This window comes from Diabrotica undecimpunctata, chromosome 4 (assembly GCF_040954645.1).
Source record: "Diabrotica undecimpunctata isolate CICGRU chromosome 4, icDiaUnde3, whole genome shotgun sequence".
NCBI classification, from domain to species: Eukaryota; Metazoa; Arthropoda; class Insecta; order Coleoptera; family Chrysomelidae; genus Diabrotica; species Diabrotica undecimpunctata.
Window position 1 is genome coordinate 132,519,857 of NC_092806.1, and position 72,089 is coordinate 132,591,945.

The following is a 72,089-nucleotide window of genomic DNA, read 5'->3' on the forward strand; positions in this document are numbered from 1 at the left end:
CAAATAGTTTTATAGACTAACCATAGGTAGCAGCGTCGCCCGGTTACCCAGAATTCCACGTCCGCATGTCCTCAGTCTGTTTGTGTAGTTTGGTTGTGATGCTATGCGTTTCTGCCGCTTTATAAAATTATATGTCATTTCGTTGTAACGAAGTAAAATTTTGCTGTTGTCTTTGAATTGTTATTTCACTTTCAAACCACAAGGTAAGAAACTTATTCTAGTTGTAGTAGATAGTTTGTTTATTTCTCTCTAGTAAGACACAGTTTGGTTTCTATACGACGTGTCAAGGTCTGTGCAAGTGGCTTTATGTAAAATGGCGTACGGTGGGGCTAGTTGTGACGAAAGGCTTGGGGCAGATTGTGACAGTGTCACAACATGCCCCTACTAATTTTAATGCATGTTTATGGGTTTGTTACAGATAATGGTGAGAAATTATAAAAGGAAAACGGAACGTGGTCGGAGTAATATAAACAGTTACGAGTCGGCTTCGTTAGATGTTAAGTCTGGATCGTGTAGTTTAAGGCAAGCAGCTGAAAAATATGGCGTTAACCGGATGTCCTTACTTAGATATATAAAAAAACAACAAACCAATCCAGATGGAGTGGTAGAAATGGGTTACAAAAGACCTCGAATGATATTTTCACAACAACAAGAAGAAGAGCTCTGTGAATATGCTGTTCAGGCAGCGAAAATATTTTATGGTATTAGCCCAAAAGAAATGAAAAGTTTAGCTTTTGAATTTGCTATAGCGAACAAAGTTCTTGTGCCTGAGAATTGGGTAGCAACAAAACACGCCAGTAATGATTGGTTTACAAAGTTCATGCAACGTAACAATAATGTGTCTATTCGTGTTCCTGAGGCTACCAGCTTAAGTCGGAGTACAAGTTTCAACAAGCATAATGTCGGACTCTTTTTTGATAACCTCGAATTAGTATTAAGTCAAAACCATTTTACAGCTAATGATATTTGGAATATAGACGAGACAGGGACTAAGACTGTCCAAAAACCGGTAAAAATCATAGCGAAGAAAGGCGAGAAAAGAGTTGGTGGTGTCACTTCAGCTGAGAGGGGGACCAATGTTACTATGGTTCTTGCTATTAACGCAGAGGGTAACTCAGTTCCTCCTATGTTCGTTTTTCCACGTAAGTTTTACAAGGAGCATTTTGTTCGTGATGGGCCAGTAGGTTGTTGTGGTACTGCTAACCCAAGTGGCTGGATAACAGGCCCGGACTTTTTGTTTTTTATGAAGCATTTTGTAAAAAAAGTAAGGTGCTCAAAGAAATCACCGGTTTTAGTTCTGTTAGACAACCACAGTGCTCACCTATATATCGAAGTCCTTGACTATTGTACAGAGCACGGTATTACTCTCTTATCGTTCCCTCCCCATACAACAAATAGACTTCAACCACTGGATGTTTCCGTTTTTGGTCCATTTAAGAAGTTTTTAAACGACGCCATGTGTGGATGGATGAAATCTCATCCTGGAAACACAGTCTCAATTTATGACATCCCAAGTATAGTGAAAACAGCATTACCTAAAGCTGTAACACCAACAAATGTTCAGGCAGGATTTCGTTCTACAGGAATATGGGAATTCAATAGAAACATTTTTAATGAAGAAGACTTTCTGTGTTCTTCGGTGACCGACCGACCTTTGAATAGGCCTATTGACATCGTAGATGGTAATGAGGAAGCCAGTGCTGGGCAGCTTAAAGAGTTTCAGCATCTCGATGAACCTGAACCGTCGTCATATTATGCTAACCAGCCAGGACCCTCCCATACCTATCAACCAGGACCATATCAACAAGGATCATCGCAGGCCAACCTACCAGGATCATTCCATGCCGAAGTTCTGCCTGTCAGCCCTATGGATATAAGACCTCTGCCAAAAGCTGGTCCTCGAAAAAATAAAAAACGCAAGAGCTTAACATCTGCAATTTTGACTAGCACACCTGTCAAGGAGACAATTCGCAGTGAAGAGTTAAAGAGGAAGGAAACAATAAAGTGCAAAGAGGATAAAATAAAGAAAAAATTATTTGACTCAAAACAACTGTTGCCTAAGAAAAAAGCAGCGCCAAAGAAAGAGACCGCAACAAGAAAAAGAGAAGACAGCTCAGAAGAAGAGGAAGAAGATTACTTTTGCTTAGTTTGTATGGGACCATATAAAAAGTCTAGGTTAGGAGAAGACTGGGTGCAATGTATGGAATGCAAGAGGTGGGCTCATGTAAAGTGCACAAAAGATGATCTTTATTATGTTTGTATAAACTGCCACTCTTCAGAACTACAAGTAGAATCAGCACAAATTGACGATAGCGATTAAGTTTTTTATTTTACTTTAAATTCACTAGATGTTTTTCTACACATTTGTTTCTTACATAAACATTTATCAAACATTTATGTATCTATACTTAACTATAAAATAAATTTATTATGGAAACTTTGTTATTATTCTCCAACTAAAGTTTATTATATTTAAAAATATTTACTGTCACAACCTGCCCCAAGTTCGTCACAACTTACCCCATATTGGGGCAAATTGTGACAATATGTGCATTTTGTAAAACTATTTACATACTGTAAGGTATTGCTTAAAAATTGCTGATGTTCCCAAATAATGATTCCCAATTAAAAATAGTACCTCATTAAAGTAATCTAACAGCCCTAAAAATTACGAAAAAAATGTTAAAAATTATTTTGTCCAAAGTGGCACAACTAGCCCCAGTCTACCCTAGGTACGTTCACATGCTGAAATTCAATGGTCTAAATATTCCGGCGCGCCCACCATTTTTTAAATTATTATCGCGTAAACAAAACCACCGACTTTCACCAAATTTTAATCACAGTGGATTTCATCACCTTTTAACTTTTTTACAAAAACTATTCATATATTGATCATTATTAATAAACCAATACTGTGACTAAAAAATTAGATTTTACATAGAAGATAATGCTAGCATATTATAATCTTTTATTGTTGATTTAAAATAAATTTACTCCAGACTACAATGACATAATGTTTGATGTTTTAGGTAAAGCTACCTCAAGAATTTCTTTTAATACCTACAACAAATTATACATTGTGATAACTATTACAACTGTTGTGATTTATTGAGCATTTTATGGTAAAATATTCATTCAATCCGTTAAAACAACGTACTTACCCACAACATGTCAAGACTAACATGGTTTTTAAACTAATTATTTCTGTTTTACTTTTCATGATATACTAATGCGTTAAAATTTGATTCTTTAAACTTTTTAAAATATGAATATACTGCAAGAGTTTAGCTATATCAAGAAATAGATAGATGAGAGAACAAACGAGAAATTGTTTTAATAAATATCAACTTCGTACACAACAAGAAAATCAGTGGTCCTCTGACTACCCTATAAAACCTACTGTCGTACTCGCTGAAGTTAAAGATGCAATTAAAGCGCGAAAGAGGAATATATCCCCAGGCATTGATTTAATACCAGGTGAAATACTACAGTTACTAGGTAACAAAGGATTACATATTATTCATTCTATCTGTGTCGCTGTTTGAAATCTGTGGTCCATTTTAATAGAAATGAGCACACCAATGTACCTGGTGACACTTATAAAAATCTGTACTAGTCCAATATAGCAACAGTACGACTAGATCAGAAGTTCTCAAACCAATTCAAGACCGAGAGAGGTGTTAGACAGGGTAGCGTGTTCTCACCTGACTTATTCAACATTTATGGTAAACATTTCATGAGGATGGCTTTAGATGGATGGACCGGTGGAGTAACAGTGGCAGTTAGTACAATCTCCAATTTAAGATTTGCTAATGACACTTCACTTATAGCAGCAAATAAGCAAGAAATGTTTAATCTTCTGCGAAGACTTAAATACAAAAGCAATGAAGTTGGTCTGAAAATCAATAAAGCTAAGACAAAATAATAGTGGTCGACAGATTCCACACTATATAACTGACTAACATAATATTACAGGAAAACCAAATAGTGGACAGTTTTGTCTATATCGTGTCTAGTATAACTAACGATGGTAACTGTAATGCATAAGTTTGAAGACATATTGGTATGGCAAAAAATGCGATGAGTCGCCTAACTAAAGTTTGGAAAGACAGATCTATTTCTCAAAATATCAAGATAAGACTGATGAATGCCCTTGTATTCTCAATATTTCTCACCAAATTAAGAACTCAGCTGGAAACTCATTCTGCGAAGATCTCAGAACAGCTAAAGATATAGACTAGTGGAGAAAAATTGTTAGGAATATTATAAATAATCACGATCCGCATTAATAGGGAAAACAAGCAAATAAATGTGCCCAACTGCTAGCGCCTTGCATCTTGGAGAATATTTTTTCTTGACCATTAGCTTCAAATCAGAGCACAATTAGAAAATGCCATACCACCCTTTTAAGAATTAAGAAAACCCCTCATAAACTGATAAACTCCACTTTTTTGTTGGATGGTAAATATCAATATTAATAATGCTATACAAATCTCTTCCGCAGAACACAGAACGAATAAAATTTTATCACAAATAAATAATGGGAACTGATACAGTGCTTCTAAACATTTTTAAAATAAATGCCTCAACACGGCAAAAAAGATTGAAAAAATACAAGAAGAAAATACTTGTTTCTAAAAATGTAAGATATTAGACAGTTATACAGACACATTTACTGCACAGGACAGTGCAAAATACAAATTATCCGCCGTAATAGTAGCAAGTATTTATTAATGAAGATATCGCTGCTTTCCTTTGATGGTGCAACCAAAAATCAAATACGATTTTGTGTTTTCTGTATAGATGAATTCTGTCATGAATATAGTATAGATGAATCTTTCAATTTCCATTAAATGGCCACCAGAGGGCAGATGTGCCGTTAGCTAGTTGGTAATACTATTGCAAGATTACTGGGCCTTCTCTTGTCCGCTCCTGTCGTTGGTTACGTTATTAAAATTATAATTTTGTTGGTTACGCACATAAATAGTTGATATTTTACGTCTTCCTACGCTTCTTCTGCCTTTGATTTTGTCCTGCATTATATTCTTTAACAGATTGTATTCACGCGAGTTACTTCATTTACATAAATTGTGTACATATAAATTCATTCAATTCATAAACATGTTTTTTAGTAATAAAATTCTGAAAAGGACCGTTTTAGCTCAACAACCCTTTCACCTCTGATTGTTCAGGATCCTCCTCCGCCGACACAGCCACGAAGCCAACCACCAGTGGAACCCACACAGCAAAAAGCCAAAAATTAAAGAAAAAATTAAACCACGTCCTGAAAAACCTATACCAGGACAAGAAATCATAAAACAAGAAAAATCCAACCCACAAAAAACGACCATCAAGACAATGCGACAGTTTGTATTTTTCAACTCTTATGGTGTATCCAAGTATTCCAACTTCCTGAATTTTATGGGATTTAAAACTCATTGTTTTCCTAGTTGCTCAAGGACTTGTCCGTTTATTTTGCGATCCATCCATGATATTTTCAGAATACGCTGGTAACATCTCATTTTGAATGTTTGCAGGTTGTAAATATTGGATTGTTTCAATGCCCAGCATCCAGCATACCCACATTCTATTGAAGTAAAGATACCATCAGCATCACAGCAACCCAGTAAAATAAGAAGAATGATAATTTTTATAATTAAAATTTGAAGATCCTGAATTTGGATATTTTGTAATTCTAATGTGTTTTCCATCGGCCGCCCCTAGACAGTTTGGTAATTGCCATAATTCAAAAAATCTCTGTGCTTTCCATTTTTCTTTATTTGGTAATACCATATATAGTTCTCTTAACGAATTCCATATGGCATTTGTAGTTTCTTCTATAATTAATCCAATGGTACGTTCACCTCTTTGAAAATATAAAGCTAGGGCAGCAAATGTGCAGCCAGTAGCTAAATACCTGAAACACACACCTCAAGTAGATTTTCAATGAATACAGTCGGCACACCCGATTCTTCGCCCAATGATGTTGCCACAACTTTATTCCATAGAAGTAATCGCAACACAGTTACTACTGATGACATTTCTCCTCCTTCGACCAATATGCAACAACAGTGTTTCTTACAAATATTAATGTAATATTTTATTAATAAATATACCTAGATATAGTACGTCTTTTACTTACCTAAGTGTTATCATAAGTCTTTCTTCTGAACTAACACACTCACGCATGTTAGTATTGTGCTTTTGAATGGCAGGACCTACAATTAACACCAAATCTTTAAATTTATTTTTAGACATTCTGTAAAATGTGTGGAATTTAGAGTCATCTTCCGACAACTCTTTGGCGGCAATAAATAACCTTCTGTTGTAGTTTTTGTAAATATAAGGATGCACTCAAAATTTCCTCTGTTTCTTTTTTTACGGTGGCTAAGATAATTTTACATTTTAAGTAAGTCCTCTTCATCACTCGACATCTTTGCAACTACTGTAAAAGCATGGAAAACCTTAAAACAAGACGATCACATGCCGCTTGCAAATCGAATCGTTTGCGGATTTTAAGGCGTAAAGGAATCGTCGCTGCATAACGAAACTTTTACGCGTCTATGATGATACGCTTCGTGTGCAGAATGCCTAAGGAATTAACTTTGCAGCAACGATCTCTTTGTATTGACCTTCGCGTTCGAATGACATCGCTATATTTTTCCAGTGCTACTGTATGGGATAGAAGCGTGGACCCTAAGTGAGGCGATGCTTAAAGTCTTGAAAGCCTTTGAGATGTGGTTATATATACGACTACTACTCTACTAGTCGACTATTTTAAAGAAACGTAAGCTGGAATACTTCTTCGGTTATATTATGATACACCCAGAAAAATCTAAACTTTAACATCTGATCATTGAGGAAAAGATTCAAGGTAAATGTGGTCCTGATAAAGGCATGAAAGTTTATTTCCTTTTAGTAAAAAGCTAATTGAGGTAATTAAGAAAGTAGTATCTAATATTACCAAAAAAACTGGCAGAAAAGAATCGCTAAAGTCATCAAAGTTGAAGAATACATACTATAAGAAGATTGGACACGTCCACATTAATGATGAAAATAAATTTATTATTAAATCGAATGATAATAGTGACGCTGAAAATACGGAAGAAGGAGAAAATTAATTAAGTTTATAAGTATTTTAAGTCATTCCTTGTTAATTGTTGTCTTGTGCAACTAATATTCCGACTCATTACAGGTGTAATAATGAAAACACACTCATTTTAAAAAAATTACAGAGATTTACAATTACAATTTACAATTACATGCTTGCATTTTTTGCTGAACTTTAAAATTTTTGAACTGTACATTTACGTTAATTTTAGATTTAACTCTGTAACTATAAAGTTCTTTTAATATCAATAATAATTCTAACAATACCAAGAGTAATTACAAAAGCTATTCTACAATCAGTTATCAATGCAAGCATTAGGTAAGAGGGAAGGTTTAACGATGGTAAAACTATTACATGGATAACACAGGCTAACAAAAAAAAAAGATTTATAAAACTTTTATATTTTACTTTATCTTACAAATTTACCGGAACTCGGGTGGAGCGAAAAAATTGATATTTTTTTTGACATGTAATACCTGCGAAAAGTTTACCCTACCTATAGTATACTTGCTCCTAAAATTTTAGTAGAAAATAAAAATATCTTCAGGGCTCTACCGCGCATCAAAAAAAGAAAAAATCAAGAAAAATCGATTTTATTTATTTTTTACTTTTAATAAATAAAAGGAGCTGCTTTTATTGATGTTAATTATTTTCTATTATTTTATTTAAAAACAATGTCATTAGAGCTCTATCTGTCACCCAAGTAAAACTATGAGCAATATTTTTGGAAATGAAACAGATCAAAAATCTCATCAAATAATTTATACTTTGATCAAATAAAAGGCAGATATCGAGCACAGTTTTATTAGTTTAATCTTGCCCAAGTACTTTCACTCCCTAGAGCATCTTCAGGGGCATTTCGTCAATTGCGGCCTATCCAACAAGAATAAAATGTTATAAACATAAAATTAAACATCACACTATACTACACAAGGACAAACACTTTAAAAAAATTTTAAAAATAGGCGAAGCTACATTATGTATGGAACCCTAAGACAAAATGATTCTGTCTTCGGTTTCCACACATATGGTCCATCCTAATAGTTATTAATATAATAATATTTAGCTTCCGCGCTATTACATTAGAAAAAAAAATTTTATTATTTTTTTTATTTCACCCTGTAGACCCTAAAGATAAAATAGTAGAAAAAAATAAAAAAAACATGGTACTCCTCGATGCAGTAAGCAACTTTTCCGCGCTATTACATTTCGAATAAAAAATAATAAAAAAATTCTTCATGTTTCACTCCACCCTACTTAGAATCATTTCAGGAGTCAATGCATCTGTAATTTCTTTCACTTTTTTCTGTAAAACTTCTCAAATAGCTTTGTCTCCTATGCGAGGCCATCTGTTGTTCCCGACGAAGTAACTAACAGTAATTATCCATTATGTTGGTATTCCAACGTCTCTGCTATTGTTTTTTCATAACCTTGATATTCTGGTGGAATCGTTCGCCTTGTTTTTTACCAATGTCATCTAAATTTTCAGAGAAAAAGTCAAGATGGTTATGCAAAAAGTGGATTTTGAGGCCAGACATCCCAAATATTTAAACTTATCTAACAAATTAGCTACTATAAACTCGTGGTTAGGGTCTTTCACATTTCCTAAAAACTTGGTTACAATTTTTTTATTACAATCCAATCTTCTTTTTCCTTAGACGTCATTTTGGTTTCAAAGGTGTTCATTCAAGTACTTGAAACATTTTCCATCTTTAGGAAGGGCGTTGACAAACTGTTTCATCAAGCCTAACTTGATGTGTAGAGCTGGAAAGACGATTTTCTTTGGATCTACCAAAGTTTTGTACAAAATGTTCTTCTCGTCAGGTGTTAAAATATTTCTTATGAGCCATTTTTTTGTAGCCCAGTGTTTATTCCTTGTTCTACTATCCCATTTGCAAATAAAACCTAAAAACTTTGCAAATCCCTTTGGTTGACCAAACAACTTTTGATCTCCACAGATCATCCAAATGTGAGCTGAATAGCTGATTTTCTATAGAATTGAGTTAAGATATTTATATGTCTCTTACATATGGACTGAATAAGCAATATGAAGTGAAGCATAAGTGTTCCCACTGTGTAATAGTACAGCTTTTAAACTGGTTTTTAAACTAGAAAAAACCTCCAATCATCCTTATTATACTCAATAATCATTAGGCCACCAATATCATGACAGGAGACCAAATCCCCTTCCTGCCTGAAAAACTAAGCAAACTGCTTATCTCTGTACCTGTACTTGTAATTTTTGGGACCCGAGAATAAGGATTTTAATGTTTTAATTTTTATAATTCATTTTTATTACTATTTAACAGAAAAACGTGATATTCATAATTATTGCTGAAACGTATCCAAATTATGCCAAATCGTTGATTGCGTTTACGCAAAAAAATTATACATCGATATTACTGTGCCAAAACAGGAAAGGAAACTCAATACTTATTACACACATCGTATGACATAATTTGAACTGGAGATTGATCTTGGCATTTGGTTTATTTATTTTTTAAATAATTTGTTTTTATAGTATATAATATTCCTGTTCTGGATTATATTACATGTACGTGCCAATATAATAAAATATATTAATACTATGTGGGCGATATCGATTTTTATTATTTATTGTGTCGATGCATCTTTAAAATCAGTAATAAGTCAATCAGTGTCTCCTGAACTTTACGTATTGTAAGTTTTGACTGAAATTGTGTAACGAATACCTAAGTACCTAGACTTGAATGCAAATAGATTGTTTCGGATTTATAGTTAGATAATACTTTCTGGAATTCCTAAAATAAAAATGTATGTTTTTATAAAAGTATTTAGGTACTACACTATTTAATTAAATTAATATACAGTGTGACTATTTAACTTAAACCATATGGGAAACTTTTTTATTAATAATTTTAAAAAATTTATTCTTCATACAAATCTCTGTATGGTCTAAAACCTAAGATGCAATCATTAGATATCAAATTTTATCGACTGGCCAACGCAAGGACTCGCTGCTGCCGAAATTTGTATGGAAATGACCACTTTTTTCACTATCGTTCAGGAGTTGTACGTATTTTTTTCAAGTTCTACGCATAGGTTGAATGTTGAATGCATTACAAAATTTTTGTAAGAGCAAACATTTAAGAATTAAACCTATTTGTGACATCTGTTTACATTATTTTTCCTCAAACAAAGATGAAAAAGCATTAGCAAGGTCCGAAACTGCCGGTTTACATAAAAAAAATTGATAGATTTGAGTATGTACTGCTACTTACTATGTGGGAAAAGATTTTAGATAGAATAAATGCTTCAAACAAGACTTTTCAATAAAAAGACGAATCCCTAAATACAGCAGTTTTAATATTTGATTCATTGACAGATTTAAAAAAAACTGCCAAAGTAATTATTACAATTTAAGACTTTTATAACTAAAGAAAATATTATTTCGCCTGTATCCATGTGGTCATTTATTCAGGAAAATAATATTATTGCAACATTCAAATTTAAACACAATTCTGAGAATTTATTTAACCCTTCCAATATGCAATGCAAGCAGAGAAAAATCATTCTCAGTAATGGTCGGAATAAAAAAATATTTAAGATCCCCGTTAGGCCAACAAAAATTAAATAGTATATCATTACTTTATATAGAAAAATAGTTATTAAATAAATCTATTCATTATGATAAACTAATTAACGAGTTTGCAGAATTAAAAATAAAAAAAGGCAATATAACTAATCAATCTGGGTATATTTTTAAGTGTTATTATCTGTTTTAAGAAATTATTGTTTATGTTTATTTGTTCTAATAAAATATATTTATTGAATTCTTGTACATCTATATTACGTTTTTCTTTTTTTTTTGAATCCGATAATTAAATAAAACTACATGAGTACTATGTGCTTTGAAACCAAACTACCAAAAGCAAAGTATGTGTTATTACTGAAAAATAGGCCTATAATTACAATGTTGCCTAGGACCCGCTTTAGCCTTAGTCCGCCTCTGGTAAATAGATATACCAGGCGACCACAAATTATTTTCTTTTAACCTTGAGCCAAGCAATTATGATTTTTCCTCTGTTAAACCCAAATCTCTTACTAAATCATCTAACTCAGTGTGTGTAAACAACTGTGGTTGCAATTTTCTAAAGGACACTAAAATTAACCATCACCTCCTGGACCAGTATTTAAAATGTCATCAATACGTAGAGGAAGGTCAGGGACTGACAGTTCAGGTTCATGCTCTACCGAACAGATAGCAGATGGAGGTTAGGTTAAACAATCACTTTCTAATATTTGGAGTTATATCCAGAAACATTGACAGTACAAAAATAACCATCATTTAGTTGATTTTTTACTCTCTCCATACCATAGGCACTGCAAATCTGAAATAATTTGTTCTTTCTTCGACCACTTGCTTAAATCCTTAATATAATCATAACATACATTGTGAAGAGCCCAACCTTTGTCTTGGTCACCAATTTTACATCAAAATATGCAAAATATACCTGTAACAAAATCACCACATATGTAACAAAATTATTTGGACAGTTTTTACAACCGCAACTAACCATACGTAAAAGCATATGAGTCAAACAGTGAAAAGCGAGGTTATGTTTATAAGAATAAATGAACTATACAACTGTTAATGAAGAGGAAAAAGAACAAAAAGTGTTGTACAATTCATTAACAGTGCTACCAACCAAGTAACATTAGATTTATCTGCTCGTTAAACAAAATAAAATGTAATTATGCAATTTTAAATGTTAAATTGTGAAAGAATGGTGGGTAATTCTTCTTCTTCGCGTGCCATATCAGAATTATCCGACGTTGGCGATCACCATTGCGAAGGCTTCTCGATCTTCTGCAATATGGAATACTTGTCCTGCATTTGTTAACTGTGTCCATTCACGAATGTTTTTTAACCAAAAAACTTGTTGTCTTCTTACACCTCTACGGCCCTCTATTTTACCTTTAAGCATTAATTGTAATATTTTATATCGACTTCCCCTTACTATATGTTCCAGATGATACATTTTTCGATGTTTAACGGTCTTTAGCAGTTCGCATCTTTGTTTAAGCTCCTTAGTACTTCTTCATTAGTTTTCCTTGCTGTCCAAGGTATCTTCAGCATTCGTCTATGAACCCACATTTCCAATGCTTCAATTTTGTTCATGATCGATACTTTTAGCGTTCACACTTCTGCACTATACAAAAGTACGGACCAAACATAGCACTTAACCATTCTTTGTCTTAGTTCTAAACTGAGATGATTATTACAAAGCAATGACTTCATTTTCATAAAAGTAGTTTTAGTCATTGCTATTCTACGTTTTATTTCTATGTCTGGATCTAGTTGGTCCGTTATCACAGTTCCCAAATATGTCATTTTGTGGACTTTCCTAACTTGGACTCCGTTTAATTGAAGCTTTGCATCGAGATGTGGGTCACGACTAAACACTAAAAATTTGGTTTTGTTTGCGTTTATTTTTATGTCCATTTCCTCTCCTACCTCGTGAATACGATCAAGCAGAATTTGGAGACCTTTAATATTATCTCAAAGAATTACTGTATCGTCTGCATATCTAATCACATTAAGTAGTTCCCCGTTGATTTTTATTCCATATGGTTGTCTCTTAAGTGCCTTTTTAAATAACTGGTCCGAGTAAACATTGAACAATGTTGGCGACAAAATGCAACCTTGTCTGACTCCTCGTTGTATGGAGATTTCATCGGTGTAGTTATCTCCAATTTTTACGATAGCAGTTTGATTCCAGTACAAATTTTTAATGACACGAATATCCTTGTCATATATTCCGATATTCTTCAGTATTTGCATTAATTTTACATGCTGTACTTTATCGAATGCGGATATGGGAATGGTGGGTAATACAGCATTTTTAATATGATTTTCGGGCTCAGCACACTCAGCACACACATAAGATAGAAGTAATTTTATCAAAAAGTTTTTTCATCGTTGGCCTGTATAATATGTTTTGGTATTTCTTTATTTTCAAAAATTTAATAAGGTTTCCGTTACAATTTATTTATTATATCCTTTCTTAAATCTCCGATGTATATTTCCTGTGCTGTTATTTTCTACTATTTTGAAAATACTTTTATCTTCTGTACCTTTTAGTCACGACTAAATATTTTGTTTACAGTGTGTCCGTAAAGTATGGAATAAATTCAATATTTCCTAAATGAAAAGCCTTTTTAAAAAAATCCAAAACACGTCGATTTTTAAATTTAATGTTCTACATTTTACAATAAAATTTCAATATACAAGGTGATACACATTACTGTGATGAGGTCATCGGCTCTTTTTTTAAATGTAACACCCTGTATTTTAGAACATTTTTAAATCGATGAAAATGAGCTGCGTTCAAAAAAGTATAATACTCGGGTCTAATGAATATAATTTGAACGATAATATGCTCTTAGAAAATAAATAATTTATTATCAATTGCAATTATCAAAATGTAGCCCACTTCTAGTTTTTGGTAAACTGTAATTATTTTTAGTAACGTTCAATAACAATTAAGTAGTACAATAATTGTATTAATTCGTGAATGTTCTGTATTATTGCTTAGAATTAATTTTAAGTAGAAATGAATTTGAGTATAAAGCAAAGAATTGAAATACTCATGATGATTGGGTATGGAGAGAAATCGCGAACTTAGATGTAAGTGTGTAATTTATTTAATGATAAATATCCAGAAATACCCATCACGCATTCATCTTACTTATAAGTAAGATTGAAAAGAAATTTCGAGAAACTGGTACGGTTGAAAATGCACGCAAATCAGGTCGTCCTTCTGTAAATTATGTTACAACATTAGATGTTCTACTAGGTTTTGAAGAAGATGCGCACACTTCTGTACGTAAGGTTAGTAGTGATCTCGATGTTTGCAAAACAACGGTACACAAAGTACGTAAAAGTAAGTAAAGTAAGTAAAATGCACAGTTTTACAGGAATTAAACGAGGATGATTCAGATAAATTAATACAATTTTGTGAAATAATGATGGATAACAGCCACCGAAACCATCTCTTGGTGCAAAATATTATTTTTTCTTATGAGGCTACATTCAAATTAAATTGCGAGATCAACCGTCAGAATTGTAGATACTGGGCAAAAGAAAACTCCAACTGGATGCGGGAACATAATACACAATACCCGCAAAAGGTAAACGTATGGACTGGCATTGTAAAAAATAAAATCATTGGACCCTACTATTTCGAAGGTAATGTAAACGGGCCAGCATACCTTCACTTTTCAAGTCAGTTTCTCGTTACAATTAATCTTTTGATAAAAATTTATGGTTTTAACAGGATGGTGCGCCTCCGCATTATGCTTTAAATGTTCGAAGGTACCTAAACGAAATTTTTCCGAACAGGTGGATTGGAAGACGTGGACATATTGAATGGCCAGCGAGGTCGCCAGACCTCAATCCTTTGGATTATTTTATGTGGGGTCATTTAAAGAATGTTGTTTATAAAACGAGACCTGCAAATATTGGAGACTTAAAAACAAGAATTCGTAAAGAAATAAACAATATTTCTTAAGAAAGCATAAACAAGGTTCTACAAGAATTTGTACAACATTTGGGTTAATGTCAAATACAATAAGGGCTACAATTCGAACATTTAAGATTAAGTCATGTATTAATTACTGGATTACTTTTAAGTTATTTATTATAATTTATTTATAATTTATTAATATTATAAATCAATAAAAATTAATTTTCTAAGCGCATATCTTTCAAATTATATCTAAAAATGTCCTAAAATACAGGGTGTTACATTTAAAAAAAGAGCCGATGACGTCATCACTGTAATGTGTATCACCTTGTATAATGAAATTTTATTGTAAAATGTAGAACATTAAATTTAAAAATCGACGTGTTTTAGATTTTTTTAAAAAGGCTTTTCATTTAGGAAATATAGAATTTAGTCCATACTTTACGGACACACTGTAAGGTACCTAATTTAGTATAGAAAATGAAGAAATAATATCTACGCCCCTGTGGTTGTATACGTTGAACCTGGAGTATACGTACGTCGTGGACCTATTATGACATAATTTTATAAGAATATTCTCTTAATTGAAGGTATTATGTTTCGTGATTAGCAGTTATTAATAGTATTATAGTAGTCATTATATTTCGGCTTTTTGTTTTCTTTTATGCGGCATGATTAATTGGTTATTTTATTCATTTTTATCGACCGTATATATACACCTATTAATATTCCGTAATAAATCTTGCTAAAATAATTTATAGTATAAGAAAAACTATTCGAACGGTTTTTTATAGAAACTGTAATCTTGTGTTCTTGTGGGATAATCATTTTTTCTGCAGTTGTCTCTGCCTCTTCGGTAACTATCAAAGACTCTAGGACTTTACACCGTAAGTGCTTTGTTTATAGATGTTATAGCTTCGACATCCGCCTTTATCTTTGGCTGCTATGAAATATTCTCAAGAATTATTAGTTGGCCTTTATTTTTTTATTTACCTTATGAAAGTTCACATGTTTTAGTTTTTCTATTTATTATTATGTTTAAAATGGCAAAATCGAAGGACCGATGTTCTTCTTTAAGTGCCGTTTCTGTTCCGAAAGTTGGCAATTAAGGCTCTCATTTACGCAGATTTTCAACCAGGAATACCTCCTTCCTATAGATCTTCCGCTGATTTTTCCCTGCATTATGATTCAAGCAGTTGATATTTGTCAATTTTTATAATGTGACCAAAGTATTTAAGTGTTCTGTGGCAGTAAATGTCGATGGAATTGTTTCAGGAAAATGTTGTGTAAAAATAAAGTGCCCTCTGGCAGGCAAAACAAAATCTGTGCAATCAATTTTACGTGACCTTAAATATTTATGCATAATTGAGGAAAATAATATTACTTTAAAGAAAAACCATATGTATTATGGACAAGTATAATTGCAAATACCGGACTACAAATATGTCATTTTGGAGTGTTTTATCAATTCGATAAGTCCACGCTTATTATTAAAGTACCATTTGATGTAGAATTTATACAAAACATGTTAAAAGTTTTGGTAGGCGTATATTTTTACAATGTAGTACCAGTTTTATTACAATTATATAGATAAAAGACTTGTTTTATTTCTTATAGGTACTTTTACTTGGAAAAAATATTTACACTTCACTACACACCCACATTTGTAAATTTAGATATATACAAATATAAATTAATATTTATCATTACTAAGTATCGGTGCATAAAAGTTAACAATACTGAAATAATATTTTTTATAACAGAGTCCATATAAGGAACTAGGAATAAATTAACTCTTGCTATAAGAATGTTTTTAGCCGTTATATAGTTCTTTCAACGATAATTGTTTTCTTATTCCCAAAAATGGCGGTCTTATTAATTCGATTTTCTTTTCAATGCATACATTTTCTAGCAAAAAGCCCTTATCTACCATTATAGCATCCTCATTTGGTGTCAATTAGTCCAATAATCTTGATTGAATAAAAATTTCTTTGTTTGAGATACGGCCACCATAAACAGGACTTAATGTATGGTCCCCTTTGTAGCGAGAATAAGTCATTACACGACACTTGACACTTTTTTGTAAAAGTAATTCTGTGCAGTCCAAAATAATTCTTATTTTAGGGAATTTCTTAAAACTAACAGGATCCTATTTTGAATCTCTTCTTTTTCTGACCAGGGGATTAAAGGTTTTTCTACATGTGTTTGCCGAGACACCCAATATAGGCAAAGAAAAGTGGGGTCAGTTTTTAACTTAGCAAAAATTTCGTTGTTTTATCTGAAGCAATAATCGTTTCGAATTTTTGTTTTCTAACCAACCAGCATCTTCACAAATTTTCTCCAGCAAATTTAGAGTGGGTATTCCAGTGGATGCACTTAAATTGCGATTTGTTTGTATCAAATCATACAAAGTAACTTTTTTGATGAGGAGAGATGATCTTTATGAAGAGGACAACACTTTGTCCAAAGATCGAATAGGTAGATTCTCAGATGGAATGAAACCTTTTTTTAACAATCGTTTACCAGTCCTCACATCTAAAAAATAAAACGTTCTTTCAATTATTAAGAAAGAACCAGGATGAGACATTATTATTATTAATAAATTTTCTATCAAATATGATTTACCTGGAAAAAAGTAATCCGATTTCTTAAAGTGTCGGCTGCATACATTCACAAATTTTGTCACAGGTTTTGTAATACGAAGAGCTACTTGCCAGTTTTTTCATAATTTCTCGTCCTTTGGGAAGTAGGAGATATATATATTTTTTCGAACATCGAGCAGAACATAGTGGCACTGAACAATATCTATTACTTTTCTTCTTATCGCTCATTATGTTTAAAATTTGATGAAATTTATGCCAGTTTTAAACTCTTCTTCTACTTCTTCTTCTTCTTCTTTGTTTGTTTCTATGGCTTCCACGTTATGGTGATACGACAGCTCAATTTAGTGGTCTAATTTATTCAAATTTTTGACATATATCCCTATTTTATTAGTTATCTATTTTGACAGCAATTCGCAGCATGGTCGTTTTAGAACGCGAATATACGACTGTGCTATATACCGATACACCCATTAGTATGTCACTATATTATACCTCTACGCTACCACCAAACTAAACAATTATCGGTTAATATTTCAGAAATGATCAGGTTTGAAACCGAAATGTCAAAAGAAAATAATAAAATGCAACTTCTATTACAATACTTTGTACTGTTATTTCATTAAAAAAATATACCTATATCAGACTCTAAGTATCGTACTTTATCGAATCAGCTCGTCCATAATGATAGAATAATTGAAACACACATGTATTACTTCAAAAAAATTTCTGTTGACGTCATTACATTAGTGTGTACAGTCTGTCCCAAACCCTTCTTTCAGTGCGTCACTAATTTTGACGTCATATAGGATTTTAAGAATGTCGAGAATTATTGCATGACATTTTAGTTAAATCTGATAGTTGCAGGATCGTAATCGGCTAAATGTGAAAAGGTTTTTTTAAATGTGTAGTAATAACTTTTTTAATTTACATATTAGAGGTCCCGCCCTGAATAAAATTTTTTATTGCGCATTATATTGGAACGGCAGTTTGTCATAATTCCTATTCTATACATTCCAAGGAAAGTACTTAATTAGTTAAGATTTATTTATGGATTTATTAATATTTATTACAAACACTATGGTATTGGAATGTTTCTTGTATGTAAAGTACGGAATGTAAAGTACGTTTATTGACGTTTCAATTTCCACTTCGGAAATCGTTCTCAAAATACAAACATTAGTAAACTAAACAAATTTTTTTTTAAGAATTTAGAAGTTTTAGAATCTTTTAAGAGTTGATTGCGAAATAAAAAAATTTACTGGCAATTGCAAGGCATCAAAGCAAACATTTCTGTGATAAAATAGCCTCGATTGAAATCAATCATATTCGGATAAGTAATTTTTCGATAAATTTCTGTGGCAGCCAATAGTTTAATTTTGTGAAGATTTATCATTAAATAGTGGAAATAGTTTAAATAGTGAAGCAGTTGATTTTTGAGTTAATCTACCAGTTCCGGTATGCAGATGAAATAGTTTTAATGGAGTTTAGTTAAAAAACAAGACACCTAATGTAAGTTTAACTTAGTAGTTTAAATAGTATAAGATATTTCCTCAATATCATTCCTGAACTCACAATCTGATTCAGTATCTGATTCGTTAAAATGAATAATTATAGGAGATATGTGGCTGGCATCATTTTTTTTTTTGCTGTCTCCCAGTATTCATTTACGATATCTTCTGCATGTCTTACATATTTCTTCCATTTTTCTGGTGTAACCTTAAATTTAACCACAATGATTATCCAATGATTATCGACAGCATTTAACAGCATTAATGCTGCCATCTTTCCAACTCTTGTGGAATCCTCTCTTGCTATATATCCAGGTCTCATCTAAGAAAACAGGTTGTAACGGGTGTAAATCATGTTAATTCTTTTGTATTCTTTTAAAAATCGTAATCTTTTATACGCTATATGTGATTGTTCCATTAGATATTTTCGATTTGAAAATTGCAGTTTAACCATCTGAATTTCATATCTTTTCAAACCCTACTCAGTGAACTAGTAGAAATGGTAATTTCATCTATGTCCTTCAGTTTTTCTTAAAGAGTATGAAGGGTAACATGTTCACCTAAAATGAACAAGAAAAAATGTAAAGACGCTACTGATATTTTAGTAGGTTATGGCAAACTATATTTTGATACAAACCTTCACTCAACATTCTGTATACACGAGTTCTAATAACATGTTGATATTTATTGGTTAACGAAGGTCCTAGATTATCACATACTGAAGTACTCATTGCAACATAATAGCTAGCATCTGTTTAAATGCCTTCATTTGCCAATCGTCTTACTGTTGGTAACGAAACTTCTAACGCTTCGACAACACGCTAAAATGTATATTATTTAAACTACTATTATTATTTTTTTAGAATAATTTAAAACTTACTTTACGAACGGCAGAAACTGGTAATAAAGTTGTCCCAGCCTCTTTTTCTAATTGAAAATAACTTAATAATTTTAATATTAGTCTTTGTTCATTCTCGGTACCTATATCTCGGCATCTTTAAAATATTTTTATGACAATAAAGACAAAATTAAATTTTCACTGTAAAATGTCTGAAAATACTAACCTGGAATGACAATTATCATTCATCAGTTGACATTGTGAAAGTACTGTCACGATCGAGACCATCTGCGTCAAATTATATTTATGTGCATCATTGATTGGATATCTATTTAGCGTATTCTAAACTCCAACCAATTATACATCCGTAAGTAGAATTCGCTTTAATACCCGTGAACGATACATAATTTTCTAAGTTCTATGTATAATAATCACAGACTGACGTTTTTTTTCTGTCACTTCTAGCTTAATGCGTTAGAGAGAATTCGATCAACTATGACGCACTGAAAGAAGGGTTTGGGACGGACTATATCACCTTCTATAATATTTTTTAAATTGTAAAGAATTAAAATTAGTAATCGACGCGTTTCAGATTTTCTTAAAATTCTGAATTCTGAATTTATTTTATACTTTACAGACACTATAAAAATACATAATATTAAAATAATATCGCTTAACGTGCCGCTACCTATCTTGTATACCTAAAATTTCCATAGCAGTATAAGAATTTAAAAAGAAATGGTCACAGAGTTCTATAAGCAAGTAGCCAACTTGTGCACGGTTTAGTTTTAGACGTAAAAGACAGATGGCGCATATCGTATAAATTTAGACAAATTATAAAAATGTACTTTTAATTTTCAAGGTTTTTTTTCGAGTTTACTATTTTTTATTAAGAATTAACAAATTAATAAATAATTTTTTGGAAATTAATTTGTATTTTAAGGATTATTTACAAAGTGGAAACTGAAACGTCAAAATAAACGTATGTTAAACTAAAACTGGTTATTTCCCAATAAAAATAGTAAATTATATTAAAATGCCACAACTTTGGTAGGTACAAGATTTTTTTGATAAGGTATTTGTGGATATTCAGGAAATTTTGTTTCGTTAGATATATTGCAATATTTTTGAGAGATTATTTTAAGCTGTTCCGAAAGGTTTCCGCGGTTAGTACAATTTAACCTAGAGCTAAGATTAATGCATTAACCTCACCAGTCTTCCGGGTTAAACCGAGTTGATTATCATTGCGCCGAGCTTTCGCCATACTCTTCGATGTCTTCTTCAGGGATTCCGAGGTCTCAGTCTCCCGAGTCCCCAGACACTACTACACTGATCACTTATCAGCAATGCTTTGAAAGCGGCGAAAGCATACGATGTACCGAAAGATATATTAGAATATTATTGTAAGAAAGAAAATCCACGGATATACCTCAAAAAATCAACTCTGAAATCATTCTCTCTTAAAAGGAGGTTTTATGGTTTAACGTCAAGAAATATTCGCAGTTTTACCTTTCAGTTACCAAGCGTAACAAGAATATTTCTTTTCGAACCCCATAAAGTGTATCTGCAGCTATAATCAAAGAATTTACTAAAGACAATCTTAAGAAATCTTATTATATTCTGGAACCAGAAATAAAAAAGATAAAATTGAATCCAAACAGGGTTTATAATGTATGCGAGTCCAGGATAACAGCAGTTCAACACAAGTATACTAAAGTTATAGGCTTAAAAAAAAGCAGATTGGAGCAATAACAACTTCGGGCAGAGGTTTGTTTGTCACAGTTGTAATAAGTATGAATGCCAATGGGCATTACATCCTCCAATGATGATCTTGCAGAGAAAATTTTTTAAAGCAGAGTTGATAAATATAGTACCTCCTGAAGCAATTGGAAATAGTCATCATTCTGGGTGGATTTAATCCTACTTATTTACGCAGTGGTTGGATCATTTTACTTCCTATACTAGCCATCCGTCGAAGATCCTGTCCTTTTAATTTTAGACAGACACTATTTGCACACAAGAAACTTGGATGTAATTAATAAAACTCGAGAAATAATATCATTGTAATATGCTTACTCCTACACTCAACTCACAAGATACAACCTTTAGATGTAACCTTTATGGGATCTTTAAAGACCTATCATTATCAACAACTCGAAAAATGGTTAAGAAATAATCCTGGAAGAACAATTTCTCCGTACCAGATTGATGGTTTGTTTGGAAAGCATATTCAACGAAAGCATCAATGGAAATTTCTTTACGTGGTTTTCACAAATGTGGCATTATGCCATTTGACAAAGATTTGTTTCGTGACCAAGATTTTGCAATCCATGATAAGTTGAAACGAAGGAAAAAAGTTGAAAAGAAGGACACAATTATCATGGGCCGCTTTTGGGAAGTTAAGCTTCATTTTAAAAGACAGAAAAATCCCAATACACTTAAAACGAAAAACCTATGACACTTGTATACTACCAGTTGCAACTTATGGATTGGAAACTATGGCAATAACAAGAAAAATGGCAGAACAATTAAGAGTAACTCAACGGGCCATGGAGAGGGCCATGTTAAATATAAGCCTCAGAGACAAAATTCCTAACACCGAAATACGTCGAAGAACTAAAGTAACCGACATCATGGAAAAAATAGCGACATTGAGATGGCAATGGGTAGCACATGTAGCAAGACAAGACACCAACAGATGGTCTCATAAAGTGACATTCTGGAGACCTCGAGAAACAAAAAGAAGCGTGGGAAGACCCAAAAAGAGATGGATAGACGATATAACAGCTGTAGCTGGAAAGCAGTGGATGAGAATTGCAAAAGATAGGGAAGCGTGGAAACAATTGGAGGAGGCCTATGTCCAACAATGGATGAATGAAGGCTGAAGAAGAAGAAGAAGAAGATAAGTTGAAACTTTCATTGTTGATGACAATAGTAAAAATAAAAATAAATCTCCAAATAGAGTTAAATAAAGAGATAGACGGTGTAGGATAATCCCAAAAGCACAATTTGGATTCAGAGCTCAACATTCCAGCGAACTACAGGTAATTAGACTTATAGAATACATAGCAGCTGAATTCAACGACAAGCAATATACAGGAGCAGTCTTCCTGGATATAAGCAAAGTCTTTGACAGAGTGTGGTATGAAGAACTAACATACAAGATGAGCGATTACGGATACAGCGGGGCCATTACGAAACTCATCTCTTCGTACCTAAGCAACCGGAGATTCAGGGTCCAGATAGGGCCAGTAGTTCTATCTGAATACGAATTTTGGGAAGTTGGAGTACCACATGGGGTAGCCTTATCACCCTTCCTGTATAACTTTTTGCAGACAACAATAAAATCGCGGCAAAACAGAGGAACCTGGATATGGCTGTAAGAAATCTACAGATGGCACTGGATATATCGTTGAGTGCCAAGTCACTGAACTTGGCGTAGCAGAAAGTGGGAAATTGAGGCTCTAGCAAGCAATACAGATACAAAATAAGTCACTAAATATGCTATAGGGGGAAGTGGATGGTCTGAAGCATTGTTAGTTTACACAAGTTAATCCTCCTTGTCCCAATGAATTGTATTACCTGAATGTCATTCTTAAGGGGTGTGCAAGTCTCTCAGGGTTAAACACTTGCTTGCTTGCTTGTAAATATTATAGATAATTACAGGAAAGACAACACCATTGCTTTAGAAGATTAAGATTACGTAGTTACAGAAGAATTTGTGCCAAACACGTTTGGTCCGTTGAAACTTATTTACGTCACGGCGCCACAGTTAATTATAGACCCGTGTCTGACTAAGAATCTGACTCTAAGCAGATTGATCTTAGATGAGCCCTAAATGAATTGATTATGTGTTTATCGGATGCAGAATTGGTGTCAGTCGTTATTTTTTTGGATGTGGAACTACTTTTATTACATCTATGTGAAATAGTTTGGTTGCGAGGTTGTGTGTTGGATATGAGGTTTATAATAAATGTCTTTTGCGTGATAGTGTTGATATTTTTGTTGTTGAAAATTGTCAGATTTGACACCCTTATCAAATTTATTGAAAGAGGGGAAGTTGTCGATTTATTAATGTGATTGTTTATTGTGTGAATCTGTGAGGTTAATTAGAAGTTGTAATAGTATTTAATATATCAGAACTGATTAGGGAAGAGATTTCTGATGAGCAAAGTGAGATGGCTATTTTGTTTGCATGTGGAACAAAGCGATTGGTCGCTGGATGTAAATACTTTGACTATTGTTATCATGATTAACCACGATAAATTTAGGTATGGTTATATTATCTATAGGGGTTCTATGTATACTGGACGCCTAAAATAAGAGTAAGTGGCGATATTCAGGATTTGTAGCTCCAATTCCCAAACATTTTATTGGTAATATTAATTTTAAGCCTAGATTATGGAGAAGATTGTTCAGTATTTCATGTGAGTTTGTTGTGATCTCATTCTGATGGGCTGATCGCTAACGTCTAATTCTTGGCTTCTTCAAATCTCCTTCGAAGTCGTCATCTTCACCGTCAATCTATCGAAGAAATGGTCTTCATCGATGTCTTCTGAGGTTTTTTGGGAGAGATTTTTAACCAATCGCACTATTGCTTTTCCTGATTCTCTTCGAACTACGCAATGTTAATAAAATAGTTGCTAAAAAAGTCTGTTGAAATAATACTAGTGTTCGTTTTTATTTTTAATTTATTTATATGTAACTACAATTACACAAGATATGTGTATGATTTGCCTTTAACATAATATAAAACTAATTTCTGTATTAATCTATAGTACTAAAAGGTGCTGAGTTATATTACATTTCAAAACTCGACCTCAATAATTGGCCAGATGCCAAAACGTTGATTTTAAGTTTTTTTTTATTTTTACAAAAAATGAATAACAATCTGTATGAGCATAAAACAAATACTATATCATTTGTCGTCCTAATACGTTAGGTTAAACAACAGCTTCATAAACATAAATAAAATAAATTTTCTAATTCTCAAATTTTCAAAATTTTAAGCAAATTTTACTTTTCACTTTTTTAGCCTTATATCATAGATATATCATATTTATCAATAACAAAATAACCACGATTATTTTGCAAGAATAGATGTTTTTATATATTTACTTATTGTGAACTTCTTACTTTCAACATTTTTTACGTTTAAATTTTGACGATTGTATTTATTATGTGTTTTGGCTCTTAGCTAATTTTCATATTAAGTACTCATTTTTATATGGCATAATTAATATTAAAATTTAATCAAAAATTCTTCGACTGGAGGAATTAAACTGGAGTGAGTTGAGTTGGACTAGGTCTAGGAGTTCTCGAGCCATATTCTCCCCAGTGTTGGGCAGTGTATTGTACATAACCTGGATCCCCAGGGCTATTGGGTGGCCGAATCTCTTCGTGCAGCCTGTCAGACCTTCTTAATATGTACTTTGGATTAAGTATGTCATATTTTCCGTATTCACCTAAAAAGTTAATAGAACTGAATTAAATGTGGACATAATTAAAGAAAGTGTTACAATACTTGTACAGGATTACACATATACAGGATATGAAGCAAATTAATACTAACATAACTATCGCAGACAGTTTCTTTTTGTTTTCAATCAATTAATTCTAGTTTTAACTTTGTTTAGGCTATTGACTCTTCAAGGAAGAAGTGCTTCTTTTTTTCTGTGGAGCGAGGGGGTGTGGTAAATGTAAGGGTGATATGCGTGTGGAGTTATAGAGGTGTAGTGCTAGTAAGCTGGGGTTCAGAAGGTGGCGTATTGTGAGAAGGAGCGCACAAGAGGAATTATATTAAGCAAACAAGCCAAAGGGAGGTACTTTAAGGTGTTACCAGCCATACTAGGAACGGCTCTTAATTAGCGTTTTTGGCTTGCAGTTGTTAGCTGCGATATTTTATAAGGATTGATTCAAATATATCAAAATACTCATCAGGAAGTTCGTTTCCAGTGTTATGTAGAAGTTTTGCTAGAGGGAATGGATCTTTTCTTTTAGGAACCCTGGTGAGTATTTGCCCTCGGCGATTGCAAGGAGTTAGCAGTATTTGTTTGGCTCGGTTGTTCGAGCCCGCTATAGTGCGAAGAACATACCTCCTGCTGAGGAATAGGATTCTGTCCTTAATTGGTGTTACATTGGCTACTTAATTTATCAGTGCTGACGGTTAGACTTTGCGCTTCCTCGTGCAGAATCTTAGAATTTTCCTTTCAGTGGCCATGATAGTGTTCATTTGGTGGGTGTTAAGTGATGCTTAGGCGCACGCCTTGAATTCGATTACCGGTCTTATGTAGGTTTTATAGATGTGCAATAGTGTTTTATTTGACGTATTGCCCATTTTACCGGACACCGCTGCCAGGAGTCTAGACTTCTTTCTTACCCTGTCTAGGGTATCTTGAATTTCGGTTTTCCAGTTGAGAGTCCTGATAAAATGAACTCCCAAATAGGAAACCGAGTTTCTGAAAATAAGGTCTTATCCTAGCAGGGTTATTCGGCCTTGAATATCACGGTAGTGGGGAGATTTAAATAGTATTTGTTGGGTTCTGGAGGCGTTAATAGTCACTCTCCATCTATTGCACCACCTAATAACTTAGTCTAGGTGATTTTGAGCTCTTTCGAATACAGACATACATATTTGTTTTTCGTTACCTTTTCTTATATTACTCCATACCGGCGAATGGTCACTCATTTGTGGAGGAAGTTCCATTTCGTCAGCTTCTGTGCTTCCGTCATCGGCAACATCTTCACCGTATGTTGGATACTTTCTTAACGAGTCATCCCTCATTCTTTGGTAACCTAAATCAATAATGTTTGTGTAACATAAAGATTGTGTAGTAAGCTAAACAATTTATTATTAAAGTGTGGTATGCTTATGTAATACCAGGTATGGCATATTAATAATTTAAGTTAATATTAGTTTATCATTTTGCTTAATCAGTACTAGACCCACTCGAAAGAATTATTATTTGTTTACAACGTGTTGTTTATTCTCGTGTTTACTGATAAGATTAAACAGTGAATTAAAAGTGGTTTAAGGTAGTCCGACTTTAAAGCCTATAGTCGAAGAAAATTCTATTTGCGCTTAAAAGAAAAATTTTTCAATTACAATTTGATAAATGCACATGCCCGGACTTATGACAAACCAGAAGAAATAAATGAACGGTTTGTCGAAGACCTAGAGCAAGCCTACAGAAGATGTCCTAGAAATGACACTAAGATTCTGTTAGGTGACATGAATGCAACAATATAACAATAGATAAAAAGAGCAAGTTTTTATCTTCACTAAAGAAAGGCATTGCTTACACAACGACAGTAGCGATAATGGATTACGACTAATAAACTTAGCAGCAGCACTAAATATAACAGTCGCTAGCACTTATTTTGAACACAAAATATACACAAGGTATCCTGCATCTCAGTTGATAGAAGAACAAGTCAGCTTGATCACATCTTAATAGATTTAAAGCATGTAATAGACGTAATAAATTGTAGAAGTTACAGAGGCGCAAACATAGACTCAAATTATTGCCTAGTTATCTCAACATTGAGGGCTAGAATTTCAAACGTCAGTGAAGAAAATAAAATAATTAGAAAGAAATGGATTGTGCAATAGCTTAAAATGCAAGAATTTCAGAAAGGCTCACTAAAGGCTAAGGAATCAAAATTTAAATTAAGAAGGAAGACTCGACTAGACTAGACTAGATAAAGATATAGACTCCTGCTGGGCCAGAATAAAGAAATATATTCAATCAGCAGCAAAAGATAAAATAGGAACAGAGACTTGTGCCCGTAGAAATTATTGGTTTGGTGACGAGTGAAACAAAATAAAAAATAAAACTTACCGAAAAATACTTACCTGACGAACTGGAACAACTATAGAGAAATACCAGACAAAGAGAAGAGAAAAAAGAATACACACGAGATAAAAATGAAACCACTTTAATAAAGTAAAAGATTTCAGAGAATTATATAGGAAAGTTAATAGAACTCTCCCCTACCTGTATATATATATATATATATATATATATATATATATATATATATATATATACAGAGAGGGGAGAGTAGTGCATAATAAAACAAAAACATTTTTTTGAGTTCAAAAAATTTCTTTTTGAATTAAAAGAAAAATTTTTAAAGCAGTATGTTACACTTACTTTTTCTTAACATTCTAAGAACGAAATTCGTTAAAAATTCACATATTTAAAAAAATTAAACATATTAAATCTAGTGTCTTAACAAAATGTTTTGGCCACGTAAAGCCCTTATCGAATATCTTACGATCCAAAGTCAATATTAAATTTGTAGTAACCTGTCAAGCGTTGATTTTTCATGGAAACAGGTTGAGGTAAAACTATTTTTATATCAGCTTTATTCACTAGAGCTAACTCAGGCTGTGGAGGAAAGCGAAAAGAACCATCCATTTTCTCACAATTTCGTAAATATGAAATTTCATAATCATTTTGAATAAGTAGTTTTCCAACATAGTGGACCTGTTTAGGAAAATGTATCAACACAAAATCGACCTTATTAGCACTTCGAAAATATTCAAATTCTTCATCAGGTTGTTCAAAAATCCAATTATCATCATCATCTGAGGAGTCGGTTAGTTGGTTGTTGTAGGGAATTTCTTTAAACGATCTTTACCTTTTTTTCTAATTTTCTTTCCCCTTTTCGTCTTTCTTTTTCTTTTAACTTCTCTTTTTTGGGTGTGTCAGTAATAATTGTGCTTTTACGTCGCTTTCTAGGTTTCCTGTTACCTTTAAGGGTAGTGCTTCTGATGTCTTCTGGACTAGCAAATGTAAAAAGTTTATTATCCATAGTTGTTTCTAGCTGAAATCCTTTGTTAGATGGTCCAGGTTAACTTTTTTCTGAAGTAATCTCGTTCTGAAGTTTTGCGCCAGATGGTTCAGCACGTTCCGTATCTAGTGTAGTATCCTTACGAAATTGTAAGATGTCAGGTCCAGGTAATTCATATTCGAGGATATCTTCCCGTTGTAGCATGTCAGATACTGCTGATGTTAAAAAGTCTGTGACGTCAAAGATTAGAGAATTAAACTTTTCTGGAATCCTGACCTTATATTGGAAGGAGTTAAAGATTATGTTTGAGCGTTTCCAGCACATTCGGCTATTTGGTAAATACTCATAGAAATTTCAGGATGTCGTAGAAGTCAAGCATTGTAAGGTAGGGTGTCCCATCTTTGCATAAAAAAAATTGTTTGAGCTACACTATCGCAAGAGATATCCAAATTTGCGTAATTTTCTAGAGATTATGAAAAATGTAAAATAAATACGATAGCATGTCACCTTCAGGGCTCTACTAGACTTTAAAGTTTTGTAAATTTTACGTTTGTACAGACCTAAATCATATACTTCAAATAATACACAAATTAAATTTAAAAGATATGGTATTATTAAAATTAATGAAAAAGGTTCAAAACAACTTAACAAACAAAATAAATCCTATAGTTAATGACAGAAACTTAAAATTTGAACTTATTTGTGTGTCCAAAATTTGGCATTTCTGCCCGAGACTCCAACCCTCCAGGTTCTGATAAAGCTATCTCTAGAAGTAGCATCAGTTACATTCTGCGAGGCCTCTGTAATCAGTTTAACACATCTTTCCACATATTGTGTGTGGCAGGAAAAGTCAAAAATATCCAAGCTTTTATCTTTTACCATGATGTGTCCTCAGTAGAAATATGCCGATGAACCGACGGTGTTGTAACCTGACAATCCTGACATTTGTGCCACATAATAATATCAGTGTAATCTTTAGCAGAGAAGTTAATTTTTGGTGTTTAAAATATTCTGCGTTTATCGCTACTTTCAGTATCTCTAGCTATTTTTTATTCTTCGTCATGCCAGCTCCCTAATGTGATCTCTATCATCAAACAACATACTCACAAGTAAGTTTTCTGGGTGGGCAAAAAAGGCAATGTTAAGAGGTTTTATATTTAGTTCAGGATGCGAAATTAAGTATAGTGAAATATTACCATAAAAATGACAATTTTTCAAAACTTTAAAGTTCGGTAGAACCCTAAAGATATATTGCTATAATTTTTTTTAAATTATTGTAATAATTTACAAGCAATTACCCCAATTTCAAGAGGTCTTGTGTTAAACAAAAACAAAAAGCGATTTTTCGGGACACCCTGTAAAGTCCTTTGAATAGTCCAAAGACCGATAGCTCCAGCTACCATGTGAGTTTTGAAATATTTTCTTGGAAACACCATCGCTGGCGGAAGGTATGTGCTGTTAGCACAAATGATTGCGCAAGTTGTTACTTGAATGCCACGTTCGGCACTGCTACACAGACTAACTTATTTCAAACCCGTTTCGGCTACAATTTTTCTGGTGTTTTGCACAGTACTAGTACCCGTTTCATCAAGATTAAAGATTCTAGATGCATTAGCTACTTGAGGTTTGTTTTTAAATATTTGCCGTAGATTAATAAAAAATGTTTTCACATTGTGTGCGTAAAACAAAGTGATTTTGCTTAAACTGTAGACATCCGGATGACGAATGCTAAGATTCTTTCGTCTGGTCATAAATTGTCGTAGCCAATCAACTCCAGCTTGTTTGTTTTCTGTCCAAGATGCAGGAACAACCAGTTTGTTTACATCCGTCATCTCCCACAAAAGCCTTTCACACTCTTTTGTGGACAATCCATATGCCATTTTACTGCAGGTATTAATATACTCTGCTAATCTTACTTCCTGTTCCTTGGTAAAAATTTATCGAACGGAATGATTGGGTGACATTTTTAAATCTGCATCAGGACTATTGCGATTTTTGTGCACATGTCGTCATAAAGTTGCAAAACGAATTATATCTCTTGGCTGCTCCAAGTAGTGTATAATTTTCCTTTAATAGCAACCTTGCGGCAGCAGCCATTACATCTGCAGACCCTATTTTCCTAGGCGTTTGCTTTCTAACCATTTGAAATACCAAAATAACAAATTGTTGGTAATAATCTATAATATTGCGGTATACAATAAAACGAGTATCACTGTATACCACATAGTACTGTTTCAGTGTGTATCAATAACCTAACCACACAATATAATTTAAAACTTTGCTATGCGAGTCAATATCTTACATAGGTAAAAGGCTATTTAAAGAGTAAGAATATTTGAAATCGGCTGTTAATAAATAAAAAAAACTGCCCTTATTAAGTTACTACATACCTTTACAAAACATAAAATCCAATTACTATTCGCAAAACTTATTCCAAGGCCGTAAACGCTCATTACAACATTCAACTCTACTAGGCAACTGTAGATTTCACAAATTCGCTTTACGAGGACGCTAAACTTAAAAACAAATTTCAGTGTTTCACTGAGAGCCATGTATCACTGTGTACCACTTTCCCCTAGTATGTAGTAAAAATTTTTATTTATAACATTTACATCCAAATATACCTTTATTTGAACTATTGGTTGTCTGCATCTCCATCACTGCAATACCATTCCTCCCATTTTTGTCTTTTTCTACTTTCACACTTCTCTCTGTCATTTTAGGTTGAAACTGCATCTCCAAGGGTTTCAAAATTTCCTTCTTTTCTTTTTGTACTTTCTGTTTACTTTTTTCTACTTCATAAACCTGTTTTGTGATACTATCTGGTGGAACTGTCGATTTCTTTTTCTGTTTTGTTTGTTGAGGTTTCGTGACTCTCTTTTTTGGACCAGCTATATCAAGAAGAAACAGACCTGCGACTATTAGTGACAACGTTCCAACTATAGCAGCATTATCGACTAAACTCTCTGGAACAGAATCTAATGCGGCGAAAGAAAGGCTTCCTGAAAATTTTAGATCGTTTTTATATGTTATTATCCAACTATTATATATATATATATATATATATATATATATATATATATATATATATATATATATATATATATATATATATATATAATTCTATTCGAAGGTATCTCAATGATATCCCTATTATCATTTTACTTTGATATACTCGTACAAATAAAAATGTATAAAAATAACCAAAATTTTTTGTCATCTATTTTATTTGAATACTAGCAATATTTTTAACTTTTAGCGAGCAGAGTTAGATATTCAGACTTACCCATTACTGTAAACAAGATAATTCCAACACCTAGAAATACATATTCTGTTACTCTTTTCGTCGTTGGCAATTCTCCAACAATATGTCCCAGAAACAGGGCACCAGTAATGATCAAATAACCTAAAATCAAAATAAGACATTTTTCCGGTAATATTTTGTAATATTAGCTTACATACATAAGTTTAGGTACTATTATTTTTTTTTATCAACTTAAGAATGTTCTATAATGTTACAATCCATTTTTTATATCGTCAGTATGATGTGAAAATATACCAGCAGCAAACCGTATTATTTATTACGAGTACATTTAACAAATGGAAATGTATGTTATGTTTTAAAATGTCCCTCAAATTTGGAACTTCTATCATCATAGTCATTAAATAGCTTCTTTATTCTTTACGGAAAATAACACTTATCTTTAATTTTCTTCTTTTTTTTTTTGTTTTAATCTTTACTGAGGTCATTCTTCTCACTCGAATATCAACGTTTTTAAATCAAATCAAGAAATAAAACATACTTGTTTTACAAATTCAGAATCACATAGAATAAATAATGATTTGTATAAAAAAATTCACAAAAAATAAAACTTCTATAGGTAAGTGATAGAAACGAAAGTTTATCAATATTTATTTCAATACCATTATTTACCAAAATGTGGTTAAGATTTGCTAGATGTTACATTTTCAATATCTCATATTATACATACTTATTTAGTGGCATAGTAGGCATATTTAGTGTTTTTTTACATCTCGTCAGTTAGAGCTAAAACCTAAGATTGACTAAGAGAAACAAACTGCTTACATACCACCGTTAATACATAATACAGAACTAAATACTAAATACGAAATAAATAAAAAACGTAAGTATTAAAATTGGCAATACGAATGTTTTTTTTATTTACAAAAGAGCTGCAAACAAACTCGTGCTTAAATAAATCGAAGAGATAATGGGCTCCACGCACCTGGTGGGAGATTTTAATCTCTCTTTTAATCTTTCTTTTAAGAAATAAAACATACTTGTTTTACAAATTCAGAATCACATAGAATAAATAATGATTTGTATAAAAAAATTCACAAAAAATAAAACTTCTATAGGTAAGTGATAGAAACGAAAGTTTATCAATATTTATTTCAATACCATTATTTACCAAAATGTGGTTAAGATTTGCTAGATGTTACATTTTCAATATCTCATATTATACATACCCCCATAAGTGACATCAGCTGCCGCAGCTCCAACTTTACTCCAGGTTATATTATTTAATAAACTCCATTCTCTTGATACTTTTTGCAGGTATAGAAACACTCTTGATGCCTCGTCATCGGTCACACGTTTAAATGTAAGACATACTAAGACCAGTATCTAAAAAACGGTGAGATAATTTAGACGACAATAAATAAACACCACTCAGTGACTTTAAACGATCTAGGGTCCGTATTAAATATGCGAAAAATATATCTTCCTGATACAAATTCCTAGAATTAATTTTATAGAACGCGGCATATTTAGTGTTTTTTTACATCTCGTCAGTTAGAGCTAAAACCTAAGATTGACTAAGAGAAACAAACTGCTTACATACCACCGTTAATACATAATACAGAACTAAATACTAAATACGAAATAAATAAAAAACGTAAGTATTAAAATTGGCAATACGAATGTTTTTTTTATTTACAAAAGAGCTGCAAACAAACTCGTGCTTAAATAAATCGAAGAGATAATGGGCTCCACGCACCTGGTGGGAGATTTTAATACGTATCACATGACCTGGGATATATGGATAATACCAATCATGACAGAGAGATATTTTTAAGATACTGTGCGGACACTCGGACAGGGACAAGATGATCTTCGCACCGGAGCAACCAACAAGAATCAGTCGCAATCCAAGTATGAACTCTTAATGCTCAACCTATTCATCACTAAAAGAATAGTTCGTGACGACGTGAGCTCACTTTGAAATGAGCTTGGAGCGTAAGCTAGTCAGAGGAACCATGACGTTGAGAGTGGACCAAACCAAAGTGAAGCCATTTAAAAGATGGAAATAAAAAGAAGCAAATTATTAAAATTATAGAAGATGATTGAACGAGATGGTAATACAAAGATAATTTGAATTCAAGAAAAGATTGGAAAAAATGTGGAAGAAGTTACAATAAGAATTTAACGAGCTATGAAAAATAATACATCAACATAACACTAATAATTCCAGAAGAGTTGAAGAAAATTATAAAAGGAAGAAACAAAATTAGAAGAGCATACTAGAGAACTAAGGAGATATATTATCAGAAGAAATATGGATAAGAATTGGATCCTTAACTGAAAACAAATTGTGCACAGCAGCATAACAACAATTGAAGAAACCGACGGCAATATCTGGATAATTCCTAAATCCAAAAGAAAAACAAAAAAACCACCATTTATGGACAATGAAGGAACTGACCACAAAACACAAGGAAAAGTGGAACCAATAGCCAAAAAACAAACAGAAATCCACTAACAAATCAACACATATCAGAGGGATAAATCATAGAATTGTTCAATCAAAATTACAGAAGGATAAAAGACAGATGTAGCCGTGGAAACAGTGTAAGTTCAAAAAAAGTAGCAAGCATTTTAAAAAAATTACAGATAAAAGCACCATTATGAAAGACATCCATAATATAGCAATAAAAGAGCCACCAAACTGTTTAATTGTTTAGCTAGTCTCTATGAACAAATACTTTCTAAAGAATGGATACTTTCCAAACAACTAAAACATGTAAAAAGCCTACATCCACTAAAGCCAAGAAAAAACGAAAGTAAAACAGAAAGGTGCAGACCAATATCTCTACTAGAACTGCTAGAAAAAAAAATATCATCCAGTCATCCAGGAAGACTAATTTGAAATCAGAAAAAGACAAAATTGTGAAACTAACAGACAGGAATGGGCATAAACAAACAAACATAAACACGAAACAGCTAAATTGTCACAATACTACAGGGTAGCATTTTGTCATAGTTATTATATAAAACTTTTGGTTTATACCTACTTACTAATGTCAGAACTAACACCGACCTCTACGCAGACGACACAGCAATCTACATAGCAGTTAAGAATAATAAAATAATCACTGAGCGACTAGAAAACTATCTGGAGAACAACACAACATGAAGAAAATGTAAGGCGTCATCTTTACACAACAATTAAATAAAAAAGATATAAAAATTAAAGGAAACAAGATCCAGTAAAAAGAAGTCGTCAAATACCTAGGAGTCCAACTTGACAAAAAGATCAACTTTAAGTACGTGAGAAGTTAAACCAGGCTATTAGGCCTACGTTAGAGTAATGATATTATAAATCCCAATATGGAGTTATATGGCAGACATTAATTTGAAGAAGCTTATAAGAACAAAGACGGCGTGCAACAGAGTCATAGAAGAATCGTCATGGCAAGAGAGTATCACAAATGAATGCATTAAAGAAGGTCTCCAGTAGACACAACTGAGAGATGCGGTCGTGAAGAGGACCAGAAATTTTTACCACCAGACCACAAGACGATTTATAAAGATCAGGAACAATACAGGGTTTGTTCCATTTTACCACATAATATTTCGTTCTCTTTAAAATGAATTACAGATATTTATTCCTGGCAAATAAAGAATAATAATTATAGTAATAGGCACTTGTATCACTGGCCCTGTTATCTACCTTGTATACCACAGGCCGAAGAAATAATACCAGTTATAGTCCATCCTGCTCTAACTATGTAAAGAAGCACTATTATTATTAACGGGTTCTAAATTCTGAATAAATACTTACCACTTCAATAAGTTTTAGAATTGACCATCTATTAAATTGAGCCATTATAGGATTGCTCTGTTAATATATTTATGGCACCCATTTAATATTTATCCTTATAGGAGCAGACCATCAGCAGTACTTCATGATTTCTTCTAAAAATACGCAAAACTATTAATTTTTAATGAAATTAATGTCATGTAAAATTTCTGTATATTAATCATTCACCTTATTGGTAATCTGTGTAATACTCTTGAAATCCATTTCAATTGCATTCTGACTTTACTAAAACTCTGACGTATGGATCTTTTGTGTTTGATATTTTATTTAGCCTGCGCATCTAACGAGGCCATGGGAGCCCGAAAAGGCGTCGTTACGCGGTGTTTACCAATTTAAGCATAGACTGACAAATCGTGTTCCTACGACATATACTGTCTTAAATACATCAACAAGCGTGTTTTCCAATTATAACTAATCGACTATTTCAAAGAAATAAACATTGTCATTTAAATAAAACAATGATAGATATAACAAAACTAATATATCCCGGTAAAAAATAACAAATAAAAATCTGTGGCTAACGGAATTGCTTCCAAGCCATCTTCTCACACAGATACGCACAAAGCGATAGCAAGCTTTTGTTATAAGATGTAAAATTTTACACATTTCGAGTAGCGCAAAGAACAAAAAACAATATAAATAAATTGTTTTCATTCATGTTTATCAAGATATACCTATGGCTCCTGTGTACGCTTACCACTTGGGAGTAAAACAGTTAGGAAAGGTTTGTTGTTCTTTCGTGTTTAATTTTCTATTGGGTCCCCACATCTGATGACCATGGGTGGCCGAAATAACATTATTATCCGGCGTTGTTTACCAATTCAAACATAAACTGACAAGTCGTGCTCCTACGACATATACTGTCTTAAATAGATCAAAGCAATAGTAAGCTTTTGCTAAAAAAATGTAAATCTCTGTATATATATATATATATATATATATATATATATATATATATATATATATATATATACGAAGACGGTTGCGTTTCGATTTAATTCAAGTCTCTTACCACTCCCTAACACGTGTTTCTGGGTCTACCCGTCGTCAGAGAGAGTTTGTAAGAAGACTCAAACTAAATCAAAACGCACCGACTACTCTGGCAATTATAGGAAAAACAATTACCAAAGTATGCTACTAGAGACCTCTAGTGAAGAAATATGAAGTTAAATGTGTCGATAGCAATTAAAGTAAATTGTATACCCAAGCTTAATCAAGCCATTCAGAGCGATGCTGAGAATATTTATATTCCACTATGCATCAACAATTTACCCATATAAATTACTATCATTCTTGTACTCATTGCGTCGAGTAAGGACGATAAATATACGAAGACGGTTGCGTTTCAATTTAATTCAAGTCTCTTACCACTCCCTAACACGTGTTTCTGGGTCTACCCGTCGTCAGAGAGAGTTTGTAAGAAGACTCAAACTAAATCAAAACGCACCGACTACTCTGGCAATTATAGGAAAAACAATTACCAAAGTATGCTACTAGAGACCTCTAGTGAGGAAATATGAAGACTACCATTCGTTTGATTCATTTTATTACAGAAACTAAGTAGAATTTTTTCATCAATTAATAATACCAAATTGCACATAAAACGGTACTAACAGTTAACAAAGTTTTTTCTAAACTTAAAGACCAATCCGCACTCTTGTCTTTAACGGATGTTGTTTACTGTATACCGTGCGGATCATGTGAACAAGTATACTATGGTCAAACATCAAGATGCCTTAAAGACATTACATCCCACAAGTCAGATAATAGACTACATCCTGAAAAAAAGTGCATTGGGTGAACATACATTTAAAAATGGGCATCAAATAGATTATAATAACATCAAAGTAGTAGAACAGGAAAGTAACATCACCAAAAGACTTTTTCTTGAAATGGCCTACATTTGCCAAAATAACAATGCAATGAATCATAGAACGGATATTGGTCATCTAAATGAAATGTTCTCCTATTTGTTACTACTAGATAAATGCAATAATAACACAAACAATAATTTATCAATTGATATTTAAAAGAATTTTGTCAATGTCATTTATGTATTTAGAATAATTAAGTGTTTTTGGATGTATAGTAATTTTTAAAATTTTTAAACATAAAAATAGGTTTTGTATATTAAAAAAAGATGAGAGACTGTGATAAATTTTATCAACATTATAATACATCTTCGTTGATACAACCTCATTAAGTTTGTAAGTAGTGAATTTTTTAATTAATTATACCAACGCCAACAATTTATTCATCACATTTGTAGCTCCCTGATGAAGGACATAACCGATGTCCGACAGCTTGGAATAAAACCTTAGTACAAAAGTACAAAAGTGTACACAAAAAAAGTTACAGCCCTTTGAAATTACAAAGTAAAAACTACCTAAACCACTTCATATTTTGTAATAAAAATGGACACGTTACTTTCTTGTTCTGTAAGCATTTTTCATACTAAAATGTGCAGCCCTAAATCCCCCCAAACTTTTGAGTTCGTTGAAATCAAATAAATTTTGTGGCATCATTAGTTTAACACAATATTTTTAAAACTTTTTTGCATCCTATCACTTTTTTGAAAAAACAGTTTTTATTGAGTTACGGCCCTTTTCATTAACCTTTAAAAAATTACGTGCAACTAAATAAATGACTTTAATAAATTAACAAGTACAAAAAATGTCTATAACCTCTATAAATATGATATTACAATAAATGTTCAAAATGACCCCCATTTTCTTCAATACACATTCGGTATCGTTTTAATAAGGAAAACCGAATGCACTGAAAAATCATAATATGTTTCTGACGAAATTGATTTGCAGCTTCAATTATTCTACCCCTCAATTGTTGTTCGTCCTCTATTCTTACAGAATACACTTTCTCTTTCATAAACCCCCAAAAGCAAAAGTTCATGAGGTTAAAACCTGGACTTCTGGGTGGCCAAGAAATAGGTGCGTCACAACCCCTTCCAATCCACCGACCAGGATACTGCCTGAAAAGGTATTCCCAGACTTAATTACTGTAATGCGGTGGAGCGCCATCTTGTAGAAACCACATATTTTGCCTTATTGCAATATTCACTTCTTCCAAATACTCTTGTAAATCGTTTGCCAAGAACTGCAAATAATTATCACCATTTAAATTGTTGGGAAGAAATACTGGGCCTATTAGATTGTTATATACAATTCCTGCCCAAACATTAACTTTGAAAGTCCTTTGGAGATGAGTCGTTTTTTTTAGCGTGAGGATTTTCGTCGGCCCAAATGTGCTCGTTATGATTGTCTGTTATTCCATTTCTACTGCAGGTAGCCTCGTCGGTAAACAAAATATTTCTAATAAAATTAACATTTCGAGTATTTTCCATTAACAACCAATCGCAAAATCCAATCCTTTTAGGATAATCTTCAACCAATAACTCTTAACCCGTTTTTAAGTAATAGGTTTTAAGCAGCTGATCCTTTAAATGCCTCTAAACCCTTACGTGAGAAACATTTAGTTGAGCAGCTATTACCCTTGCACTTGTTCCAGGGACTTCTTCAATGATTTCTAAAATGTCTTCATCAGTTGCATCCATTATTGGACGACAACTATTGCCACAAATTTGCGGTTGGAATGTACCCGTTTCCCGTAAACGACGCGACGATTAATGGTCAGAAATAATCTATCGGGTGTATTTCGATTGGGGTATTTTACTGCATAACGCCTTGCGGCTGCTGCACTATTTCCTTGACATTCACCTAAGATATTCCCGATTGTTTATTGAAATCATAATTTAATCTGATGCAACTTACCCAAAGTTAAATGCATATCTGCCATTTCCTGAAATGTGTAGGCCATTCTAATATCAAAATTTGTAATATTAATCTTACACAATAAATGATAGCTTCAAATTATTGACTATTATTGATGGAACTGTTTGTAATTATTGTATCTGTAGAAACTAATTGTAATTTTATGGCCAACTAGGAAAAAACTAGTTTTTCGAAAAAGTGATAAGAGGCAAAAAAGTTTTAAAAATAATGTGTTAAACTAATGATGCCACAAAATTCATTTGATTTGAACGTACTCAAAAGTTTGGGGGATTTTGGGGCTGCAAACCCCCTTAAATTTTTCTGTGCGCTTAGATTTTGTTGTTTCTTTTGTAAGAAAAGTGCTTTCAGGACAAGAAAGTAACTTGTGTAATAAAATTTTAAATTTTCACTTTAACACCCTATATCTTTCTTTATATCAACATTTTATAAAGCAAGTTGGCTTAAATCGTAATATTTTAAAGTGCAGAATCTACGGCTTCTGTTTGTACAATTACTTAAGGACCACACTTTATGTATAAACCTAGAACTAAAATTAATACTATTACAAGAATTAATATTAAACCCAACAGTCTTCCAGGTTAAACCGCGTCAATTATCATTGCGCCGAGCTTTCGACATCCTCTTTGATGTCTTCTTTACGGCTTCCGAGCTCTTAGTCTCCTGAGCCCCCAGACACTACTAAACTGATCACTAACCAATGCATTACTGCAACTGGGAACAGAAATCGGTTGATTTATACCGTTGATGGTGACGTGGTTTGGGTAGAGGTGGGAGTGGGGGTTATTGTAGGAATTGACGCGGGGGTTGGGAGCGTTTCTAACAATAGAATTTTAATTGGCGGGTGGAGCGGACGATATTTTCTTTAAGAGAGGTCCCCATGTCCAAGGTAACCGTATGCCGCCATCTCTTTTATTTAGGTGAATTTATAGAAGTAGATGGGGGCTATGTTGCTGCAGTTTTCAAAATCAATTTTGTGACCTGTATGAAGATGTTGTTGACGTAGAGCTAAAATTGAATCGGAATTGCGAACAGAAATGGAATGTTTATAAACTCTATTCTGGATTCTACGTCTGCAAGGGGAATTTCATAAACTATTTTCGCATTCCTAATAGTTTGATATTGAGAAAATTAGAAAATGTCAACATAAAACAGGCAATGGCAAATATTAAATTAATAAACTTTTTTTAATAATGGATCTATCTAAGAAGTTAAAAACCTATATATTTTGACAATATCTAAACATCTACAAAATGGATGATATTGTATAAAAAACGGAGGTCAATATATCGTTTTAAGTTCAAAGATTGTTACCTGTAACCTTGCCCATTCGCTTTAATTAAATTTTACTCATTTTAAATAAAATGTGTGAAATTATGCAGAATTCGTAAAAATACACCATTGTCTCTTACTTGTTTAGTAATTTAACAATTTTAACCTCCAAATAAATGATACTTATATTTTCAGAGGTTTCAAAAGTTTTTAATGATTATTGTTAGAATATTTATAGACTTTTTCCTTCGTTTCCGTGATAAATGAGATATGGTTGTGACGATATGACTACAAATTATAAAATTAACTTAAATATTGTTTATATCCAATATATATATATATATATATATATATATATATATATATATATATATATATATAAATATATATATATATATAAATAAATATATATATATATATATATAAATATATATATATATATATATATAAATAAATATATATATATATATATATATATATATATATATTATGAATTGCAAACTGTGCCCTTTTTTGCTGTTCTTTATAGAAACTTTAATTTTGCTTAAGGCTTAATTTTACAAGACAAATAAACATTGTTTTAATGAATTAATGATCTCAAGGCTAAAGATTTTTTATCTCTAATTACTCTACGTAGGTTCCAAGTAATATCTATTATGTGTCCTTATCTAACAAAATGAGCAAATGGGAAGATAAATGAAATTCAATAAGTTTGTAATAATAAATTATCGTACCATTTATTAAATTAACAAATCAAATATAATTTTTAATTAAACCATAAACATATACCCTATGCTCTACTGCATAGGATTAAATCTAAAATTATTTACTGTTTATACACCAATTATCAATATTAATTTTGATTCGTACACAAAAGAAAAAGATCTCAGAAATCCATTTTATCTGTTATGAAAACAAACAAACTGAATAAAATGACAAAATTTATATTGATTGTGTGACCGTTATGAATGTGGTTAAAAATCCTTGTTCTATTTTAAGTCAGACTGACATTTTTCAATTCACACACTCTTTCTAATGGCTCCTTGATTATGTTCTGCCGGCTTGCTGCTGTATACTTGGATACTGTGCAAAAACTTCGTTCTCCTGCTGTTTGAAAGTCTCTTACATACACACTAACGCCCCTACAGTATCTTCAACACCTCCTTTATAATCCTATACCATAGGACACACTTCCTTACTAATTGAGAGGACTTTCACTCTCTCAATTGGCGTTAGACATGTATGCTACACCGGTTTATAATTTTTCAGGCTGTAACTTCTCTGTGAACTATTATGCACTTCTTGCGGCACGTTCGACAGACACTTTAAAAAAATATACACAATTATTATTATCATTCACACGTAAACTTTTTTTTCTTGTTGGAAAGGCAGGCTATGGCTTTCCAACTTTCAAACCACTCGTTCCACTGTTCAGAACACAATGTCGCTATCATGTCAGCAAAACTCCCTTGGCGTCTTTCAGGTCCCACTATTTCACTTTTGACCAATAATCACCTAGCACCACGCCAATATTTTCAACCAATCACATTTTAACTTATTTAGTAGACATTTTTTTAAACGTCGCAAATTATATCATTAGGAATTTCCAATTCCCATAAACAAATCTCCGTTTTCGTGTACATCCTTATCAACTAAAAGAATCTAAAAATTGATATGGTTTATCTACTTAAACGCTTCCGTATAATCTATTATCTTGAATGTTGAATTTTTATATACAAAGATTTCTACTTAGGGATTCAAAGAAATTACCCATAATCTCTCTGCCTTTTTGAATTTTCAACAAAAACCATTACTTATTTTATTTACTGGGTTTTTAACAAGACAACTTATTCTATTCATATTTTAAAAGGTTGAATTTATTGGTCGATAAAATTAAATCATATTCTGATATTATTTTAAATATTTTCAACCAAGTCCAAACCACAACAATATATATATATATATATATATATATAACAAGAATAAGGTTAATGCGAGTTATAGTTTATTTTTATGAACGAGAGAGTAATTAGCATAATTTTAACTGGTACCTCCGACCACTCCATGGGCGTGCTCAAGATTAATTGAAAAATTACTTTGAATAATTGTAAAAAATAAATGAATTATTTCAGTGTTATAAAGTGTTATGTGTATGTAAACAAAAGTGACCTCTTTTATCACACACTATATTAGAACTGACTGGCCTACATTAAAAAGGGTTTTAAAAATTCACATTTTTTTTAATTTTTAAAAATTACAAAAGAGAAAAAGAGTTTTTAAAACCGTCTAAGGTATGTTAAATAGATGAATAAAAATATTAATATAAAACTTACAGCTACTTGTTACAAATCCAAATCAGATTCAGAAGATGAACTTTCAGAACCAAGATTTATAATAACTGGCTCGATCATTTTATCAGTAATATTGTCCAGCTTCCACATTTTTTCCTCTTCTTTAATAGTGTGATTTACTGCCTTTTCCCAGTTTTCAGGTTTTACATTATTTACGGCCTCCAAAAATAACTGTTTAACATCATGAATTTTAAAAGTGGTATTTTTTCTTGAAACTTCACTCTTTATCTGTGCCCATACCAGTTCAATCGGGTTTAATTCACAATGATATGGTGGGGATCTAAGTACTGTCATTTCACAATTTTTGGCAATTTCATCAAACTCGGCCAATTCTGCAAGTCTTTTTTAACCACTTGGTTGTGGGCAGTCCTTCTATAAGTCTGGAGTGATAACTTGCATTATCCATTACTATTACACAGTTCTTAGGAAGAAGATCTATCATTTGTTCGAACCATTCTTGAAAGACATCAGCGTTCATGTCTTCATGGTAGTCACCGGTACGAGTTGATTCAAAAGTTAATAAACCACCTTCAACAAAACCGTCTGAACTGCCAATGTGTACTATTATCAGCCTGCGTCCCTTTCCTGATGGTGGGTTTAAACCAGTAGATAAGTTATTTACAAAAGCGTGCCTTTGACTTGTAACAGTTTCATCCTGCCAAAATTTATTTGGTGTATGACCCTCGTTGATCCATGTTTCATCAAGATAAAATATTTTTCTTTTTTGGTTTCTCATTTCCTTTATGGTTCTTAGAAAATGTCTTCTCCATATGATAATATCGCTTCTTTCTAATAAAATAGACTTTCTGGGATTCTTTTTCCAGCGGAAGCCTATTTCTTTTAAAAGTTTCCATAACGTACTTCGACTCATTTCTGGGTAATCCTTATCATCTCGAACTGAGACAAGAACTTTATCCAATGTTGGAAATTCTTGTCTAAAGAAGAATTCATGCCCTTTCCGTCGAAGTCCTTCTTTAAAATCTGTGGCTGGAAGGCAAAAGGGGATTAGTCGATTTTTTGCAAAATAGTGTTATGTATACCATTCGACAGCATTTTTGATTCTGCACAATCTTGGTAAAGAGAGTTAAGTGAAAGTTTACTAATTAAAATATTATTATTGATCAAAAAGGGGTAACTTGGCTACAATTTAATCGTTACGACTGTTTTAAGGATATAACTCTAGATATCTTCTGGAGAGCAAAATAGTAATTACTAGTAAAATGGTATATGTGCACATATTTTCTAACATTATGGAATTAACTGAGAAGCAAAACGATTTAAGTCATGTTAACTTGAGAATTATTTGAAATGTGTGCTAGTAAAAGGCATTAAATCAAGATATCCCCTTTTGCCGGAATGTGATAGAAGAAATATATATGAAAGTATTGCTAGGATATACAAAGTTATCCCTTTTTGCAAGAATACGGTGTCCACGCAAATCATATTCGTGTCAGTTTCTTGTCAGTACTTGTCTAGATTGTGAAGAGAGCACACGCAAATTTTATCAAGGAACGTTCACTACGATGGCAACTCGAAATAACAATTATTATTCCTCCACGGGTGATATAATTGTTGATTATTGATCACTACATTCCATATTTTTTTTTTTAGTAAAAGAAAATGTACAGCAATATTTTGACTCAGACGACAGCGTAAAATACCCGGCCTATGATCACATTCAAGAAGACCACCATAGTGATTCTGACATCGAACAGGAGAAAAATGGCTCAAATGATCCAAATTTTGAAAACAATGAAGAACATGGCCAACCAATGCACAAAATATTGAAACGAAAAGTAGGAAAAAGAAAAAAAAGACAGGTTTTACGAAATACGGGTAAAGGATATGAAACAAACAAAGGAAACGCAATAAAGCTAGGCAGTCACGGTCACTGCGAGATTGTAGAAGAAAGTGTAAAGAAAAAATATTTGATGAACATAGATTATCTCTGTTTCAAAATTACTGGGGAATGGGCAACTACGATAGAAGGGTAAGTTGTATTGCCTCATTAGTTCAAATTTCTGACAAGAAGATTACTACTAACAAAAGTGATACTGATAAACCTTCAAAAAATAGGGAAAAGTGTTTTACATATTTTATAGAAATCCAAGGAGGAAGAATCCAATGCTGCAAGGTATGTTTTTGTGCTATTTTTGACGAAAGTAATAAATTTATAGAAACTGTTACAAAAAAGAAAATGTCATCCAACTGTGGTATTCCTATGGCTGATGGCAGAGGCAGGCATGAACCAAAAAACAAAATTTCCGAATCTAGAATGGAACTCGTCTATAGCCACATATCAAAATTTCCTGAATATGAGTCTCACTACTCACGAAAACATACTAGTAAAAAGTATCTAGTAGCAGAATTAACAAAAGCTAAGATGTATCAAATGTATACCCAGGACATAACATCTGAACCGGTTTCTTATAAAGTTTACTCTCAAACAATCGATAAATTAGGCTTAAAGTTTAAAAAACCAAGCAACGATGCCTGTAACAATTGTGATATTTTTCACAATCATATTAATATCAATAAGACAGCTGATGCAAGGAAAAGCATGAGAATTTATTAGCAGATCATCATATAGAAGCTGAAACTGCTTACGAGTCAAAGAGATTAGACAAATTAAAATGTATAAACAGCAAAAGTCAAAAAATATTTGTATTTGACTTACAACAGGTTTTTCCTACTCCTTACTTACAAACTAATACCGTGTTTTACGTGCCAACGAAATTGCTTCTTGTTTATTTAAGAGTTTTGCTAATTTACCTTTTGAAATGCTTTCTGCTAAAAGAAATGTTAATAAAGAGAAAGAAGAGAGACAATACGACTGAAATTTGCTGGAGAAATATAAAATGGCTAAGATACACCAAGGAATTTGGCATTATTAATTTTAAAACATCGCTTCAGGAATATCAGCCATTTCAAGAAATAAATTTTAGAAGACAAAAAAAAAGATACACCCATCGATATCAAGAACATTACTTTAGATAATTTGTATGATAAGCCAAGACAAATAAGTGAAAAAAAAGTAAGCGATCTTTCAGACCTTATTGAGTTAGTTGATGAGAGTGCAAAAGAATGTTATCGTGGACTTGCCCAAATCCCACGAAATTCACAAGATCTGGATAATACAGCTGACACAGATCCAGACATAGATAATTATTTTAGTGATGACGATTTTTAATAAAATATTCTAAAACAAATATTTGTGTAATTTATTATTTTAAAGAAACAGCTTTCGAAAAATATTTGTGTTCATCAAATTTTTTTTTTCTTCCTGCGAAAGCTATTCTGTTCATATTATATAGAATATATGTTTTTATTTTGTGTTTAGAATGCGCCTTTAATTCTCTTTCTAAGTATAATCTTGATCAATTGTTAATTTGTAAACGTATCATCAGATTGCTGTAGAAACCTACATGTTTAATAAACTTTTTAAAAAAATTTTTATTAAAACGTTTTATTTCTTGTTCTGTCAATGCTACATCCAGAACAAAATATTTTCTCTTGCTTTATTGTGGTTGCCCGTTGTAAGTAGAAATAACTGCAGTTAACACTACAGTGCACATATAATATTAGCCAAGTTACTACCGAGCATAAGGGTATAAATCTACATAACCCCCTTTACCAAGATGATTTTATGTGCATTTCAACTATAACTTGACTTATCTCCTTATGCTTTCTTGAAATAATTAAAAATAATAAATATCCTAAAATATTTTTTTTAATTTATCAAAATATTGGACACATAGATATTAATTTAAGAAAAAAACACTTAAATATATCTAACAGAATGTAAGTCGGATCTAGAAATATACAAACGTTACTAATATTACGTCTGTAAGGTAACAAAAAGACCATATGAACTAAAAATGTCTGTACTGAAAAACTTCCAAATGAGAGTTATCCCCTTTTGCCTTCTAGCCACAGAAATGATATTCTATTTGAAATTTTGGTTTCCCTGGAGCATTACGTGGCATTTGAAAACTACCACATTTCTCTTCTTTAATAACTCTGTAAATCGTAGATTTCCCAACACCAAGTGTACTGCTAACTAACTCAACGGTCTCATCAATACTTTCACATAAACGTTTGTCTGTAAATGATTTAAAACAATTAAATATTAATGTTTTTTCATTAACTGTTAAAGGACCAATTTTTCGGCGTTTACACGGCACTTCCAAATTTTCCATAACACTAGTATACACAATAAACTGCACCTTGCAACTGAAGTACCTACTTTTAGTGAACTGTTAAGAATTTTGAATACGCCACTTGGACCTTCCTACAAAATGGAAAAACCCACTATCACATTTTCTGTGGAAAAAAACTTTATTTTGCAAATAGGTAGGTACTTATTAAACTTTTATTGGTTATATATAACCAATAAAATAAACATCTTACATTTCTTGCAAATTCATTAGTACCTGTTAACCTCCATCACTCCGACACTGGCAACCTTATTTAGGGATTAGTAAACCTCACAACTATTGTATTCTATTCTGCTCCAACCTTTATACCTGGTGGTCATAGTCAATTTAAAATTGTTTTCCTATATACTTCTGTAAACTTGTTGACAAATATCTGTTTTTCATTGAGTCACCCGTATCAACAGTTTAGGGATTTGCATACATAATTTATTGTTTTATCACTCTCTCATACATAAAAATACACTATAGTAGTATAATAGTAAAATAAAGGTAAAACATATCGGCACAGCTCGCAACAAAGAAAAAAAATATAATAAAATATGTGTATAAGATGGAAGGCAACCGTATATACGTATTTCTGACTATTGGTCGTCTTCAGTACGGTGCAGCCAAGTTAGAAAAGGAGCATATTAACTTAGGAAAGGATCACTACAGGAGCAATGCGACCAATTTTTGGCAATATTGTTAGAAGACTCTGAGGTTTCCAGAGCAACAAGTAACACATCCACGGAGGAAGCTTAGCTCTAACTTTATTATATTTTTTTTCCTTTGTTGCGAGCTATGCCGATACATTTTACCTTTATTTTACTATCAATTCGCATTAACCTTTTTCGTACTGTTTGAAACGTTCTAAACGTTTGGCATTCCTTTCCTAAGGTAGCTTAGCTTCCTCCGTGGATGTGTTAGTTGTTGCTCTGAAAAATTCAGAGTCATCTAACATTATTGCCACAAATTGGTCGCATTGCTCCTCTAGTGATCCTTTCCCAAGTTAATATGCTCCTTTTCTAACTTGGCTGCACCGTACTGAAGACGACCAATAGTGAGAAATACGTATATACGGTTGCCTTCAATCTTATACACATATTTAAAACTGAAATACAAATAAACTTTTACTAAAAACGGCAACGTGAAACTTCGTCACTGGAATAATCTAGAATAATCCAAATACTTCCAAAGTCTTTTCGTTATTTTTTCTTAATTCCGTTTTCTTGTCCGTTGGAACATTTCAGTTACCGCTGCCAAAGATATATCAAATATTCAACATCTGTAATACAAATACCCTTTTAATTATCTCTGTGTCTTGGATCATTGTCATCTAGTATTATTTTGCAATCTAAAACTTATTTTTTATTCGAATTTAGATATTTGTATTGCGTTTGTATGTTTAATACGGTTGAGAAGCCAAGTTATTATCATATAATTAGTCTGTGATTGCCACTGAAATAATAAAATGAAAATGACAGAACACATTAGTGCGCTCTTGATAATTAAATTATAGATAGTATCTCGCTGAATTGAGAACACCCCATTTTTGTTTTATCTTCTAATTTGTGGTCATTAAACACGCTCTGAAAAGTATTTGACAAAATAAATGAAATACTCTACAAAAAGCAGGTACCAAACGTTTTAAAAAGTAATATAACTATAATTAGATCCTTTCATTTTACGTTTTGGTTGGGTGATTGGCGCGAAAATTGCTTGATTTGTTTAATTAGGAATTATCAACGCGCGTTATTTCATGCGAATGTTTAATATTTTACATTTTACTTCTAGTAATTTAGCTAATTTCGTAGAAATCTGCAGCTATTTTCTTATGAATTTTACTTTGGGTTAAATGTATATAGAGCGATTAATTTTTGCGATAAAGTCCGGTATATTTGTTATTGTAGGAGACACCAAAAAAAGTTATTTACATTAATAGAAGGTAGCGGTCAGATTAATACTTTAATATTAGTTACAAATATACAGAGTATTTATAAAGATATGTTTTTTTTAAATAAAACAAAGTTGTTTTGTATTATACAAGGTATTTAAAAAGTATAAACAAAAACAATAAAAATCGTGAAAAGTTCAACACCCTGTATAATTAAAAGGAAGTAAAAAACCAACAACCTGTTATAGCCATAGTTTTAATTTGCACCCTGTATTTTATTTCATAAAACATTATAAAGCCAATGACATTTATTTTTTTTTATTTCTATACTTATGGTTTTGAAGATATTTTCAATTGTAGTGGAAAAAGGGGTATTTAGTAAATTAAATTTATTATTTTTATTTACTGTTCTATTCATAAATATCAGATATTTACTATCTACTACCTACTATCTACAATTTCAATAGAGAGATATGAACAAAATGACTCATCTCTTGGCCACCTAGATCACCAGAATTAAGTAAATCTACTTCTTCTTCTCTGGCAATATTAAAGATCTAGTAATTCTGATATAATCCAATCTTAGTTAATTACCTAAACGCGAGATCCCACAAGTGGTTCGACAGAAAAACGAATCGTAACGAGAGACTATTGTGTGGCTATCTCGAAGACAGGCACAACATCTTTGTGAAAGGACCAATGGAAGCAACATGTTTTCACGGAGGAGATAAACTTTCTACTCATTTGGACATAAAAATTTTACACAACGTGGGTAACAATATGAAGAGATGGGAAGATGAAGTCGATGAGGATGCCAGGAACTGCCTGGGAACGCGTTCATGGAAAACAACAGCGGTAAATAGAGATGGTTGGAGAAGCCTGTTGAAGGAGGCCAAGGCCCGATTTGGGCTGTAGCGCCATTGGATGGATGGATGGATGGGTAACAATATGAAAAAAAATTATTAAATGAGGGCGATTTAATACAAAACCTAATCTTACTAACCCTGGTAGTAATAGAAATAGACTATAGACTATAGAAATAGACTATTTACAACTCCACAAGAAGAAAAGAACATGTTGGCAAAACTTCAAAAGAATTGTGGGTGAAAACATCGAAGCAGTACCCACAATAAACACCATAGCAGATCTAGAAGAATATGTGGTAAAATTAGAGAATACAATCCAAAATGCTATCGATGCCACATCCAAAGAAGAAGAAATTACAACATTAAAACGAAGATTCAGAGACATCAGTAATAAACTGAAAGATGTTATTAAACAGAAAATTAGAAAAAGAAGAAGAGCTAACAGAACAAGAAATCGAAAATGTAAAAGAATTGCTAACGAACTGAATAGGGAAATCAAAAATCAATTAGAAAATCATAAAAACGAAAGCTTGGATAACTATATTAAAGAGTTAAACCTAAACAATGCTGCATTCTAAAATATTTCAAAAATATTACGGAAATATAGAATGCTAATTCCATTTCTATACCTAGAGAATGGAATTTTATACACAGATAAAGAAAAAGTGGAAGTATTAAAAGACACGCTAGAATTGCGATGTAAAAACTACTACCATTCCAACGAAAACTTGAAATTCACAGAAAACGTAGAAAGAAGAGGAAAAATTCTAAGAAAAAAAAATTGACATAATAGATATAACACATATCTCCACCAAAGATATATGTGTCAGATATGCGAAAACAACTGATAAAAAAACCTCACGAACAGAGCACTCAAAAACCTGCCAGCGAAAGCGATAGTCCATCTAACTAAGCCTAAGATATTTCCCTGACAGATGGAAGGAGGCTCATGTCATTATGATTGGAAAACCAGAAACAAATAAACCTTTTTATAAAATTACAGACCAATAAGCTTATTACCATAAATAAGCAAAATTGCAGAAAGAGTAAAATTAATCAGGCTCAAAGAGGAACTCGAAGCAATAAGAACCATACCAGAAACACAGTTCGGGTTTAGGACCAATCATTAGTGTGAACTCCAGGTACTGCGTTTAACTGAATATAAAAGGAAATAAAAGCGTTCAACGAAAAGATGTATTAAGTAGCCGTATCATGAAGATTTGATCTGTAAAATGAACAAGTATAAATACGGTAAAGCGATGACATATCTTTATGCATCATGTATAGCCAACAGAAGGTTCAGAGTTTGAATAGGGCTAACCCTGTCCGAAGTAGTAACCATGAAGGCAGGAGTACCGCGAGCGGTGCGGCAGGGCCTTATTTGTACAACATCTATACAGCAGTCACACAAAGTGATCCCAGATCATTATCAAGTTTATACGCAGACGACACGGTAATAGCTGCCTACAGCAGAGATTCAGATATATCCACAAATCATCTACAAAGAGCTCTAAATTGACTACAAGCTTGGTAAATACATTAGAAAATGGCAATAAACTCTAGGCCATCTTGAACCAATAAAGGAGAGGCAAAACATAGAATTAACTGTATTTAACACCACAAATCGAAATATTTAGGCAAAACGCTTGACAAAAAGGTAACGTTCACAGACATGTGAACCAAACTGTTGCCAAAGCCAAACTACTAAGAAGTCAACTCTCTTCATTAATAGATGAAAAAAGCAAACTAAGTTTTTAAAATAAGATCAAAATGTCAAATAGCATAATAATAATAGGAAGAAGATCCAAACAGCCCAAAAGATTATAATCAAAGAGGCCCTGGGAATACCTAAGTACTTACCGTCAAGGTACGTATTTAGAAATTCACAACAAAAGAGTATTCTATGAATGATGACGAAAACGCATACGCAGGACGAAAACGCATACCATATATTCAACGTCCTGAGAAACCATACCAACAGGATATTAAGAAAGTTGCTATAACAAAAATCGAAGGACGATAGGCAGATGGCTTAAGTAACAATTAGCCGCATATATGGAAGACCTACAGGACTAAGGAAGAATGAGATAGCCACTCAATAGTCGAACGAAAGCAGTAATAGAAATAAAAAAAAAGTGCATTGCCTTTATTTATTTTATACTTTATTTTATTTATTTTATTGTATTTATCTCATTGTATTTTATTTTATTTATTTCTTTTTATTTTTATTTTATTTTACTTTAAACTATTTTAGTCTTTTATATTTCATTTTATTTATTTTACATTATTTTATTTTATTTTGAGCATTGTTACAGCTAAAATACTTTCCGTTACAGCAATGTTTATTCCAGCAACAACATCATAAGATCAACTGAATACTGATTCATGATTCACATCCTTTTATACATCACTCCACGCATGATTTTCACACATTTGGTATGACATTTTCAATTATGAGATTTGTGGTTTAATTCCAATTATTCATAGATCCAAAGATTTCCAATTATTCATAGATCTTGGTTGTTAATTCCTGCTTCTTTTAGTATCTGCATTTGCTTGAGGTGCTTTACTCGACCAAAAGCTTCCCCCTAATGCATCTTTGGAATAAGACTTGTATTAAGAACAAAGCCTCTCTCGTACCAACAGCATTTATAAACCCTAACTGGTTAAGGGAAGTTTGACTTTCACACAGCTTGTTAACTCTCTTATGGATTATCTTTAGAAACAATTTTAGTAGACAACAATCTTTAGATCTGGTTTCATAAATTTTAGGAGAACTTTATAAATAGGATAAAAAACAAGTACAAAAAAGTAGAAATTTTATACCACGATGTAATTTTTTTTTATAAATTCACGAAGAGTGGGTCTCTCTCTTGATTCGTGATTTCGTCCAATATTCATAACAATTTTTCTCCATTGGTCTCTATTTTCAGCTACTCTGAGAGCTTCACAGAATCCAACTGAATTTTTAATCATCGGACCATCTAGTTGGTGATCGTCCTCTTGATCTTCTCCCCGGAACGTTTCCAGAAACAATTAATCTCTACAAACTATCGTCACCTCTGCAAACCACGTGATCAAAAAATTACAGAATACGTTGGAGACATATTCCGGAAAGCCTTTTTTAATCTCGAGTTGGTTTAGAATGGAAAAATTTGTTCTATCAGCTGTCCAAGGTATGCGCAGCATTCTTCTCCAGCACCACATCTCAAAAGTATTAATTTTTTTATGCTTGCGTCCGCGAAGAGTCCAAGTCTCTGTCCCGTATAGAAATTTTAAGAATGAAAAGGCATTCACCAGTCTCATCTTGATATTTTGAGAGATCGATCTATCTTTGGAAACTTTAGTTAGGCAACTCATCGCATTTTTTGCCATACCAATACGTCTCCGAACTTCTGCTTCACAGTTACCACCGTTAGTTATACTAGACCCGAGATAGACATAACATTCCACTATCTGGTATTCCTCTAACATGTTTATCAGTTGAATAGTGTGGAATCTGTCGACCACCATTATTTTTTTTAGCTTTATTGATTTTCAGACCCACTTTAATACTTTCGTACTCAACTCTTCGCAGAAGATTAGACATTTCTTGTCCGTTTGCTGCTATAAGTGTAGTGTCATCTTGCAAATCTTAAACTGGAGATTTTCCTACCAGCCACTGTTACTCCACCAGCCCAACTATCTAAAGCCATCCTCATGGCATGTTCACCATAAATATTGAATACATCAGGTGACAACACGCATCCTTGTCTAAGAGAAGGGTGGACAATTTAGGGCAAATAAAAAGAATGAGAGGGAAGAAAACGCAAAAATTATTCCTGCAGAGAAAATCAATGCACAAGAGAGGAGAATGGAGACCAGGATAGACATGAAGTCGTAACAAAGTAATTAAAGAAGTCTTAACAATTATAAAGCTTGGAAATTAGAAAAGCGATATGCAGAAAAAAAATGAATGATACTAATAAAAAAATATAAACAAGATCTGTGAGTATTATACGTGAAAATATAATAAAATAATTATAATTTGTTATTTTCTAGATTTTCAAGGCCTTTTGCGCTAAAGTCATAAATAAACTTTTGGTATACCTTTATTTGTTTATTTTGGTATTCTGCTCGAATTGTTTTAAACGCCCAACTCATTCGAGGATATTTTTAATAATTAAAAAATGGAATAAATCCAATTAAATGGATCCACATTTATAAAGAAATGTGGGAAATTCTTTCTCAACACCAAAAACATCCAAAAATTAAAAACGCATAGCTTCAGTTTCAGTTTGAAATATTAGTATCAGAGAATAGAAATAATTATTTTAGGTATTTAATATAACATAAAATATAAACTATATTCTCAAACAGTGGATACTTATAAGAAACATACACTTATATTTTTATTATGGTTCTCAAACTAGGATCTTGTTGCATATTTTACACTAAATTTTGTCTATTTTTTTTTGAAAAACTGCTTTATTTTCATCAACTCTCTATCTGATATATTGACAACTGTTGTTGTATTTTTATTGTATATTATAAAGTTGTTTGTTTTTGGAATACCGATGGATAAAAGACCCAAAAAATAGAAAATACTTAACTTCTTATATTACTTAATTATTTAAGAAAAGTAGAAAAATAATGTTTATTGTTTTCAAAAATTAGTTTAACTTACTTGTGTCTTTGACCTATCCTATTTGAGTTACTTCCAATCAATATACGAAACACACTTTAAAACACAAAAATAGTGAATTGAATGTGGCGGTAATATTACCGTGACCGCAATATTCAGTCGCAGAGCACACCGTTTACCATCAACGCCGAACACCATAAGATTATGGTATCTACTAAATCAAATAACAAGACGTTTAAGCGTCCCTACCTTCGAAATAGTCCGGGTGATTACTACTTGCAAAAAAGACTGGATTGTAAGGATCAATTTTACGAACACAAAATAAGCAAGAGTTACTTCAAAATGTTAATAGACTTCCTTAGCCTTCATAAACCCAAGTGACGTGTAGGCGCACGCCAGTCATTAATTCTTGTAAATAAATGCCAAACTCATTGTTTATTATTTATTTCCTTTTAGCTATTTAGCAAATATTACGACTGAAAAAGAGATACACTCTGAAAATAATCCAGCTATAAGTCCCCACCAGCGATTACGGAGAAGGACTTGTTAAAGCCTTCTATAAGAAAATCGAAAGAGAGAACAGCGGAAACCAACTCATTACAATCTGATAATGGCAGATTTTAACGGCAAATTCGAAAAAAAGGACGAACAAGTGGTAAACGAATATTTTTTGGAGTCGGAGTAAGAAACGAAAGAGACTAACTTTTGCTGCAACACAAACTATATGCAATAAAGACTTTTTTTAAGAAGAAACAGAATAGGAAATGGACGTCTTTTAGTCTAGATGAAAGGACTAAAAGTGAATATGATTATATAATAACAGACAAAAAACAAATAATCTAAGATTTAAATGTAGTCAATAAATTATCAGTAGGAAGCGATCACAGACCAGTAAAAGCCAGAGTAACAATGTATATATACAAGCTATATGCTCCCGAAGTAGCTGAAGCTGTTTCCACTTGAAAATCATTTTTGTATGGGGGACCATCATATTATGGGTTTGTTTTTATAGTTTTTGGTGTGACTTCGATGTTTCCACTACTTTTCTCCATTCTTCTCTCTCTTTGTTAGTTCTTTCTATATTTCTAATTTCCATAATCCTTAAGTCTTCTTCCACTTGTTGTCCTTATCGCAGTTTAGGTCTGCCTCTGGTTCTTTTACCTAGTGGTATCATTCCGTTATAACTCTTAATCGATTATTCTTATCTCTTCTCATTATATGTTCATACCGTCTAATTCTTTGTGCTTTTATTGCTCTTACTCAGATACTGTGCTTTTATTGTCGGTCAGATAGCCAAGTGGGTCAGGCGGCCGACTCTCATTCGCTTTACTGTCGAATGGTTAAGTAGATGTGTGTTCAAACCCTGGCTCGGTGTACAGAAAAATAAAAAAAGCTAACGCAGCAAATTAAAATTCTAAAACGAATCTGCAGCTTAGACTAGAATATGCTGGTCGACTAGATCGGCCTATGGTGGAGCAGTACGGCAAGGGATAAGGGCTTGCGTCTCGGTGATACCATAGACATTGATGCCAAGCCCAAGAAACCATCCAACATCTTACCGGTGGCTGCCAGGCATTTGTCGGTACTGATTATAAAGAACATCATGACTCAGTAGGAAAGATTATCCACCAAGAACTAGCTGACAAACTGGGACTTCTCCAAACCGACCATCTTCCTTATTATCAATACGTCCCTGATAGAATGCTTGAAAATGACAACTACAAGCTATACTGGGACCGCACTGTGCTTACAGACCAACCAGTGGCCCATAATAGACCCGATCTCATACTAGTTAATAAAATTACTAGGCAAACAACACTTATTAATGTGGCGATACCTAACACCAATAATTTATGTGTTAAATACAACGAAAAGATCGCCAAGTACAGAGATCTAGAAATACAAATCAGGAGACAATGGAGAATGGAAAGTACCCAGACAGTACCTTTTATTCTATCTACTACTGGTGTTATTCCCAAAAACCTCCTAGCGAACATAAAACAATTGGGTCTAAATGAACATCTTTATAAGGCCATGCAGAAAGCTGTACTCCTCGCGACGTCCAGATGTGTGCGAAAATTTTTGGGAGATACTCCAGCAAACCAAGTCACCTAGGGCTCGATAACACGGAAAGAGTCCCACCAGAGCTGAATCCTTTTGATACCGGAGGTATCTGGGATGAGTGAATTTTCCCCTTAGAGGAAGTGCGAGCCGTGTGGCTAAATCTGGATAATAAAGATCTTTATTTTTCCTTCAAATTCATACAATACACAAAATATATAAATTATATATGCATAAAATACAATAAGAAAAAAAAATGCCGAAGATCAAATACTTTTGATTTCAAGAAATCAGTACCTTTGCTTTTCATCTTAGACAAGAGAAAAAAAATATAGTATATTTTTTTGCATGTTCTGTAACAATCAATTAAAAACTATAACCAATAGAAACATTTAGCATTTAAATATTGTCCAAAAACTATCACACAGTTTATACATACTTCATAGCAGGTCATCAAATAGTTGCACATGTGTTACTCACTTAGTAATTTAGATTTTAAGAGATTTCTTAAAAGATATAATCTACTTTAATTATTTAGCTAATCCACTATATACTTTTGATATTTGATATGTAAATGAATTTTTGAATTGTTCTGTACAATGTGACGGAGCTTAATTGTATTTTTGTATCTTGTATTGACATTATGTATGTCAGATCTGTATATAATTTTTTTAAAAAGATATGCTGGTAGAGAGTTTTTGATAATATTGTGGAAAAGACAAGCAGCATGTAGAAATCTTCTCTTTTCCATGCTCAACCATTTTACATGTTTTAATTTGTGAGAAATAGGCTGGTGTCTTCTTACACCACAGATCAGACGAAGACACGAATTTTGAACCACCTGAATTCTTCTCCTGTCATCCAAACTAATACAAGGCCCATTCACGACATCTTAATAGTTAAATTATGATAATACTAAACTTTCACACAGCATTCTTTTAACTTTGTATGACAGACAGACATTATGATAAATTGTTCTTAGACTGAGAAATGCTTTACTCAGACAGGTGTTAATATGTTTTGTAAATTTGAGGTGATTATCTAAAGTTAAACCTAGATTTTTTGCACTAGTTACAGGTTTAATGATTTCATTATTTATCAACAACTAGTTCAATGATGTTACTGATCTCCAAACATACCCTATTTGGACCAAAAACCACCAGTGGTGCCTAATATACCGGCGTATATATATAGTTCTTACTATATTCTCTTGATCCATCCATTCTTGTATTTCGTGATTCATCTATTGTCTTGCATCATCTTCATTTTCCCTCTTTGGTCCCAGTATTTTTCTGATAATCTTCCTCTCAAAAACTTTTAATTGCTCTTCTTTTCTTGCTTTTAATGTAAATGTTTCTGCAGCATATACTACTACTGGTCTTATGGTCGTTTTGTAGACTTACTTCAGTTTGTCTTTGTTACGTTCTAAAATTCTAAAATTACCAATTTATATACTCTGCAAATTAGAAAAAGAACCAAAACATTCATAACTAATATATATGCTGTTTATTATACCAGTATTAAACTTTTCTGTAAATTTTTATTATATCTAATTTAATTATTAATGCAGCTTCATGGTCAGTCACAATACCTATAAATATAGATTAAGATACTATGGCTTAAGATACTATCAATATTTTATAAGTAAAATATTTGCAAGTATTGTTATAAGTCGTCGTTATGAAATCATTCTTGTTCCGAGATATATGCCTCGGAAACAAGACCCGACACAGCCATAACACAAAGGATACTTGAAACGTTAGAGACAAGAGTACTGAGAAGAATTACAGGAAATACGCTGAGAGATCGAAAGAGAAATAAAGATATTAGAAGAAAATGTACCGTACAGTGTATAAAGAATCGACACTAAATAGAAAATAGAATGGCATAATCACATAAGCAGAATGGGGGAGACTCGTGTCGTTAAATTAGCAAGAGATAAGTCACCAATTGGCAGAAGTATCGGACGACTGCGCAAAATATGGAGTGACAACTTTTCATAGAGGAAATAATCCTATGTTATAAAAATGTTATTATTTACTGATCGCGTCCGTTGTTATAAGTGTCCGTTGTAGGGAGTTGAAGGATACAAGTTGATATATCTCGGAATTATCTTTGTTTTCAAAATCGTCCATATAGAGAAGGTGTCCGGTGAAGAGAGGTGTCCGATAAGAAAAAGTTTACTGTACATCATACTCGGAAAGACAGAGCAAAAAGAAGAGGAGTACTTTACTTTCATATATAATGAACCAAAGGAATATAATTTCTAGAGATCGGGTGGTCCATTTTACTTATCTGGGGGTTATTATAGAAGAGAAAGATCAGGATGAATGGGAATTGAATTCCAGATTGACAAAGGAAAAATAAAAAGATAAGAAACCTAAGACCACTGATGAAATCGAAATATATATCGAGAAAAACAAAGTTAAAGATATATAAAACAGTAATAAGGCCCACAATGACGTATGGTAATTAAATATGGATAATAAAAAAATCAAATACAAAGAAATTGGAAAGATGGGAAAGGAAAATGCTAAGAGCTATATATGAAGGCAAAAACACGGTCGAAGGTTGGGGGCGACGATCAAACAGGGAGCTAGAGGAACTGTATAACGAACCAAGCATTAGTCGCTTTATAAAAGCACAGAGAGTGAAATGGATAGAGCACGTGCTAAGAATGGAAAGCAAGAGGATGCCAAAGATGATCCTAAAAGGGACCCAATCACGAAAAGAAAAAAGGGACTAGCCAGACAAAGATGGTTTGATAGCCTACAGAAAGATCTCAGAAAATAGGGAATTGGTGGTTGAGAATAAAGAGAAATCTTCTTCTTCAAGTGCCATCTCCGCGGCGGAGGTCGGCAATCATCATAGCTATTCGAACTTTAGAGACGGCTGCTCTGAAAAGTTCATTTGATGTACATCCGTACCACTCTCTCAGGTTGCGCAGCCATGACATTCTACGCCTCCCTATGCTTCTCTTTCTAAAGAGAAATAACAGTGGTGAATGGAGGAGAATAGTACGTCAATTTAGTAGACAAGGAGCATGATTGGAAAAAAAGTCACCCCAGTTGATACAAGTTTTGTAATATATAAGTATTATATTAATTGTGTTAATTGTATTTTAGCCCTAGGCCTCCAAGGCCTGCTGAGCTTTGTAAAAGAACATAACAATATGTGTGTACCCTATTATCTTATTCATTTTCAATTTATTTTGCAGTACATTTGTTGAATGTGTTCTTATAAATTTCTCCTATACATACATTTCACAATTTGATTTTTAGATGTAAGCTGTACTAGAAGTTGTGTAAGTAAATACATTCTTAAAGGTAGTCACTGCTTCACCACAAACACTAATGACGTAAGTAGAATTACCGATTCTACAGTGAATAAGCTTTTTTTTAATTATTTAAAAAAAAATCAGATCATTGTGTTAAATTTCTTGTGTGCGGGTGACTTATCATCCAAAACGAGTAAGGCTTAGTACATGGCGGCCATGGCCTATCACAATTACGATGTTTTCGATGACTTGTTGTAATAATAAAGATAAAAAAATTACACTCTAAGTAATTACATCTTATCACATGTACTAAAAACTTCCGTATTCATTGTGCAAGACGTTAACAAGTAATAAAACTATATACAAAATAATAGCGTCTCACCCATAATAAAAATTACTGCGTTCAAATTGTTTTTGTTAAGGACTTATTTATTATTATTGCCCCACCTTAAAAGATGTGTGGCATTGAGGACGATGAGTTATATTTTTGTAAACAACGCTCGTTATTTCTTGTTTTTATTATACGATTATTTACTGCTGCAATTACAAACTAGTGTAACAGAATTACATATTCATCACGCGTATTTCGTAGAATTATTAATAGAGAAACAATGGGTTGCGTAACATATTAACCCCTAATTTGTGTGTTACCCCCTAATAAGTGTATTACCGCTGAATTTTAAAGATACAAAATATACTTTTGTGTTCATTATACTTCTATTTAAAATTTTTTGAGTTTTAAAAAAATATTTTATTAGTTTTTAACTTTCGTACTGTCTTCAAAAACTCCTTGCCAAAATTCTAGAACTAGGTTCGTCAAATTTTTTGCATCAGATAGGATATAATACTTATATAAGGTTAGACTTTCAGCCAATAAGTGAAAGAACGTATAAATTACGAATTTAATCAAAGTTCTTTAATAATACAATTATCAAAATTCACTGTTCTATGAAGAAAAGGAAACCAAAGAAACCAAGATGCGGATAGTGAGGTGCTACATTCTTTCAGTGTTATTATATGAAGTTGAAGTCTGTGCACTGACAGAAAAGCGGATTGAAGCCTTCGAGATGTGTATTACAAGAGTATACTAAAAATATCGTATGTGGATCATGTCACCAACGTTGAGATCCTACAGCGCATGAGAAAGGAAAAAGAAGTGCTTAATTTAGTGAAACAACGTAAGCTTGAGTACCTCGGGCACGTGATGCGGAACGAAGAAAAATATCGATTTTTTCAACTCGTTATGCAAGTTAAAGTATTTGGCAGGAGAGGATCGGGACGCCGTCGTATCTCGTGGTTACAAAACCTCTGACAATGGTTTGGGATGACCTCCGCGGAGCTGTTTCGCAGAGCTGTCAACAAAACCATGATAGCCTTGATGATCGCCAACATCCGGACCGGATAAGGCACTGAAGAAGAAGATAAAGAAAAGGACCTAGAAAATAAAAAGAAATGTTTTATCAACATCTATACACCGCATACAATCAGCCAAAAAAAAAGACAGAAAAATAATAATCAAGGACATGAATGCTAATACTGGAAAAGAAATCGATTACATGGAAACAATAGTTAAGCGTAGCCTCCATGACACAACTAATGAAAATGGAAGCCTACTAATAGACTTCGCTACTAGCAACGGAATGATCATAAGGTCAACCTTTTTATTTAAATATGGCCACATGGCTTTCACCGAATGGTCAAACAACCTACCATATAAATCATATGTTAGATCGGCAACATATGAACAATATACAGAAGAGCGGCAACAAGCATAATAGATACGAGAAATAGGAGGGAAGCAGTATGCGGCTCGGATCACTTTCTACTAAATTCAAATAAAATTAAGATATCGTATAAACATACAGGAGAAAAACAAACACACAAACACCGAAAAATCCAGAAATAGAAAAGCTATTGCGAGAAGAATTAAATAAAGAACTACTAGAACAGAGGTAAGAATTAATACAAGAGGAATGGAATAAGATTAAGACGATAACATAGGAAATAGCTAAAAGAGTGATATGAATTAAAAAAACATAAAAAAAAAGAGCTTTGGTTTGATAAATAATGTAAACAAGCAATAGACAAAACAAATGAACCAGACTAGCAGTATGCTTAAAGAAGAACACGAATAAGGCGTGAAAAATATTAAAAAAAACGAAGGAAGGCAGACAAAATATGCAGAAAAAAGAAGAGGAAGTATGAAAACGACCAAATACGAAAACTGTGGAAAGATTTCAATCAGGGTGACACTAGAGAGCATAGAAATTCCTGAAACAACTCAGAGAGGGATATAAACCAGGCACGAATCTATTTAGAAATAGTGAAGTACAAATTATCAGTAACAATTCAGCAATAAAAGCAGGCTGGAAAAACTATTTTGAGCTTTTAGTAACAGAACAAATACAAACAAACATGACCCATGCGCCATGTTATGAGAGGGCAAAGAAAATCATTATTGCAACTTATTATGCAAGGCAAAATTCGAGAAAAGCGAAATGTGGGAAGACGAAGAATATCGTGGCTGAAGAACTTGAGCGAATGGTTTGATTGCAGTAGTACAGAACTACTTAGAGCGGCAGTCAACAGGGTTTACATAGGCATGATGATTTCCAACCTTCGATAGAAGATGGAACTTAAAGAATAAGGTATTGATATCATAGCAGCTGAAATTCTCAAAATTGGAGGACAAGCAATGATAGATAGCCAATCTACAAGAAGGGAGATAAACTCAGCTACAAAAACTACGAAAGCATATCTTTACTCGGTGTGAGCTAGACGGTGTTTCCATGGATTAAAAAAAGGAGATTTACTTCTCAGAGCAAATTGTAGGAGAATACTAGGCTGGATTTAGACCAGGATGGTTTACTATTGACCAGCCATTCGATGTAAATCAAATATTAAAAGCCTGGGTGCACGAGGACGACACCTGCTGTCAAAAGTAAATAAAACCTATCCTTACATCTATCAGATGAAAGAACTAGGAAGAAATTTGTGAAATTCTCAATATACTACTCCGAAAACAAAATCAGACAAGGTCTGAGAAGTACAACAAGAGAAGTAGGGTTTATAGTCACCAAAAGACTGCTAAAATGGATTATTGCATTAACACCAATATCAGAGAGAATATAAGACTTCAAGGGAAACTGAATAAAGTGACAATGGTTAATGCAAATACACAGACGGAAAAAGCTGAAGAAGAAGAGGTTGAAAGATTCTATCAAGAATTACAGAAAGTATGTGATAAAATCCAAAGACACGATGCTGGAAAAAGAAAAAACTTTTGTAAATATATCTGGAAAACATAGTTTGCAAATTAAAACCAGACAAAATGGACTTAGAATTGCATAATTTGTTGCAGCAAATAATTATGTATTTGTCAGTACTAACTTCCAGAGAAAAGATACCCATAAAGGAACGTGGAAAATACCAGGAACCAACAAAGACAATCGAATTGACTACATTTTCACCTTAAAAAGATGGGTATTTGACATAAACACTGTCAGAACGTATCACGGAGCAAACTCTGACTTAGACCACAACCTTGTGGTGAATTGCAGTAGAAAATCGTGATATTAACAAAAGGAAAAAATAGTTTAATTAACGCTAATAACCCTGACGTTCTATATGTAGGACGCTAATTTCAATAATTTTTGAACACGGCCCTGTTTAAATTTGATAACGCCGTCTATCACAAAATGTTACTCAAGGACAAATCGTCCCATTGTTGTTTAGTTTGTTCCTATCGCTTGAAACGTCTACTTGTGGTGCGGTTGTAAAAAACGTAAAATATGGCTGAGCATGGAATCAGATTTGCAAGGTAAGAAATGAATATTAAACTTTTGATAAAATATACTTTTTTATGATGTTATTTGTATATAAGTGTTCATTTTTCCAAATCGTGAAATAATTTTATCCAAAATGTTTGCCAGGTGGTGATAAATTTGACCGTCCTACATGTAGGATGTTAGGATTATGTACTATTATGGCATGAAAATTATAATTTTGAGTAATTATTGTAATCATTGGATTTCTTTGTTTATTTTACTTAGTATTTAGCCCAAAAGAATTTGTTGATAGTGTTATGAACATACTGCTTTTATTGTTTCAGAGGTTTTTCTTTACATGAGGCCTTGGAGATGTTAGAAGAAGATTCCACGGCAATACCACTGGTCTGAAGTAGCAACCACCTCAGAGGAAGCAGAAATACTTGATTGGTCAAAGGATAATGATCTCAATATTGATACAGAAGATACTCCCATAGACTGGTTCATGAAGTTGTTCGATGAAAAAATTTTTGATTTACTGGTTGTCGAATCCAATAGATATGCAAGTATGAAAAATAAGAAAAATAAGCTTATATGTATCGAAGAAATCAAAGCATTCGTAGGAATTCTTATTCTTAGTGGTTATGCTCAATACCCAAGGAAGAAGATGTATTGGGAAAAGGATAGAGACGTCTGTAATTCCTTAGTTTCTGGGGCACTTGCTAGGGATAGGTTTGATTTTATAATGAGCGTTCTCCATATAGCCGATAATAATAATTTGGATCATTCTGATAAATTCAGTAAAGTTAGACCTCTCTTTAGGTTACTAAATCAAAATTTTTTAAAACATGCAGTTTTAGAAGAGAACCACAGTGTTGATGAAGCCATGGTTCCTTATTTCGGGCGTCACGGCTGTAAACAGTTTATAAAGGGTTAACCGATAAGATGGGGATATAAACTTTGGGTTGGATGTAACAAAAATGGGTACGTAACGTGGTTTGAGCCATACCAGGGAGCATCAACACACGTATCGCCTAAATACAAGGATTTTGGTGTCGGTGTAGGTGTGGTACTCAGTTATGTTGACATTCTTATGATGCTAAGTTTGACGGTAATAAGAAATTGACAATTGTCAGCTGGCACGATAATAGTGTTGTATCGCTCTGCTCGAACGCAGTTGGTACGAATCCTATTCATCAAGTAAAGCGATATTCGCGACAAGAAAAAAAAACGATACTTGTTCCTCAACCATTTATGGTAAAATTATATAATCGAAATATGGGCGGCGTAGATCGATGCGATCAAAACGTAAGTTTATATAGAACTGGTATTAGAGGAAAAAAGTGGTACTTCTGTTTGTTTACTCACTGTATCGATTTGGCTATACAGAATGCTTGGCAACTACATCGAAGCAATCAGGGCACTTTGGATCAATTAGCTTTTCGACGACGCATTGCAACTTCACTTCTTCAGCTTTATACAAAAGCGACTTCATCTTCTTGTGGACGGCCAAGTCGAAGAGAAAATGCCGATTCTCGTTTCGATGGAATGCATCATTATGTGATTGATCAAGAAAAACAAACTAGATGTCGCTACTGCCATAAAAAAACAACTATAAGATGTCAAAAATGTGATGTTGGTATCCATGTACGCTGCTTTGTGAGTTACCACACAAATGGTAGTGCTTGATCCTGACGTCCTAGATGTAGGACGCTAATTTTTTTTTGTGTACATTGCGATTTTTTGCAATATTATTACAGTAATGTATTCAAGTGTTCCAAATAAAACATATTAATAACAAAAAATTGCAGTTTTAATACTATTTCTTATGTCAGGATTATCTGGGTTAAAAAATGGAATGTTGAAGGATTTAAAAACAAAAGACCCACAAAAACAAAATTAGAGTTCAAAAGTGAGGTAAAAGATGGTGTAGACAAAAATTGGAGGAAGATTAGCGCTGAAAATTGCCAAAAGTTGATAATGAAACTACTAGAAAAACCATATATGTCGTGGCATATGTACGATTGTAGTCCCATTGATGATACATGAAACTTTATCATTTGTGGTTCTATTTATTTATATTTTCAAGATTTTAACTAATAAGAATGGAATAATAAAACATTTTGTATCTTTGTTATTAGCTATATAATTTCGCAAATTTTTCCCAATAAATTATGTTAAGTAAACTCACTTACTGTACATATCTTCGAATAAGTAGTAAAAATATTTACCACTAGACTATAAGATTAAATATTACTACCTTTCTTTCATGTACAGAGAAAGTTGATCGTTAAAGAATAATAACAATTTCGTGGTAGATACTTTAAACGCTGAATTTTACTTTATTTTTCGCTTTAATATGAAACTGAAATAATCAATGAAAACCGTACTAGTGTCAATGCTCACTTATTGGAGCGTTCTTAATCAAATCGTTTATATTCTTAGATGTAAGATCCTTTGAAAATATTCAAATGTATTTAAATTTCATTTGTGTTGTGACTTTCCTTTAAGTTTTATACAAAATCTAAAAAACAATTTTAGTACATATTTATATTAAGATTCGTAAAAAATTTTTAGCGTATGATAAAAGAGTTTCCAAAAGCTATATTTAGTTTGCATTTCGGGATGATCTTAGATTTAGCGGTATGTTGGTTTTAATGAAAGGCATGTTCCAAAGATGTTTCGAGAATAACCAAAGAAATTATTATGTTTTTTAGCAATATTAAGACTTTTGATAGAAATTAATATTTTTTTTAACAGCTCAATTTCAACAATCAACGCTCCAATTTTAAAATACTGGTTAATTCCAATTCTAGTTACAGAAATAAAATATGGGAAAATATTTTTGCATTTTTTTTCTTAAATAAAACTTTAAAGATATTGGGAATAATATTGAGTCTAAATAGTTGTATTTGTTAGATAGTTAGGTCATTAAGGTCAAGTTAAAATTGCAAATTGGTATTGAAATACCAGATTGTGATGTAAGTATATCTAGTTTCATTAATTACTTTACTTATCTATGGCTTTACACAGCATATTCTATTTGTCGTCTACCACATCCCAATCGCTATTTCTTCTTGTCATAGATATCTTCAGTGAAGTTTCCTTTTTCCTTTGCTGTTTTTATTTGTCCGTTTCCCTGTAATCTAGGACGTCCTCTTTTCCTTCTATTTGTTTCCATTTGCAGTTCTCAGCGGTATTCTGGTCTTGTCCATCCTTCACATATGTTCATACCAGAGTAATTTACGTTTTTCTATGTGTCCACTTTATATTGATTAGTTCCCTAATTCTTTCAATTAGTACTCCACTACAATTGTCCATAAGTGTAAATCTGCTTCTTCTTCAAAACATCATTTTCATTACATTTAGTTTGTTTTTATTGTTTTATTTCGCACACACGGCTCTGAGAGGTATTTAAAGATATCCCTGTTAAGCTTATAACTTCTTATTTGTATGGCAGACACCAGGCGGAAGTGTCTAAAGGTCATCTCTCCGATTTTCTATCCGTAAAACGTGGGACTTCACAAGGTTCGGCCTTTAGGACCTCTTTTGTTTATTATTTATGTCAACGATTTGCCTAAATTCATATCTCCGTACAAAACTATACAATTAGCAGATAATACGACATACCTTATATCAAGAAAAAATAATGGTGATTTAAAAATGTCTCATGAGACAGTTTCTAATAAATCTAGCTCATGGTTTGCTGCAAACAAACTAAAACTTAACTCTGATAAAACGCAAAATTTGGTTATATCTGCAAGTAATTTACACAATGAGCTAGGTAACAAAGAGACTGTTAAAATATTGAGAATAACCATAGATAATCGAATCAACTGGTAGGCTCATATCTCAACTTAAGAAAAAGCTATCAAGTTCATTTTTTTTTATTCGCCAACTAGCAAGGGTTGTCGAAAAGTATTAAACAGCTAAGCTGTAACAGTTTCGATAAAGTTATCAAAAAATATCTTCTAAAGCATTGTCTTTACTGCTCAGAAGAATATATGACTCATTGCACAACATCCACTGAACTGCTTACCGTAACTTTGCCATTAATGTTTATATCCTTTTTTTAATACTATGTATTTTTTTTTACTTGCTACATACAATATTTGTATCTGTTATGTAGTATAAATACTCTACTCTGAGCCATACAGTAAACAGTTTTCCACTATTGTCTTGAAAATTTGGTCTTTTGTTTGCTTATAATATCAGAAATAATTCCAGATAAAACAATTTTATAGTTCTTAAAAAAAAATTTAATCCTTGAACTTATCACCTTCATACATATTAAGACGACTCTAACATGACTACTTTAGTTTATTATCTTATAAAAACTCTTTGTTTTGGACTAATTAAGCATATGTCAAAATCCTTTTAAACTAACAATTAATTACGAAATATTTTCTTACATATACCTATAGGCTGTGACCTTTACTTCAAGTATCTAATTTAAAACATTGTTTATTTTAATAATTAAGCAGAAAACAATGAGTTTTTGTACCCTAAAAACGTTATAATTTGGAAATAATGATTTTACAATATTTTCCTTTGTTTAATAGTGACAGTGGTAATGTGAATCTAATAGACTACAAGCTTATGTCATATTTTTAAGGAGCCATTTGACCCAGCATGAACCACATATAAAACAATACTACAATAAGTAATAACAACTTTAGCAACTATGCCGTCAATTTTTATCGGCACAGGTAGCTACACAGGTAAAGTAAACTATCCAAGGAATTTTTTTCAAATATATTTAAGTATACGGCATATTGTCATAATGTCATAATATATATATATATCAATGTGCGAAAAGTTTTTCTTTTTCTCGTAGCACTACAAACCGGGGTGGGTTTTTGCTGACTGCACAACTTGCTTCCATCTTGAACGGTCGTCCATAATAGTTGTGTCAGTGGGTAGCCCCTTTGTTCTTAGATCTGACCATATATTGTCTCTCCATCGCATTCGTGGACGTCCTAAGGGCCTTCTTCCTGTGGAGGCTTCCTCCCATATTAATTTGGCAAGACGGTTATTTGGAAGTCTATGTACATGGCCCCATCTTAGACGTTGGGATTTAATCTCTTGGACTATTAACCTCAACATTTGTTCTCATTCGGTATTGGTTGCTATCAATGTCGTGATAAGGCCCAAAGATTCTTCTGAGGATTTTTCTCTCAAAACAATTAAGTTTTATTTCAGTTTCTTTGGTCAGGGTCCACGTCTCACACCCATACATGAGCACCGGTCTAATCAACGTTTTATATAGTCTAATCTTTGATGTTCGTGTTAGGCTTTTAGATTTAATAGTATTGTGGAGGCTGTACATACATCTGTTTGCTACCTGAATTCTTAATTTAATCTCTTCCGCGATATCATTGTCTGCAGTGACTGTTGCTCCAAGATATTTAAAACTCTCCACTCTTTCAAAGTTATATGGGTCTATTGTAACATTTTGCCCTATTCTATCTCGTCCTTTTTGTCTGTTGATGCACATGTATTTGGTTTTCTCTTCGTTTACCCTTAAACCAGTTTTCTTTGCCTCTACCTCCAATTTATTAAAAGTCTCCTTCACATTAGTGACTGTGTTTCCCACAATGTCAATGCCATCTGAGTTTACTAGTAGTAATTTTGGTCCATTTACTGTCAGTAATTCTGTTTTAAGTGGTGCTGCTCCCACTACTTTCTCCAGGATGATATTAAAGAGGAGAGGTGACAGCGCATCTCCTTGTTTTAGGCCACTGCTAATTTCGAAAGATTCTGAGAGTTTGTTACCTATCCGTACTCTGGATCTACATCTATTCACACATAACTTAACAAGCTGGATAAGTTTTTTTGGAACTGAAAGTTCTGCCATTGCATTCCACATCTGATCCCTTTTAATGCTGTCGTACGCTTGGCGCAATCTATAAAGAGATTATGGATAGTTCTATTGAATTCCCATCCTTTTTCAAGCAGCTATCTTAGAGTAAAGATCTGATCTATGGTCCATCTATGTTTTCTGAAGCCGGCTTGGTATTTCCCCATGAAATTTTCTACAAACGGTGTCAGCCTACTTAATAGGATGTTCGATAAGATTTGGTATGCCGTATTAAGTAGGGAGATGAATCTATAATTAGAGCACTTGCTTTTGTCTCCCTTTTTATGGATGGGGATTATTACACTTTCGTGCCATTTTGTTGGTATTTTCTCTTCATTCCATATAAGTGTTATTAGTTTGTGTATTTGTCTATGTAGAGTTTCTCCTCCGTACTTAAAGAATTTAGCCAGTATATTGTCAGAGCCTGGAGCTTTTCCGTTATTCAATTTGTTAATTTCTTGCAATGTTTCATCTATTTTGGGGTCCTCTACCAACAGGTCCACCCCAAAATATATATTTTTTCCACGTTTCTCCTCTTGATGTGTATTTAGTAAAGTCTTGAAATATTCTTACCATGTTTGGAGCAGTTCTTTTTCATTTATTATTCATTCATCATTTTTTCTGAGTACAGACACACATTTAGGTCTGAAGCCTTTCTTTTCGTTTGACTAATCTTGTAGTTTTTCTTGACATTCTCTATCAAACCATTTCCTTGTTCTCTTCCTGCTTTTTCCTATTATTAGTTCTGCTGACTCCGTAATTGATTTTTCCATTTGTTGCCACAGTCTTTCGACATCATTGCTCTGGTCTACTGTATTTAGATGCTGTTTAATTTCTTGTTTGTAATTTTCTCGGATTGCCTCATTTTGCATGTTCTCGATGTTCCACTGTCCCAATGATTCGTTGGCCTTAGGTTTCTCTGAAGATATTCTCAACCTGATTTTTGCTCTTACTAGGTGACGGTCTGTATCTCCATCTGCTTCCTTAGGCTTCTTACATCCAGCACATTACTTCCATGTCTAGCATCGATAATTACGTGGCCAATTTGATTCCGCGTGGAGTGGTCATTCGAAACCCAAGTCTGTTTATGAATTTTTTTATGTTGGAACATAGTAGACTTTACATGCATATTGTTAGCCGATGCTAGCTCTACGAGCCTTTGTTCATTGTCGTTTGAGATATCGTGGAGGCTGTGTTGTCCTATTGTCGGTCTTAGGTTAGGGTGCATGTCTTGTTTGGGGATTTTCTCAAGCGTTCTTTCGAATTGTTCATAGAAGTAATCTTTAATATGTTCGTCTTTATCTTCTGTCGGAGCATGTGTAGATATAATTAAAATATTGTACGAAAAGTTACTGACATTTTGTTTAAAAACTCATTTACTTTGCCTATCGAATGAAATTTATTATATCTTTGTGTTTTAAAAGTCACTACTAGCTGAATGTGTTACTAAATGACTATTTTTGAGTGTTAAAAAATCACTAACTCGTTAATACAGCCACAGACAAATTTAGCAGCCAAAAATACCTTAGTGACTTGGTAACTTTTTACATACAAATAAATTGTAGAGATATCAGTTAAAATTCATTAATGGCACTTAGTGACTTTTTCCAGAATAATACACCGTTGCTGAGTTTGATTTTACACTTCTATTTCTAAGTTATTGATATGTAGTTAGTAAGTAAACAGGTATTATTTTGCTAAAAAAATATTCCTTGGTGACATTTCTTGTTAGATATTAATAGTTATAGATAGTGCAAACACTCCTGACCACGGCGCAGTAGACGAAATTTGGTTTAGTCCCCACTTCCATGCGAAACGCACTATACTATGCAACGTGAACGGTAAAACGTTTCAGTTTGGTTAGTATAATTCCATTTACAATAAAACATTTCTGCCTTTACGTGAATTTTGACTCTTCTTTTGTGCAGCTCCATGGTCAGGAGTGTTCTAATAGTTAAAAAAAAGTTCTCGATCCTTGAAACTGGTACCACTTGTAAGTACCTACAATATTATTTATATCATTTTTGATATAATAGAGTTGGTGGTAACAGAAAAAGACATTTATTAAGTGTATCAATTTGAGGATTCAATAAGGTACTATAATAGTCTTAGAACTTCATATTATAGCCCAGTAAATCACCGTTTTGGAGTGTAATTTTCCGCGTCACGACGGGATTTGCTTAAAAATTTAGATTAAGGCTCCTCTTACCCTTTACTTCACTTGGTTAGAGGGGGGGTGAAATAATTTACCCCTTTTCTCCGTCAAAGGTAAGGACCAGGTTCAAACTGATATCTGAGAAAGTAGTAATGAGTCTATGCAGTATAAAGAATTAACTAATATAAAAGAAACAAGCGACATCTATAATTCTGTTGCGAATAATAAAGAGAATACACCTCTAAAGAAAGTTCAGTAAACTCTCAATCTTGTAAATTTAAATGTGGTAAAATTTTTTCGGAAATGGATAAGACGAGCATTTGTAAAAAGTACTGGCCTCTTTTTTATTACAAAAGACAGAAAGATTTCATTTTAAAAATGGTTTAAACAAAAGAACCAAGACCTTTGGCAAATGTTTCAATCAATAAAAAGAGAAAGTGCAGCAGAGCATACTTTCCTATAATCAGTT

General features: G+C 32.8%; 1 protein-coding gene and 1 pseudogene across 2 annotated transcripts; both read right to left on the reverse strand.

Annotated features, from left to right (window-relative positions):
• Window positions 1–5,435: 5,435 nt before the first annotated feature.
• Window positions 5,436–6,434, reverse strand: LOC140438961 (uncharacterized; annotated as a pseudogene).
• Window positions 6,435–24,283: 17,849 nt separating this feature from the next.
• Window positions 24,284–54,719, reverse strand: LOC140440055 (uncharacterized). 2 transcript variants are annotated; one of them, XM_072530302.1, is made up of 7 exons: window positions 54,543–54,719; window positions 35,453–35,586; window positions 32,859–33,015; window positions 31,654–31,773; window positions 30,992–31,369; window positions 26,217–26,363; window positions 24,284–25,033 (listed from the first exon to the last, which is right to left on the reverse strand). In XM_072530302.1, the coding sequence occupies exons 2-7, from the start codon at window positions 35,495–35,497 to the stop codon at window positions 24,846–24,848; spliced, it is 1,035 nt and encodes a 344-aa protein (XP_072386403.1). In that variant the 5' UTR covers window positions 35,498–35,586; window positions 54,543–54,719; the 3' UTR covers window positions 24,284–24,845. The 2 variants fall into 2 exon arrangements, with proteins under 2 accessions (XP_072386403.1, XP_072386402.1); XM_072530301.1 differs by having other exon boundaries at window positions 35,453–35,583; window positions 54,543–54,718.
• Between the last annotated feature and the right edge of the window lie 17,370 nt (window positions 54,720–72,089).

What these genes read in the sequence shown, in the direction of transcription:
- LOC140440055 (XM_072530302.1), bottom strand. Translation starts at nt 35,497, where the DNA reads ATGGCTCAATTTAATAGATGGTCAATTCTAAAACTTATTGAAGTG. An exon ending in AGCTGATGTCACTTATGGGG is followed by an intron (nt 31,774 to 32,858) that starts GTATGTATAATA and finishes TTTTGATTTTAG; the next exon opens with GTTATTTGATCATTACTGGT. An exon ending in TATCTTGTTTACAGTAATGG is followed by an intron (nt 31,370 to 31,653) that starts GTAAGTCTGAAT and finishes TAAAATTTTCAG; the next exon opens with GAAGCCTTTCTTTCGCCGCA.